The sequence below is a fragment of the Emys orbicularis genome, chromosome 13 (assembly GCF_028017835.1).
Source record: "Emys orbicularis isolate rEmyOrb1 chromosome 13, rEmyOrb1.hap1, whole genome shotgun sequence".
NCBI lineage: Eukaryota > Metazoa > Chordata > Testudines > Emydidae > Emys > Emys orbicularis.
The window spans coordinates 23,111,079-23,182,611 of record NC_088695.1 but is presented as its reverse complement, the minus strand read 5'-3'; the positions used below and the strand labels follow the sequence as shown (position 1 = coordinate 23,182,611).

General features: G+C 50.3%; 1 protein-coding gene and 1 pseudogene across 1 annotated transcript in view; one reads left to right on the top strand and one right to left on the bottom strand.

Annotated features, from left to right (window-relative positions):
* Positions 1 to 22,028: 22,028 nt before the first annotated feature.
* Positions 22,029 to 30,077, bottom strand: LOC135887589 (zinc finger protein 251-like; annotated as a pseudogene).
* A 38,168-nt stretch (positions 30,078 to 68,245) lies between these two features.
* Positions 68,246 to 71,533, top strand: part of LOC135887679 (E3 ubiquitin-protein ligase TRIM39-like) — a 15,361-nt gene continuing 12,073 nt past the window's right edge. Inside the window, exons 1-2 of the mRNA XM_065415405.1 lie at positions 68,246 to 68,677; positions 70,326 to 70,421. Coding sequence (XP_065271477.1) covers positions 68,261 to 68,677; positions 70,326 to 70,421 — 513 coding nt within the window. The 5' untranslated portion in view covers positions 68,246 to 68,260. The remainder of the gene's footprint in view (positions 68,678 to 70,325; positions 70,422 to 71,533) is intronic.

The window sequence follows — 71,533 nt, the reverse complement described above, 5'->3', positions numbered from 1 at the left end:
GCAGCTGGGAACCCAGGACCCCGGGCATGTAGGCGGCCTTTAGCACACAGCTGAGCTGAGAACCACTGATTTTTATATATATCAGAATCGCTTTAGCCATATTATCTATCTATCTATCTAATATGGCTAAAGTGATTCTGATCTCTGAGCTGTGTTTCTGACCAAGACCCCACCTCGTTCAACCTTACCACCTGCCTAATTCTAGCTCAGACCCATTTAAATCAGTGGGACTATTGGCAGTAGTACAATTAAACATGTGACTAAGATTTTGCAGGACTGGAAGTATAGATTGCTAGGTTTGGGAGTCTCTCTGTTGATTCTCGGCCTGTTCCTCATACCACAACTTTCCCCAAATTCATTCTTCTCTGGTTACAAAATAATTGTATCTTAGTGAACACCATGGTTATTTGTAATACAGCAGCAGCCAGAAGCTCCACAGAAGACAAAGTCTATATTGTGCTAGGTGCTGTATATACCCATCGTGAGAGACAGCTCCCAAGGAAATGAGTTTACAGTCTCAATATGCAGAATAGCCAACGTAATGATTTTATAAATGTGAGGAGTGACCCTGAAATCTAAAGGGCTATGAGTGATGCCCCAAGAGGAATGATATGGGGAGGGGGCAGCATCTCCCGATTGCTGACAGAATGAGGCTCTGCACCTAAAGCAAGTATTCAACTTCTGTTGTCAGGTTTCAGTGGTAGCCGTGTTAGTCTGTATCAGCAAAAAAAACGAGGATTCCTTGTGGCACCTTAAAGACTAACAAATTTATTTGGGCATAAGCTTTCGTGGGCTAGACTCCATTTCATCAGATGTATGAAGTAAAAGATACAGGAGCAGGTATAAATACATGAAAGGACGGGGGTTGCTTTACCAAGTATTAGGTCAGTCTAACAAGATAAAACAATGAACAGCAGGATACCAAAGGAGGAAAAATAACTTTTGAAGTGGTAAGAGAGTGGCCCATTACAAACAGTTGACAAGAAGGTATGAGTAACAGTAGGGAGAAATTAGTATTGGGGAAATTAAGTTTAGGTTTTGTAATGACCCAACCACTCCCAGTCTTTATTCAGGCCTAATCTGTGGTATCTAGTTTGCAAATTAATTCCAGTTGTGTGTGACAAACACAGATTGTTCTCCACAATTACAGCACTTGCTCCTAGAGTGCTGAACACATTTTCTGAGAAAAGTCAATCTGTTACTGGCTTTAGCAATAATCATTAACATTGGGTCTGTTCAGACATTTAGCACCGACTGTCAGATGCTGCCATGGAGTGATACCATTCAAAGCCCCATACTGTTCTGATGAAGGTATTTTAGTGCTTATGGACCCAGATTATATTAAACTGATTTTTAAAGCCCATTAGGTTTTGGGTAAGTTTTTCAAAAGCATTTTTTCAAAAATGACTTAGGGTTGGATTTTTAAAGGTATTAGGCACTGGATGAACCAAATGGAGGCCTAGTGGGGTTTCCAAAGCAGGTTAGGCACCAGGGGCTAGAGCCCCAAAAAGATTTAGGTGCCCAGCTGCTACTTTCACGTTAGGTACCTGAATCTGACATTTAAATGGCACTGATACTCAAACCCCGTTAGAGGGCTTTCCCTTCACCCTCTCACCCAGTTCTTGTCACATAGAAAGCAGAAGATCAGAAGTCTCAAAGCGCAGACTATGCAATGTTTATTGGGGTTCATTTCCAAGAAAGCATATTTTGAAGCCATTCACACCAGTCCGGCTTATCTCTATACGCCGATAGAGTCTGTTCCCCAGTGTTCCGTTCCCAGCTCTGATGCCACAGAGCATTTACCCCGCGTCCCCCTTCCCAGCTCTGATGCTGCAGAGCGTTACACCATGTCCCCCTTCCCAGCTCTGACGCCGCAGAGCCTTGCCTGTGTCTCTGTTCCCCGTTCCCTATTTTCTGTTCCCGTTCCCCCCCTTAGCAAACATGATTCCAATTTCCCTTCCCCCACTTCCTGTTTGACCCCAGTTTATATAGTAATAGTCTCAGCTATACCTTAACCAATCATTTTACTGAAATTTAACTAACCAATCCTAACATATTGTAACATACTTCTCTAACCAATTATATCCCACTACCCTAATTAACTTACACCTAGCAAAATTAGTTATACAGCAGACAGAAACAATTAGAGAACCAGACAGATTAATAATAGAAAAGTGGGGGCCATAAAGATAAAACAATACAGAAATGAGGGTTTCACAACCACAACCATTGCTAGGTGATTTCTTGCAAGACAGGATGCTATTAAACTAAGGTTTTTTTTAACCATCATAAGATCTGTTTCTTTATCTGGTGGTGATGGGCACTATGAGGACAGGATCGTCTTCCTAACAGCCTAATACCACCTTATTTCAATGTGACTGGTTTGGGATGTGAGAATGTGACTGTACACTTCCCAGTTTATGGCTGCCCCTGCTGCTTAGCCAAAGGCCTTAGCTTAAGAACAAGGCCTCAGGCTATCCTAGTGAGAGAAGGCCCATACACAGGCAGACTGTGATTTTGATTCTTTGTTTGTATACCCCTGTAACTAGCTAAGTGATAAAAATACACCTAAGTTCTTAAAGTATATATAGGGTTACCATATTTCAATCCTGCGAAAAAAGGGCACTCCAGGGGGCCCCCGCCCCAACTCTGCCCCTTCCCCACCCCAACTCCGCCCCCAGGGTGACCGGGTGGGGGGGGGGAACGGCAGCAGAGCAAAAACCAAAAAGCCAACCCCCCCCCACCATTCCTCCTCCCTCCGCAAGCGCTGGAGGGAGGCCCGGGAGATGCAGGGGGAGCACGGGGATGGGGTGAGTGTGAGTCTGGCCTGGCCCCGAGCAGGCAGGACTCGGGCGGTACCTGGAGGGAGAGTAGGGGGGCGGCCCGCGGGGCCAGGCAGTGGCTGTTCGTTCTCCCCACCTGGGCAGCCGGACTTGGGAGCAGCCGCTGCTGCAGCTCCCACTGCTGTGGGGGGAGGAAGCAGCCATGGCGCTCAGTGGCTGCGGCTCTGGCGCCCGGGCCCGAACCCCCCGAGCCCGGGCCTGTTGCGGGGACCCAGCAGCGCGCACGCTGCGCCCAGCCCTTGGCCAGTCGCGTCTGGGCTGGCTGCCCTGCTGGTGCTGCAATCCCGCGGCGGCCCCGGGGCGGAGGCATCGGCAGCCCAGCCTCGTTTGTTCCCCTACGGGACCCGAGCGGGACGGGGGGGCTGAGGCCTGCTGCCCCCACTCCGGGGCCGCCCGCAGGATTGCACCAGCTGGGTCCCCGCAGCAGGCCTGGGCTCAGGGGGTTCACGCCCCGGGCGCCAGAGCCACAGCCGCAGAGCGCCACATGCTTGGCGCTTCCCCCCCGCGGCAGTGGGAGTTGCAGCAGTGGCTGCTCCCGAGTCAGGCTGCCCAGCTGGGGAGAACGAACAGCCGCCGCCTGGCCCCAGAAAGTTGGAGCCCGGGGAGGGGGCGGTCCCCTTACCATGCCTCCCTATTTTCCCAGACATGTCCTGCTTTTTGGAAATTCCTCCCAGACGGGGATTTGAGGACCAAAAAGCCGGACATGTCCAGGAAAATCCGGACGTATGGTAACCCTACTGGAGCAGGGCCCCTTGCCCTGGATATTGCTGGAGCTCAGGCACCACAAAAGAATATAACCCGCCGCCCCCCCACCCCATATTCACACCCCCACCTCCAGACAGGCCCCCGGGATTCCCACGCCCCATCCAACCACTCCCCGCCCCCTGACAGGACCCCCAGAACCAATCCAACCCTCCCCCCTGCTCCCTGTCCTGACTGCTCCGATCCCTCTAAACACCCCCGCCCCCTGACAGGCCCCCCCCCAGAACTCCCGACCCACAACCTTCCCCCTGCTCCCTGACTGCGCGCCGGGACTCCTACCATGCCCATGCCTGCTGGCTCCACGTGTAGGCAAAACATGCTGCAGGGGGGAATGTTTTTGTTGTTACTCTGGGCTGCAGGCAGCAGGGGAGGAAGAGGGGGGGAGCAGGGGAGGGCCTCTGGCTACTGGAGGCCAATGGGAGCGGCTCAATCAGGCCCAGCTGCCCAATCAGCAAGGCCGCACTCTGCGTGGACAGGAGGGAGGGAGGGAAGGAGAAAAAATCCCGGACCTTTTAATCTCGTTAACAATTCCTCCTGGACGGCTATTTAAAGACGCAAAAGCCGGACATGTCCGGGGAAATACGGACGGATGGTAACCCTAAGTATATAGGCCTTTACAGGCAGGCTTGAATATTCTAACCCCTCCTCCCTCCCCCTGCCAGCTGCTGCCTAACTTTGAAGGTGTCTAAGGATCCTATTCACCTAAATTTCTGCTGTTAAAATCCCCCAGGTACCTAAATCCCTCAGGTGCTTCTCAAACTAAGTTTTCCCTGGCCTGTCTTGCATGTGGCTGCCCCACTGCCCACTCAGGTTTGTTCTAAGCCTGTGCCCCATTTCATGGGGGGGGAGGGAGGGACGAGGCCAAATTTGTTATTGCAACCCACATGGCACAATGCCACTCACTCAGCTCCTTCCCTCCACCATCATAATGGGGATGGGACACTGGGGCCTATCCAGAGTGCGCAGAGCAGCAGCCCTGGAACCAGGCCAGCTGGTGCTTCACCGCCAACATCCAGGCGCAGCATGGGGAGAGGCAGTTAGTGCCCACATGGGGAAAGGAGCCAGGAGGGGGACAGAGGGGGACTGGCACGGGGCAGACATGGGAGGGGGTTGCCTAGAGCCCAGGGATGGGTTAATCCAGCCCTGCGAATACCCAGAGGAACCTGGTGGCAAAGCACTGACAGCTACATGGCCCGAGTTAGGGGTGCAGAGCTTGTAGCTCAGGCCCAGGGCTAGTAGCCAGTGAGCCTGGTGTGGAGACAAGAGACCGTCTCTGACAAACTGTTCCCTGTGCCAGTCTGTTACCAGAGTGACTCACACACAGAGTCAGTGTCACCAAGAAACGTATTCTCTGCATCTCTGGGCTGCCTCATTAAGATCAGGAGCCATCACCCCTTGTCCCCATTGATATTGGGGACTCTCTGGAACAATCCCCAGTCTCCATAGAAACCCCCCTTTTCCTTCTTGCCTGGTATCTGGATGTCTCTTTTATCCCCATCATTGACACGGTGGCTTCTTTGCACGATGCTCCCTTAATGCTGAGAGAAGTTGCTCGTGCTCAGGGGACGTGGGGCCCCAGGAGGCAGGGTCTGGGGCAGGGGGGCTGCAGTGCAATCCCTTGATCACTAGGACCCAGGAGCAGCTGGGATGCGACTTTGGGAGCGATCGCTGGGGTCACTCAGTCCAGGCAGCAGGAAGTGAATCGCTCTCGCTGCAGTGACTTGGGCGCTGTGGGGAGCCCGCGCTCCTTGCAAGATCCCCGAGCCCCGGCGGCTGCTACTGGGACCCCCAAGCCCTGGCTGCAGCCAGGAGAGGTGAATCTCCAGCACTGACATTCCCGCTGCTCCCAGGAGCCTCTCCTAGTGCACAGACCCCAGCCTGGCCAGGACCCCCATTCCCGGGCCCCAGCCCCTGCTCCCAGGGAGGGCACCGCTTGGAGGGAAGGTAAGAGAGACCATGGGCAGCGCGTATAAGATGCTTGGGGAGGCTGTTCCCCCAAAATAAAAAAGGCTGCTGTCAAGGCTGTATCCCTACTTTGAACTTTAGGGTACAAATGTAGGGGCCTGCATGAAGACTTCTAAGCTTAACTACCAGCTTAGTTCTGGTCCGCTGCCACCATCCCAAAGCTAATTCCCTTTCCTGGGTAGCCTTGAGAGACCTTCACCAATTCCCTGGTGAATACAGATCCAAACTCCTTGGATCTTAAATAAGGAGAAATTGACCCTTCCCCCCTCCTTCCTTTCACCAACTCCTGGTGAATACAGATCCAAACCCCCTTTAGATCTTAAAACAAGGAGAAATTGACCCTTCCCCCCTCTTTCCTTTCACCAACTCCTGGTGAATACAGATCCAAACCCCCTTTGGATCTTAAAACAAGGAGAAATCAATCAGGTTCTTAAAAAGAAGGCTTTTAATTAAAGAAAAAGGTAAAAATCATCTCTGTAAAATCAGTATGGAAAATAACTTTACAGGGTAATCAAACTTAAAGAGCTCAGAGGACCCCCCTCTTCTGTCTTAGGTTCAAAGTACAGCAAACAAAAATAAACACTCTGGTAAAAGGTACATTTACAAGTTGAGAAAACAAAGTAAATCTAAGACGCCTTGCCTGGCTTTTACTTACAATTTTGAAATAAGAGAGACTTGTTTAGAAAGATGGGGAGAACCTGGATTGATGTCTGGTCCCTCTCAGTCCCAAGAGCGAACAACCCCTTAAACAAAGGACACACACAAAAGCCTTTCCCCCCCCCAAGATTTGAAAGTATCTTGTCCCCTTATTGGTCCTTGGGGTCAGGTGTCAGCCAGGTTACCCGAGCTTCTTAACCCTTTACAGGTAAAAGGATTTGGAGTCTCTGGCTAGGAGGGATTCCATAGCACTGTACACAGGAGAGCTGTCACCCTTCCCTTTATAGTTATGACAGCTGCCTATGCAGGGGGCAATGCAGCACGGATCAACTTCGTTTGGAGGAGTGCCAGCCCACCGCCTTTGTGCACTGGAGCACAGGAAGCTCCCTAAAGGGGGGGCACCCAGTGCCCCCTGCTCTGCCCAGAGACCCTTCTCCTACACTGCCTTTCTCCCCCAAGACCCAGCCCTCGGTCCGCCTCTTTTGATCCCCGCTCTGCCTCTTCCCCCGAGGCCCCGCCCGCTGCTCACTCATCTCTGCCCCTTCCCTCTCCCCCATCGCTCGCAAGCCAGGAAAAAAGTGATGGGGCCATGACCCCCTGGCTGAGGTAGAGTGAAGGCAGGGCCTCGGGAGAAGAGGTGGGGGGTGGTGGTGGGAAGAGGTGGAGTGAGGGCAGGGCCTTGGGGGCAGAGGCACAGTGGGGATGGGGCCTAGGGGGAAGAATTGAAGCATGGGCTAGGCCACAGTCCAGGTGGTGGTGCCCCCCCCATTCTAGGGAGCTTCCGGTGCTCCTGCTCCCAGGGCGCAAAGGCCGCTGGCCAGCACCCCTCCAAAGGGAGGTGACCTGCACCGCATCCAGCATTTGCCCCAGCCTCTTTTATTTTGGGGAGACTTAGCCTCCCCAAGCCTCTTATTTGCACCGCCAATGATGAGAGACCATTCAGACAGACTTGTCAGGGGAGATTTTATGCAGTGGAGCACCAACGAACCGTGTTTGAATCCTGTGGAGGGCGAAGTAAAGTCCACATGCAGGGGTTAAACCTTCCCCTCTGGCTAAAGGAAGGAACACAGCTGCCTGTCCCGAATCCATGCACTGTAGTTGTAGCCACTCTACCTTGAATGATCCCTTACAATATGTACTAACTACGTATGCTAACCAGTCGGTTCCCATCTGGCATTTAGCTGTGACTGTGCAGCATACCTTTCCCAGACCTGAAGAGCTCTGTGTGGCTTGAAAGCTTGTCTCTCTCACCAACACAAGTTGGTCCAATAAAAGATCATTATGTCCATCTAGTCTGACCTGCAGTATAACACAAGCCGTAGAATGTCACCAAGTGGTTCCTCCATCAAACCCATAACATGTGACTGAGCTAGAGAATGTCTTTTGGAATGAGAGCCACATGCATTAGAGCCAGATGGCTAACAGAAAATCCTTCTTCTGCAGTGATGTGGAGTTAAGGGACATGGAGAAGAAGAAAAATTTTAGCTGGGCTGTGATTAAAGTTAGAGCAGAGAGGCCAGGACAATCAGTGCTAGGACCCAGGACTGGCAATCAGAAGACCAGTCGTTTTCTATTCCTGGCTTTGTAACCAGGAGCAAGTCTCTTCACCTCTGTGTGCCTCTGTTTCCTCAACTATAAAATAGAGATAATGAAGGTTTTGTTTATTATACCCATTTTACAGAGTGGGAAACTGAGACACAGTTGGGGCCTGTCTACAATACAGGACTGTAGAGAGGTTTGGAACCTGTTCAGTCTGATCCACCTGGTGCAGGAGGAATTCTAGGCACAAAAAACACTAGGTTAAGGTGGCAGAATTTGATTTCCTACCTAGGACTTTGTCCCTTAGAATCACTGGGGACATTGGAGTTTGTCCTTTTTGGTTTCCCTTTTCCTCTTTCCCTCTCTCCTTCCTCTTCTTCGCTTGCTTCTTTTTTTCCCTTTTCCCTGCTTCCCTCCCTCCACCAAGGAGGGGCGTGAGAGGGGGGAGGGGGGTTGCTCTCATTGTGGGAGGCCCTCACAAAGATGTGGACTGGAATAGTGCTCTGAGAGTGTTCCCCTCTGGTGGTGACCTGGGCCATCCTTTGGGACATCCAGCGAGATCCCTCAGCCTCCCACCTCTCAGAGTCTCAATGCTGATTGGCCAAGCAGAGGGCTATTGACAGGGAGGAATCTCAGATTGTTTTGTTCTCTTTTCAGACCAGACAAATAAGTCACAACCGATCACGTATTGGGTTAATCTTGCTGCTTCTCCTCATCTCTGAGCAGTTCATGATTAATCTTGCTGCTTCTCCTCATCTCTGAGCAGTTCATGATTCTCTGTATTGTTCTAGGTCTTCTAGAATACGTGCTGAATAATTACTGTGAACAATTGTGGGTCGTAGCTCATTTGAGAGCACTTTATTCTGATCAGTCAATGTATGAAATTCAAGATGTGATGGTTAGTTTGAAAGTCAGAACTCCTGGGTCCTATTCCCAACTCTGCCACTGACTGGCTGTGTGATCTAAGACAAGTCACTTCACCTTTTTCAGCCTGAGTTTCTCCCTCTCCCAGATAAGGAAAACAATCTTCTCCTGCCTACCTCATGGTGGGTGGAGAATGGCGAGCCGGGAGGATCCATTTGGGAGGGTCGCTAGGAGCAGCAGTGCATAAAGTGAGGTGTCCTATCACATTGAGTCATATCATATTATGACATAATCTACTATCTGAAATATTCGATTGCATTTGTATTTTAGTACTTTAAAATTGTTAAGAACAGCAACTACTTAGCACAGACAAACATCTTATCGAATTTTCTAGCTCAAAGTGTCTCCTCACTGCATAGCAGATGGGGCAGGACATGCTGGAGTCGACCTGCTCCAAAGCAGCTGTGGTGGAGAGGATTGTGGTGAGTGAGACAAGGTGCCCAGCAGCTTGAGGGAGGAGAGAGACATGGGATAGGCAGTGGCCTCCCTTGGGCCAATGGATGGGGGATGGGTGGTGCTGGAGGAGGCTGCAGAGGGCAGGGATTGCTGGGGCTGAGGATTGGGGAGAAGAGAATGGAGAAATTCTGAGACTGGTCATTAGTGGGCAGTAGGGGAATTGTGGACTGGAAGGACAGCTGAGGCTGGGGCACAGTTGACTCATGCCTCCCCATACTTGGGGGACATAATCTAAACGGGAGGACACATGCCCCAGGGCCGGCTTTAGGCCGATTCCACCGATTCCCCTGAATTGGGCCCCGCCCCTAAGAGGGCCCCGCGCAGATCGGGCAGCTTCCCTGCCTGAAGCAAAGCTCCGTGGCTCTCCCAGAAGCAGTAGCTGTTGCTGCTAGGCAATGAGAGACGCTGGCCGGCAGAGGGCTGAAGCAGAGGCAGCGCAGGTCAGGTGGGGGTAGGGGGGGAGAAGGCACATGTGCTTTGCAGCCTTCCCCTCCCCTCCCCCCCGGCACTCACCTGGAGGAGACGCCAAGGGGGCTTCCGGTCCGGTGGGAGACAGCAATCTCTGCAGTGGACCTCACTCACCTTAGCAGCTGCTGGGGCTTCGGTTGGTGAGTGTTTGACCCCGTGATTCGCCATAGGTTTGTAATATTGGGTTGGTTTTGTGGTTTTCGGTGGTGTTGCTGTTTGAGGGTGAGTTTGTGCCTGCCTGTGTCTGTTTCAAAACTAAACTCGGGATCATGTAACCCAGGAAGAAAGCCCCGAGCCAGTACTTAGTGCTGTGAATTCCAGGTGAGAGAGAGAGGGAGGTTTGGAGGAGGAAATCAAATACATCAAGAGGGGAGAATGCGAAAGGTCTGCAACACGGCAGGCTGAGACTTTTATCTCTCCCTTCTCCCCCGAGAGAGGGGAAACTGAGGCACGGAGTGATCTGATTCCCCTCCCCAAATTATTTTGCAAAGGAGGGGGATGGGGGGCTCCTATCCAAACCAGTTCCCTTTCCATCAACTCTGCTTCCCCTGCTGCAAGACCACTGTAGGGGCTGAATATTTCCATTAAACTCTGGCTCCTTCATTTGCCCTGCAACAATAAAATAGACCGGCTTTGGGGGGGAGGAATATCCCCCCCCCCCAAAGCTGTGTGGACATTAAGTTTTTTTGGGGGGAGGGGCACGATAATATTCTGGATCGATCAAACACCCAGTTCAGCTTTCTAGCCATCCAGCAGCTCTAGGGCAGGGAAGGAAGGTGCTTTTGGTGCAGAGTGGTCGCAAAACAGGGGTGAATTTAGCAGGGGGGTCCAGTTGAAATCCCACCTGATGCAGCCACACAGAATCTCTGGCGGCGCTAGGAGAGGCCAGGAGTGGAAGCAGGTGGCCCGGGGGTGGGGGGACATTTGCCCTCAGTCCTGGGCTCTGGGATGGACTAGACTGGGTGGGTGGTGGGTTCAGTCTAGTCTTCCAGCCTGTTGCTCTGGCTGGGGTTTGTGGTTTTCATCTGGCTCCACCGAAAAGATCAAACAAGCCCAGTAGAAAAGGGGGGTGAGAGAGGCGGGAAGGGGTTTGTAAGGGGTTAAAGTGACCCATCAATGAAAGAGTAAAACCAGAGTTTGACTGGGTTTCCCCCCAGCCACCACTCCTGCAAACACTGGGCAAGGGGCAGCCCCATCCCCCACCGAGGCTATGGTGAGGGGCAGCAGGGGAGGAAGGAAGCCACATGTGATGGCAGTCCCCTCCCCCCCAGCACCCACCACCCCCTCTCCGGCCCCCAAACTCTGTCCCAGAGCCTGCACCCACCCCTCCGCACTCCCTCCCAGAGCCTGCACCCCTCCACCCATCCTGCACCCCTCACCGTGCCCCAGCCCGGAGCCTGCACCCAAACTCTGTCCCACTCAGCCCTGGGCAAAGCTCTCCTTGGCTGGCTCCCAGCCCCTCTCCAAGGGTTGCAGCTGTCTGGAAGTGCCTGCCTTCCACACCTTCCTCATTCACAACTCATTCATTCAACAGGTCAATTGATTACAAAGTGGGGGGAAGATCTTATTCTACTTCTAGCAAAAAGACATTTTTCTTTTACCTTAATTATACTACCTTAGGGGCCAGCTATAACATTACCAAGGTTCAATACAAAGTCATATAAAAGTTATACAAAAATGCATAATGCAGAGATTTATCTTCAACTGCACTGATTGACTGCTGTGTGCAGTAACATAGTGACCCCTGGGTCTTTGAATGAAGCTTTATACTTGGGGGGGGCGAGCGGCGAGCGGGTGGGCAAGCGGCGGATGGGCAAAGAGGCAAGCAGTGAGCCAGCAGGTGTTCTAGGGGCGGGCATGGGGGTTTCTGGCAGGGGAGGAAGAAGGTGAAAGGAGACAAGTGGTGGGTGGGGGACTGACTAGGAGGGACACAGCAAGCCAGCGGGGGGCTAGGGGGTGAAGAGGGGTGTGATGGTGGGGCCGAGCGGGGAGGGGTCGGGTCCTATTTTACTGCTGTGATCTGTTGACCCTATGTCACCCCCCCCCCCCAACCTTCCTTTTCTTCCTTTTCGGCCCACAGCTGTTTCGGCGGGGCGGCGCTGGGGAAGCAGGGTTTGTTTCCGTGGGCCGGGAGGCGCTGGGGGGGGGGGGAAGGAGGGCACAATTTTATATTAATAAGGAAATATTTTATAAATTTTAATAAAATAAACATTATTGAAGAAAATCAGTTGTACAACTATCAAAACATGAATTATTTTCCTAATATGAAAGTGAAAATCAGCTAATTAATATATGACGCAATGTATGTAATATATAATTTTGTTATTATTTATATAGTCATGGAAAGTAAATAATACATGGAAGAAATGAAAGGGTTCTTTTTAAGTGGCTTTTTTTTTAGTCATCCCTGCTGGGGCCACGTCGAAACTGTTCGAATTGAGCCCCGCACTTCCTAAAGCCGGCCCTGCATGCCCACCCCTCATATCTCCTCTTCCCAGAGACCCCCCCACCCTTGCCGTGTGCAGCCTGGGGCTGCCATGCTCTACCACCCAATCTTACCTGCGGGGAAGTGAGGGGGCTCAGTCCTTCTCCTGCTGCCCCCCACACACCTCCGGCACATTTGGCTGCTCTCCGTGGCAGCTGGGTGGGGAAGGGGAGGGAGCTGCTGCTTCTCATGCGGCTCACACTGGCTGTTCTGGGTTGCTGCTTTGTGCAGTGCAGCAGCTGTCTGAGGCTTGGTCTACACTAACCCCCCCATTCGAACTAAGGTACGCAACTTCAGCTACGTGAATAACGTAGCTGAAGTCGACGTACCTTAGTTCGAACTTACTGCGGTCCACACGCGGCAGGCAGGCTCCCCCGTCGACTCCGCGTACTCCTCGCGCCGAGCAGGATTACCGGAGTCGACGGCGAGCACTTCTGGGTTCGATTTATCGCGTCCAGACAAGACGCGATAAATCGAACCCAGAAGTTCGATTGCCTGCCGCCGAACCAGCGCGGTAAGTATAGACAAGCCCTGAGAGACCCTGGAGGCAGCAGCCCACTCCCTGCCTGGGCCCGGCTGCTGGAGACAGGCAGCGAGCAAGCTGGAAACGTGCTGGGAGGACAGGGGGCTCCGGCTCCCTTGGGCCCTGTCCCCAGCAGCCGGGCTTGGGCTGGGCGCAACCTGCTGCATCCCCAGTCAGGTTCTCTCAGACAGCTCCAGCACTGCCCAAAGCAGTGACCCTGAGTGGTCGGCGTGAGAAGCAGCCTGTTCTGTTTCCTCCGCTCCCCGCCCAGGCCCAGGTGCCAGGGACAGGGTTGAGTGTGCCGGGGGCAGGTGCAGTGGGAGGACAGAGAACCTCTCCCTTCCCCCCAGCAGGTCAATCTGGGGGACACTTGACCCCACATGCCCTGCCATGCATTGCCTCTGGTCCCAGCTCCGTAGTTGGGATGGGAGGCAGTTTGGACAGGTAGGAGGGAATAAGGGGAAGGGGACCAAGCTGGGAGGGAATCCTTGGAAGGGCCATGTTTGATGGGCAGGAAGGAATTGGAGGAGCGGGAGGCAGTTGGGGGGATCCTGGTGGCTGTGTGGGGCACGGTGTAATCTCCTCCTTGCTGGGAAGTGTCAGTGGGGCCTGACTCCCACACACTCCTTTGGGGCTCACAGGAGCTGATTGAAGAGCTGCCTGGTAACTCTGCACCCAGTGCCGTCCTTGCCAATTGCCTGATCACTGGGCACAGCCTCAGGTACCAAGACCCTCCATCCTGGCTCCCCTAACTGCTCAGACCTAGGGCTGGGAGTCACTGCTCCTCCCACTCCCAGGCCACCTCTCAAGAGTGGCTCCTCTGACAGAGATGGCAGGAATATTCGCTCTCTCCTGGCTGGGCTCATGGGCTGTGGGTATCATAGGCTGGGGGAGGCGGTGCCTCCCTAAACAGCCAGGTGTGGCCCCGCCCACACTCTGTGCACAGGCCCCCTCTGTGCCTCTACCTATGCGGTGGCCCCAGTTCTAGCTGGGGCCGCGCAGCCCGCCCTCCCGGCGCTCCGGGGCTGGACAGACTGGGGCTGCGCAGCCCGCCCTCCCCCAGCAGGCAGTTCACACTCTGCCCATAGCTGGGCTATTATTTTAACTCTAGTAATGTTACGAAGTCCTTGGGGAGAGGCTCATTTCTGGGGTCATATTCAGGAGCACAGGTGCTGATTTTATTTTTCCCAGTGGCTGCTCCACCCCAGCTCCACCCCGAGTCCCCGCTCCTGCTCAGCCTCCTCCCCTGAGGCCATGCCCTCACTCCGCCTCTTCCTGTCCCCACTCCACCCCCTCCCCCGAGGCCCCCGCCGCTCGCTCCTCTCCACCCCTTCGGAGTGCCTCCTGCCAGCCACTCACTGATCCACGGCCAGCCCCAGGGTCAGCTGAACAGCTGATTGGTGGCCAGCCCTGGAGCCACAGAACAGCTAATCAGCAGCCAGCCCCAGGGGCCACCGAACAGCTGTTCGGTAGCCAGCCTTGGGGGCCACCCAGCAGCTGATCAGTGGCCAGCCCTGGGGCTGCAGAACCACTGTGGCTAGTGGGTGCTGACCACTCCCTGTTCTTTTTCTGTGGGTGGTTGAGCCCTGGAGTACCCATGGAGTCAGTGCCTATGTACAGGAGGAGCTATAGGATCCAGGGAACAGGCATTATTCCAACTCCGCCATTCACTGTCTGTGAGGCCTTGGCCTTGTCGTTCCCTGGCTTGGTGACTCCATTTCCATTCTCACCGGTATGTGCCTATTTCTCTGCGGTTTCATGACCATGTTGTCACTGCATGGTCTAATCAGGCTCCTCTCTCTTGCCAGCACAATGAAACCTGACCTGGACACAGAGCTGGAGACTCACCTCCTGTGAGCTGCCCTGCATGGTGTCTTCACCATGGGCATGGAGAAGGACACCACCCACGTCCAGGTAGATCATCCTCCTGCTCCTCCATGCCAGGAGCAGGAGTGGCCTCTGGCCCCTGCTCCCTTGATTCCAATGAGGGGATTCCTTCCTTCCTTCCACATGCTGTGTTTTGCCCAGCAGCCCAGCTTCCATCCATAGCAGCTTGGCTGTTCCACACTGTGCTGCCTACGAGGTCCTCCGTAGAGACCTGTTAAGGCATGGATTGAAGAACCAGCTGTCGTCCTGCCATGAACCCTTGCTAATTGCCTTCAGTGGGACGTGAATGAGAGCAGCCAGGATATGTGTTTGAGGTCTCACCAGTGCTTCACAGAGGACCATCTTACCATCCTGCGGCAGGTGTGGCCCCAGTTTCCCTAACTCTGACCCATGGCTCTCCCTTCCTTTGCAGGCTCTGCACAAGGTCTTGGCAGATCGCCTCAATGCCATGCTGGGGAACCTGCAGGCAGAGTTCCCAAACACAGACAGGCTCCAATACATCTTGGAGGTGAGCCCAATAATGAGGAATGGGGGCAATTTTATCTTAGGGCTGGGGAGGACTGGAAGATCAATTTTCCAATCTGTCCTCCTAGCCTACACCCCACTGGGCCATCCTTGGTCAGGGCAATGCAGTGTTGGGCCCTTCCTCCTTCAGGGACAGGGGAAGAAGCTCAGATTTCAAGCCAGGGCTCTGCCTGGTTCTACTGAGCAGTAACTACAGGGCCCTGACTGGCTTGGGGAATGAGAACCTCAGTGCCCCCCTGTCCCTTCATGAGATCCAGGAGATGGTCCTCACATAAGAGTCACAGGCTCCTTCCTAGAGAAACAGGAGAATCCCAAGGGAGTCAGCTCTTATCTCCTGTGGCACTGAGATTCCTGTGCGGGGACTATCCTCACAGTCACTCCCTTCATCTGATCAAGGACTTTAGAGCCTGGGAGGGGGGGGTGTCTCTCTCCTTCCTGATGAGCTGTTCATGAATCTTGGGTTCAGAGAGGATGGGACCAGCCCTGACACTGAACGTTCTCCCAGTCGAGAGAGACAATGACAAGTTGTGACCTGCAGCATATAAGCATTGTCCTGGGTGCAACAATTCCCTTCTAAAGCTCTGTGATCAATGAATCAGATATTTCTCCCTGGGCACAATGTCTCAGCCCCCTGGGGATAGGGTCATTTGCCCAGCATCTGCGCCTACCCATTGATTCTGAACTGCCTCCTTCCGCCACAGCATGTCAACTCCACAGTATCCCAGGAGAGAGCCAGAGCCATAAGGAAGAGCACAGCCCTGCTCTGATTCACCATCACTCTCCCTGAATTTGACATAAGCGACCTCTGACCCCAGCTTCCTGACTCCAGACGTAGGAGGGCTGGCTCCAACAGGCTGTAGGATCTGCTGCTGCAGGGGCTGTGAGTGTTCCCTTTGGGGAGGGAAAGTCAGAGCAGGGAATGAAATAGGCTTGAGTCAAGTTCTTCTTTTCCTGGTTCAGTGGTGACCCTGGGCCTTTAAGGGGACCATGCTCCAACCCCTGCTACAGCCAGGGTCATGCCAGGCTTTGGGTCCCTTCTTGTCACCCTGGAGCAGCTGGGGATGCAAGTCCTCATGGAGGGCCCTGCCCACTTCCCTTTGCTCCAGGCTCCCTTGGGGGCAGAGAGAACTAAGGGTCTAGCCCTAGCTCCTCTCCCCCAGCATCTCCTGCAGAGGGACTTGGGGGGAGAGAGACTCCTGGCCTAGAGGAGACTAGGAGCTGTGGGTAGGATGCCTGCAGAGGCCCCAGGGAAGGTAGGAAGGAGCTCAGGGCACAGTTAGGGTCAGCAAACCCTGACTCTCCTTGTCTAGCTTGAGAGCCCTGAGCTGGAACCCAGTGGAGGGGGCAGGCCTGGGTTCCCCTAACACCCCCCCCCCCCATGGACATTAGAACAGAGAAGATGTCCAGATTATTGGACACCACAAATGGACTGACAGCCACGCTGAGCTGAGTGAGCCAGAGCCACGCCCCTACCTCCCGGGTCAGCTAGGGGAGTTACCTTTGCACTGATGAATCACCTTCCAGAACCAGACAGCTCAGAATGGGGAGAGACTTACCTTGGGAGATCCTGGATAAGGGTGCAGCAGTCCAGACTGCAGGAGAGATTCTACGAGGATCTGGAGGATGATGGGAGAGGCATTTGACCATGTGCCCAGTGGCAAGGGAGGGTCCGGGCTCCCATATTAACCACCTTCTTTCACGGAGGGGACACTGACCCCTTTTCCCTCCCTTGGAGAGGATAGAAACATTATAAGCCCTGAGCCAAGGGAGTGCCACTCACAGGCAACCAGAGGTGGGTTGAAGACCCTTTATTTTGTGGGGACATTGGACTGTGTACATTTTGTTGGACTCTATGAACCCAGAACTGAGGAAATTGTGAAAATTTAAATTGACAAAAAAATTAAACCCGCAAAATTAAACATCAATGTTATCCATCAAAATTATTTAAAAACTTAAGTGACTTTTACCAAGCCTATTCATAGCTCAGGGTTTAGAACTCTCTCCTGAGACATGGGAGACCCTTGTTCAGATCTTTTCTCCCCATGAGAGAGAGAGGGGGGACATTGAATCTTGGACTCCCACATCCTGGTCGAGTACTTTAAATACAGTAAGTGAGGCAGCAGCACCATGACCTCTTCCTCCTCTGGTGCCTTGTTTTTGTGCAGAATAACCTAAGCACCTAACTCCAGGAGAGGGGTTCCTAGCTCTGGATCCCAAGAAGACACAGGCATCTTCCTCCTGGCCAGACTTAGGTGCCTAAGTTCCAGAGAGGGGTGGGGCTTAGGACACACCCCTCTCATTGGCATTTCCCATTGGCTACCTTTGGTGTGGCGCTGCCCAGCTTGCTGGTTTTTGTGGATCCCATTCTCAGGCACCTCCTTCTCCCCATTCATTGTACAGGGAGCCTGGGTACCTAACTCAGGCTTTGTGGGTTCTAGTGATTTTCTTGCTGTCTAAAAGTTTGGTGCTGTGAGGTCCCTTTGTGGCTCCAGGCCTTAGTTCCTTTAGTTCTTAGCTAGAGCAGGCAAGTCTCACCCCAGCCCCCAAGAGCTGTACCACTGCCTAGAGCGTCATTTCAGTTCAGCAAGCTCCAGTCTGTATCAGGGAGGGGACCAGCCAACTGTTGCTCCAGGCTGAGGCTCAGAAGGAAATCCAGGGGCGGCTCCTCTCCTGAAGAGCCATGACTGCTGCCAATCCAACTGAGAGTCTGCAGGAAGAAACTCATTGTCCCATCTGTCTGGAGTTATTTAAAGTCCTGCTGTCCATAGACTGCAGACAATTTCTGCTGGGCCTGCAGCACCCAGTGCTCAATGGCCTATCAAACTGGGCCCCACAAGTGAGATAGGCCAGGGAACACTTAATTTGAGGAGCGTGTTGGGGCTGAGATATGAAATATGGGTCTGGCTGCCTAGACTGAGGCAGCAGTGAGCATGCCCAGTAGCAGATTGTTAGGCAACCTCAGAAATTTAGGTGTGTAGGGGCTTTAGACACCTACACAGCTAGGCAGCCACTGAGTGGTGGTTTGTGGATCGGCAGCATCTAACCATCAGATTCAGGTACCTAAAGTGAAAGTAGTGGCCAGGCACCTAAATCTTTTTTTGGATCTAGCCCCTGGTGCCTAGCTTGCTTTGAACACCCCACTGGGCCCTTATCTGCATCGTCAGGTGCCTGATACCTTTAAAAACCCAACCCTACATCATTTTGGAAAAGATGCTTTTGAAAAACGTACCCAAACTCTAATAGGCTTTAAAAATGAGTTTAATATAGTCTGGGCCCACAAGCACTAAAATATCTTAATCAGAAGAGTATGGGGCTTTGAATGGTATCACTCCAAGGCAGCGTCTGCTTAATTTTACTACTGCCAATAGCCCCATCGATTGGAAAGGGTCTGAGCTAGAATTAGGCAGATGGTAAAGATGAGAGAGTAGGGGTCCTGGGCTGAAACCCAGCTCAGAGATCAGAATAACTTAAGAATTGTGAGTATACTGCCTGCAATTGAGCCTATGACAGGGTAGAGGTGAGGTTATATGGGTGATCTCACTGTGCATTTTCGTACCAGACCATGTTTGCATTGCTTTTACATTTAACCTCCACTCTGAATCTGGTGGGTATTTGATGCAAAATAAAAGGACACCGGGAGTGTGAAAAACTAAATTCTACTTTCTTTGTTCGTCCTTTGGAATAATAGAGATTCCTTTCCTCATCCCCAGCCCATCACATTGCTGCATCCAAATCCCGCATGCACCAGCAACATTTACAAACTGGTAGAAAAGTGCAGAGAATCCAGGAGAGATGCTGGGACCCAGTCACAGAGCAAACACTCCAAGAGCAGGGAATCCAAGCAGCTGAGACTAGCGGGATGCAGGGTGAGGTGAGTAAAGCAGAGAGAATCTTTGTCATCCCCACACAGGACACTCTGGTAGATGGGGAGGGGTGACCAGCTGGGCTGTCAGGCTCCTTAGCCCCCTCTGGCCTCAAGGATGGGGGTCAGCCTGGCTCCAAGGTTGGTCCAGGCGGCCTGTTGTCTTCCCCAGCTTCCTTCTTGTCTCTGCCCAGTCCCATCCTCAGCAAACAGGAGACACTGCCACCTCCCCTCTTCATTCCTCTTGGGGCATCGTTTGTAGCCTTTTAGATTTCAGGGATGGCTTCACTCAACACTCATAGGGCAATTCCTGTGTCTCTCTGGCACTGATGCAGCAAGTTCACAGTTCTCAGCCTCCACTGTCTGGCCCTCAAGAGGAAAGTCTGTAGTTTCCCAGCTCTGTTCCCCTCACTGCCCATCCTCTGCCCCTTCTCACTGCATCTCATATCTCTGGAGGGATCAGGCAGTAACTCCATGCCCCGTTCAGTCTCAGCCTCTCTGAGTGCGAGTCTAGCACTCACCCTCAGTGTTCGTGCTGAAATAGTGATAATGTTCATTGTTCAAACACACAAAGGGTAAAGAAAGGTTAAAATAAATAAAAAGGACTCTTCTGGGAAACAACCATTTCTCTCGTAAAATCCTCAAAAAAGCTATGCTAGATCCTGTCAAACTAAATTAATATCAAAGTATGTGACCAAATGTCCTTCAGGACGAGAGAAAAATCAACACTACAAGATGGGCTACAAAACACTTTCAGGTTCATAAAGAGAAATCCCACAGAATTGTAACTCCCCAAAGAAGGAAAACAAATTTATCCATTTTCTTCTGAACTGGCTAAACCTGCTGCACTCAGCACCTCCTCATTATTTGGTTGTGTCATTTACAAAAGTTTTAGCATCCTCATAATGTAAGAAAGAAAAAAAAAAAAACAAAAAGAAACCAAAGTCAAAATCTGCCCATCTCCAAATGTTCCGGACTTGGCTGGAAAAAGCTCAGAAGCCACTTTACCAATAGACAGAAACAGGGATGTAAGCTCAAAGCTCAAACAGAGCTTTGGGGTTCATCTGAATTCCCCCTCCAGGTCTGGGACACTTTCATCTCTAGCCCTCACGAGTCAGTCAGGATCAAAGAAATAAAGTGATTCCTAAGCATGGAGAGCAAAGAACATTGTGGTAAGTGCCATGCTGGGAGGTGGGGGTAGAATGAGGAGAGGATAAACTCTCCAGGGCTCAGAGGCTGCTGTGTCAGGGGGAATGTGGCAATGAAGCGGGGGCGGGGGGCACAGGTAATCCCTCCAATTCACCCCATCACTCTCAAATAACACAGAACCTAAACACCACATTTTCCTGTCCCTGCTCCAGAATTTAGAATCTATTTAATTCTGGTCTCTAAGGGAGTCAATGTACAAAAAGTAAATTTTTTTTTTCTTTGCATAACCTGGAGCAATGTGAGACTATGTGGGAATGAGACAATCTCTCCCCAAAGGGGGAACTCAGTGACTCTAACAATCACCCTGCTAATGGGGGGAAGAGAACATATAAGATGTTTGGGGTCAGTCTAGATTAGGACAAGTGCGGAGGAAGGGGGGGGAGTTCAGGGGAGATTTGCTAGCTAATCTCCACAACCTTTCCCAACACAGACGGACCCTCGGAGGCTGATGCTGAGGAGGCAGAAGTGGGATCCCAAGCCTTTAGGCCTCCCACAAGTCCCTGTGGAAATCAGCCTCTCTCAGTGGAGCTTTCTGAATACAGAGGGTGTGAGTGATAAGAGGCAGCACCTCTCTTCCCTGTACTCTCCTCTCTTATCCCACGATCCCTAACACTTGATTTCCCCTGCACCGAGTACCCTATGCTCCCCACATCCACCGGACCCAACCATTCAGTCACCCACTGTCTTCCCCAAAACCCATCCCTCCTGGTCCCTTCACATTTGATCTCCCAAAACCCAGCACCTTAGGGGATTTAGAGAGGGGAAGAGTTGCCAGCACTCAGGACACTCACCCTGCAGGGACTAGCTACAGGTAAGTGAGGGAGCCCAGCCCATAGGCTACTGGAAAATGGGGGGTGGGGACAGGTGTCCAGAATGAATGTGGAGCCTTGCCCAAGTATCCATTTCCTAGTCTCTATGGTAGGGGCATCCTGACTGGGAAGGGAAAGGAAAGAAGAGAACTTCATCCAGGCAGAGGGAGCTTCTGGAGGAATTTCTCTCTCCCATTCCTCAGCAGGTTACCAGGAGGCAGGAAAGCCCATCAGCAGAGAGGAGCGGCTGATCAGATCAGGGTTAGCTGCTGCTGGAACCTGCCCCCAGACATGGGCAGCTGGATACCTAGGAGCCAAATGTCACTGATGTGTGTGGGAATTAGGAAATGGAGTTTTTACTAAGACCAGCCCTAGTCAGGGCACTGAGAGAATTTCTCTCCTGTGTGGAGGAGTCTCTGATGTTCAATGTGGTGTTAGCTCCAACTGAACCTTTTTCCATGCTAAGGACATCTGAGAGGGCTCCTCCCTGTTTGGATTTGCTGATGCTTGATGCTGTGTGAGCACCAAAAGAAGATACCCCCACATTCAAGCTCTTTCTTCTGTGAATTATCTCATGGGGGAATAATGTGTGAGCTTAGACTGAATCTTTCCCTGCAATTATTGAAGATTTTCCCACAATCCAAGTATTTATGGGCTCTCTCTCTTGTGTGGATCGTCTAATGTGAAGCAAGGTTTGATATTCAAATGAAACTTTTTCCACAGTTGAGGCGCTTATAGATTCTGTCCCTTGTGAATTCTCTGATGTTTAGGAAGATTTGGCCTGGGATTGAAGCCTTTCCCACCATTCAAGTATTTATGTGGATTCTCTCTTATGTGGATTGTCTGATGTCTAATAAGGTGTGAGTTCTGACTGAAACTTTTCCTACAGTGGAGGCATTTTCACAGTTTTCTGTGTGGATTCTCCCATGTCTTATAAGGATTGAGCGCCGACTGAAGCTTTTCCCACAGTCCAAGCATTTATAGGGTCTCTCTCCAGTGTGGGTTCTCTGATGTACAATAAGGGTTGATGATTCATTGAAACTTTTCCCACACTGAAGGCATTTATAGGGTCTCTCTCCCATGTGGGTTCTCTGATGTGTAATAAAGGCTGATGTTACAATGAAACTTTTCCCACACTGAAGGCATTTATATGGTCTCTCTCCCGTGTGGATTCTCCTGTGGTTAATAAGTCCTGAGTGCTGACTGAAGTTTTTCCCACAGTCCAAGCATTTAAAGGGTTTCTTTCCTGTGTGGGTTTGCTGATGTACAAGAAGGACTGATGGTGCATTGAAACTTTTCCCACACTCAAGGCACGTATATGGTCCCTCTCCCGTGTGGATTGTCCCATGGCTATTAAGGGCTGACTGCCGACTGAAACTTTTCCCACAGTCCAAGCATTTAAAGGGTTTCTCTCCTGTGTGGGTTCGCTGATGTACAATAAGGGCTGGTGGTGCATTGAAACTTTTCTCACACTGAAGGCATTTATATGGCCTCTCTCCTGTGTGGATTCTCCTGTGACAAATAAGGCCTGAGCGCTGACTGAAACTTTTCCCACAGTCCAAGCATGTATACGGTTTCTTTTCCTTCTGATTTGTCTGCTGGGCTGCGGATTCCTTGGGATCCTTGCCTCCTCACCCACATTCAATGGATTCCTCCATTTTCTTCCTTTGGCATTTTCCGTGATTCCTTTCTGACCTGTGCCAATTACTCCAGGCTTTCTCCAGGCACTGGGAGAACTTCCCTCCAGCTTTTCTCAAGAAGGTCCCCTGGAGTTCCATTTGCTCAAGTCCTTCCTGCTGTAGATCCCCCTCCTCGTTCTCACTCATTGTCTCATTACCTGCTGGGGAAGAGAGAGAGTCCCGGCAGGAGTCATTGCCTGAGCTAGCAGAAAGGGGAATAACAAAGAAGGAAAACACAACACAATAACTGTTGGGGAGCCTGAGAAATTGGATTCTGCCTCAACATCCCATCCAAACACTCACAGGGAAGTGAAGTCAGGGAGAAAACGCCTGACAGCTAACAGGGTGGGTGGGAAGCCATGAACAATATCTGCCATGATGATATGACACCTGCTGACCACAACCTGACCTGGGTGGGATGAGGAGAACTGAGCGGGCTCACACCACATTTTGGGGATTTTCAGCTTTTTCCTTCATTTGCCATATAGTTTTTGTGTCAATATCACTGACTTCTCACCTGGGTGGGTGCATCTTGGGATCTTCCTTTCCTCAGAGACCTGGAGATCCGGGACCCACGGCTCTTCCCCTGCTTCCAGCTGGGCGATCAGGTCAGGTTTGGGAATGGGGAGTCCTGCTCGGGGGTGAAATCAGGCATGATGTGAGTGCACTGAGGATCAGTGGAGTATTTGTCACAAAGGACACACATTGAGTTTAAACTGAGCCCATGATTTTCTGGGGGGTTGTGGGGGTCTGAACAGATGGAAACATGGTCACTGAGCCCCCTTGGGAGAGACCAATGTCTGGGGGAGGGGGAGTTGTCACACCCTCACTAGGAGTGTTCAGGATCTGTGTGCTCTGGGGGACTTGCTGAGGCACACACAGCTCTAGTGTTAACCCCCTGTCTCTGTGTAAAGCTCCAGAACCCTCCCCACAGATGGAGCTGTGATGGGACACCCCCCCCCCCCAGGGTGTAGCCTGGGACTTTGGGACCGCTGTGCCCCCCTGAACTCTCTCCAGCCTGGGCTGTCTCTCACAATGCCTTGCTAGTGACCAGCAAAAACCCCTCCACATGCTGTTATCACTCAGCACAACCACATGTGGAGCCCCCACACCCAGCTAGATTGCATGAATGCTCCCAGAGCCACTCATGAATCACACAGAGAGAGGGCACCAGAGCCAAATCACCAACACTGTAACTTAGGAATATACCATCTAAATTTATTAATTGGTTCACCACTTCATCAATGGAAAGTGGATATACACCAGCTTTTGATACCGGAGCAATTTACCATTCACTTCAGGAAAACTCACTGGTAAAGTTAAACAGTTAAACAAGTTTATTGACTATAAAAGATAGATTTTAAGTAGTATTAAGTGCTAGGCAAAAAGTCAGAGTTAGTTACCAAAAGAAATAAAATATAAGCACGCAGTTTAAACTTTCAACCCTATAAGACTTGCCAACATCTAGATTAAGCAGTTTTTCTCACCCCAGTGGATACTGCAGTCCATAGTATATAGATTTCACCTTTGAAATCTGGGCCAGTCCCCTCAGTTGGAGTCTCAAGTCTTCAGCATCCTTGCTGCTTGCAGTGTAGGAAGGTGAAGGAGAAAGTGGCCACATGCTGGGCCTGTGTTCTGTTTTATACCCTCAGACCGATGTGGTTGGGGAGCACAACTCCAGGCATGTCTGGGGGCTTTGCTGAGTCTCCAGGGCCAGGCTGAGCAATCCCCCTGGTGTGGCCTCATGCAGGTGAGTCATTGAATTGTAACTCCCTTGCTGGACAATGGCTGGTGATTTCTGCTCAATAGCACCCACCTGGGTGTTGGTTATCTCCCTTTTCATTGTCTCTGTAGAGCCAGTATCTGAGCAACTCCCAAACCCACAGTATATTTTAGTGACAACCGTATAACACAATCTCATAACTTCATATGCACTAAAGATACACATATTTAGGCCTGGTCTACACTACGAGTTTAGGTCGACTTTAGCAGCGTTAAATCGAATTAAGCCTGGACACGTTCACACGACGAAGCCCTTTCTTTCTACTTAAAGGGCCCTTTAAACCGGTTTCTTTACTCCACCGCCGACGAGGGGATTAGCGCTAAAATCGGCCTTAGCGGGTCGGAATTGGGGTAGTGTGAACGGAATTCGACGTTATTGGCCTCCGGGAGCTATCCCACAGTGCTTCATTGTGACCGCTCTAGACAGCACTCTCAACTCAGATGCACTGACCAGATAGACAGGAAAAGCCCCGCGAACGTTTGAATTTCATTTCCCGTTTGCCCAGCGTGGAAAGCACAGGTGACCACGCAGAGCTCATCAGCACAGGTAACCGTGATGGAGTCCCAGGATCGCAAAAGAGCTCCATATGGGGAGATGAATCAGTGCTAGCTGAACTCCATAACAGTAAACGAAATGGCAAAATATTAGAAAAGGTCTCCAAGGCCATGAAGGACAGAGGCCATAACAGGGACGCACAGCAGTGCCGCGTGAAAATTAAGGAGCTAAGGCAAGCCTACCACAAAGCCAGAGAGGCAAACGGAAGGTCCGGGGCAGAGCCGCAAACATGCCGCTTCTACGCGGAGCTGCATGCCATTCTAGGGGGTGCAGCCACCACTACCCCAACCGTGTGCTATGACTCCCTCACTGGAGAAACACACAGGGAAGCGGGTTCGCGGTACGAGGAAGATGAGGATGAAGATAATGTAGATAGCTCACAGCAGCAAGGAAGCGGAGAAACCGGTTTCCCCAACAGCCAGGATATGTTTATCACCCTGGACCTGGAACCAGTAACCCCCGAACTCACCCAAGGCGTACTCCCAGACCCTGAGGGCACACAGGGGACCTCTGGTGAGTGTACCTTTGTAAATATTACACATGGTTTAAAAGCAAGCGTGTTTAATGATTAATGATTAATTTGCCCTGGCAATCGCGGCCAGTACAGCTACTGGAAAAGTCTGTTAACGTGTATGGGGATGGAGCGGAAATCCTCCAGGGACATCTCCAGAAAGCTCTCCTTGATGTACTCCCAAAGCCTTTGCAAAAGGTTTCTGGGGAGGGCTGCCTTATCCCGTCCGCCATGGTAGGACACTTTACCACGCCAGGCCAGTAGCACGTAGTCTGGAATCATTGCATAACAAAGCATGGCAGCGTATGGTCCCGGTGTTTGCTGGCATGCAGACAACATCCATTCCTTATCGCTCTTTGTTATCCTCAGGAGAGTGATATCATTCACGGTCACCTGGTTGAAATGGGGCGATTTTATTAAGGGGACATTCAGAGGTGCCCCTTCCTGCTCTGCTGAACAGAAATATTCCCCGCTGTTAGCCACGCGGTGGGGGGGAGGGGTGAAGTGATCATCCCAGAGAATTGGGGGGGGGGGAGGGGAGTTAGTTGGGTTTGTGCTGCATATTAACCTGGAAACCGCAGCCCCTCCTTTTACATTGCAAACCCATTTTCAATGGCCAATCCAACGGGTGCTTGGTATGGGAAATGAGAGCGCTACTGTTTGAAACCATTCCCACATGTTAAGAAGATTAAAAAAGCCAAAAGACTGTGGCTTACCATGGCTGCCTGCAAGCCGAAATCTGTTGCCTGGCACTGCGTGAGTGATCTCTCACACCAAACCGGCAGGCCCTCAATATAAGAGGAAAAATGCGACCTTGTAACGAAAGCACATGTGCTGTGTAATGTGAACAGCAAAATTTAACGTGAAAGAGTGTACCCATTGTTCTCTAAAATGTGTCTTTTTTAACCACCTCTCCCTTCTCCTCCACCAGCTGCAAATGTTTCTCCTTCACAGAGGCTAGTGAAGATTAGAAGGAGAAAACGGAGGACGCGGGATGATATGTTCACGGAGCTCCAGATGTCCTCCCACGCTGAGAGAGCACAGCAGAATCCGTGGAGGCAGTCAATGTCAGACTACAGAAAAGCACAGTATGAACGAGAGGAGAGGTGGCGGGCTGAATCGCGGGATGAACAGAGCAAGTGGCGGGCTGAAGATGATAGGTGGCGTCAGCTTGCAGACAGAAGGCAAGAGTCGATGCTCCGGCTGCTGGAGCATCAAACTGATATGCTCCAGCGTATGGTTGAGCTGCAGGAAAGGCAGCAGGAGCAGAGACCGCCGCTACAGCCCCTGTGTAACCAACAGCCCTCCTCCCCAAGTTCCATAGCCTCCTCACCCAGACGCCCAAGAACACGGTGGGGGGGCCTCCGGCCACCCAGTCACTCCACCCCAGATGACTGCCCAAGCATGAGAAGGCTGGCCTTCAATAAGAGTTAAAGTTTAAAACTGCAGTGTGTCCTTTTCCTTCCCTCCTCCCCCACCCATCCCGGGCTACCTTGGCAATTATCCCCCTAGTTGTGTGATGAATTAATAAATAATACATGAATGTGAAGTAACAATGACTTTATTGCCTCTGCAAGCAGTGCTCGAAGGGGGGAGGGGAGGGTGGGGTGGTTGGTTTACAGGGAAGTAGAGTGAACCGGGTGGGGGGGGGGCGGAGGGTTCATCAAGGAGAAACAAACAGAAGTTTCACACCGTAGCCTGGCCAGTCACAAAACTCGTTTTCAAAGCTTCTCTGATGCGCACCGCACCCTGCTGTGCTCTTCTAACCGCCCTGGTGTCTGGCTGCACGTAATCAGCGGCCAGGCGATTTGCCTCAACCTCCCACCCCGCCATAAATGTCTCCCCCTTACTCTCACAGATATTGTGGAGCGCACAGCAAGCAGCAATAACAATGGGGATATTCTTTTCGCTGAGGTCTGAGCGAGTCAGTAAGCTGCACCAGCGCACTTTTAAACGTCCAAATGCACATTCCACCACCATTCGGCACTTGCTCAGCCTGTAGTTGAACAGGTCCTGACTACTGTCCAGGCTGCCTGTGTACGGCTTCATGAGCCATGGCATTAAGGGGTAGGCTGGGTCCCCAAGGATCACGATAGGCATTTCAACATCCCCAACGGTTATTTTCTGGTCCGGGAAGAAAGTCCCTTCCTCCAGCTTTCGAAACAGACCAGAGTGCCTGAAGACGCGAGCATCATGTACCTTTCCCGGCCATCCCACGTTGATGTTGGTGAAACGTCCCTTGTGGTCCACCAGGGCTTGCAGCAGCATTGAAAAGTACCCCTTGAGGTTTATGTACTCGGTGGCTTGGTGCTCCGGTGCCAAGATAGGGATATGGGTTCCGTCTATGGCCCCACCACAGTTTGGGAATCCCATTGCAGCAAAGCCATCCACTATGGCCTGCACGTTTCCCAGAGTCACTACCCTTGATATCACCAGGTCTTTCATTGCCCTGGCAACTTGGATCACAGCAGCCCCCACAGTAGATTTGCCCACTCCAAATTGATTCCCGACTGACCGGTAGCTGTCTGGCGTTGCAAGCTTCCACAGGACTATCGCCACTCGCTTCTCAACTGTGAGGGCTGCTCTCATCCTGGTATTCTGGCGCTTCAGGGCAGGGGAAAGCAAGTCACAAAGTTCCATGAAAGTGCCCTTACGCATGCGAAAGTTTCGCAGCCACTGGGAATCGTCCCACACCTGCAGCACGATGCGGTCCCACCAGTCTCTGCTTGTTTCCCGGGCCCAGAATCGGCGTTCCACGGCATGAACCTGCCCCAGTAACACCATGATTTCCACATTGCTGGGGCCTGTGCCTTGTGAGAGGTCTATGTCCATGTCAATTTCCTCATCACTCTCATCGCCGCGCTGCAATCGCCTCCTCGGCTGGTCCTGGTTTTGCTTTGGCATGTCCTGGCTCTGCATATACTCCAGGACAATGCGTGTGGTGTTCATAGTGCTCATAATTGCCACGGTGATCTGAGCGGGCTCCATGATCCCAGTGCTAGCTATGGCGTCTGGTCTGAAAAAAGGCGCGAAACTAGTATCTGACGGATGGAGGGAGGGAGGGAGGGAGGGGCGAGTGACGACATGGCGTACAGGTACAGGGAATTAAAATCAACAAAGGTGGCTGTGCATCAGGGAGAAACACAAACAACTGTCACCCAGAATGGCCCCCCCAAAGATTGAACTCAAAACCCTGGGTTTAGCAGGCCGTTGATTTCACGGAGGGAGGGGGAAGCAAATGAATACAGAACAAATCTATTTTTTATATCTTAAGCTGGCAGACGACGGTGCAGCATGACTGATAGCCCTCGGCATCTTCTGGGTGCTTGGCAGAAAATACTGGGCGCTTGGCAGAAAATAGCATACTACGACTGATAGCCATCATCGTCAAGACAGTTCGATAGGACTGAGCATGTCTGCCCAGGTGCCCATGATTGACAGCCACTGCAGTACGATGACGATGGATACCAGTCATAATATACCATCTTCTACCAAAAGGCAAGGGGCTGCTGCTGTGTGCAATGCAGCCCCACGTCTGCCAGCACCCAGATCGCCGATGAAGGCTACCAGTCATACTGCATTGTCTACAGCCAAAAGGGAATTAGCTGCTGCTGTGTAGCAATGCAGTACCACGTCTGCCGGCACCCAGAGGACATATGGTGACAGTGAGCTGAGCTAAGCGGGCTCCATGCTTGGCGTGGTATGTTGTCTACCCAGGTAAAAAGGCGCGAATCGATTGTCTGCCGTTGCACTGACGGAGGGGGAGGGGCCTGACAACATGTACCCAGAACCCCCCGCGACACTGTTTTGCATCATTCAGGCATTGGGATCTCAACCCAGAATTCCAATGGGCGGCGGAGACTGCGGGAACTGTGGGATAGCTACCCACTGTGCAACACTCCGGAAGTCGACGCTAGCCTCGGTACTGTGGACACGGTCTGCCGAATTAATGCACTTAGAGCATTTTATGTGGGGACACACACAATCGGCTGTATACAACCGATTTCTATAAAACCGGCTTCTATAAATTCGACCTAATTTCATAGTGTAGACATACCCTTAGATAGAACAGTGACCTTAAGCCAATCATAACCTTTTCCCTAATACCTCACATGGCATGCTTTCTATGCAATATCACAATTATATACAGATGAGGAATATGGGGGCTATAGGGGGCTCTCCCAAGGTATAGAGTGTCACAGGAGCCAGTCCCAGGAAGGGAGGTGCACAGAGATCCTTTGTGTGAGTAAGAATTAATGCTCAAAGGATAATACACTGCTTCTGCCCACGGGAAAGCTGGAGGGATGCAGATGAACTAGCATGTCCATTAGGTTAATGACTCCCCTATCCCATTGGAGGGTGTATGGGGACGAATGGCTCTCTCAAACTGGAGCTGTGGACAATGAGACCCATTTCCCTCTAATCTAACTGACCAGGGAAGAACCTGACCAGATGCAGAAATGCAGACCCCCACGGCTTAAAATAGTTGAGGGGACAGGAATACTTACCCAGTGAGGTCACAGTCTCATAATTCTCCTGTATGACATCCCTGTAGAGGGCTCTCTGACCAGGGTCCAGCAGAGCCCCCTGCCTCTCGGTGAAATACACAGCCACCTCCTCGAAGGTCACTGGCATCTGAAAAAACAAGTGCTCCCCACTCAGTACCTGCTGCCCCAGCCACAATCCCACTGTTTATGGGGGAAGTAGCACCAAAATACGACAGCTCTGGAAGGCCTGGAGGAGCAGAATACTAGCCCCACCCCACTCAAGAGTGGCCATGAGTCTCCATGAAACACAGAGAAGGTGAGAGCTCCTTGACCCTCCCAGCAGAGGATAGAGGGCAGGGTCTTTTCATTGACCACACAACTACTAGGCACAGGCTGATGTGGAAAGCAGAGCTCCATGCAGGGGACAGGGACAGGAATTCCAGCACCTTCCCTTTATATTTCACCACAGTCTCTGCCTAGTGGGTTCAGGCTCCAGCACTCTGGTCTGTTTTCCCAGCCCTGTCCAGGGGGGCGGTCTCCTGTTTCAGAAATGGGGGAATTTTCACCCCACCCCCAATGGGCCTGTTCATAAATCAGGCCCTAAGCTGAGCATGTCCCAGCAGGATTATCACACCTTGTCCCTCTCCCTGCCTCTCCCCCTCTACAACAATCCTTCCCAGCAGCTCCCCCCAAAATCCCCTACCTGAACTGGATCCACCACAGCCATTTCCCTGCCCTGTCCCCTAGGAAGATGATCTGGAGCAAAACGTGGTTGTCATTCTGCAACCTGTTGGGGTGAGAAGGGCAATTGGGGAGGTTTCTGAATTAGCATTAGTCCATATCCCCAATTGGGGGTAAAAGGTTGATGGGTCAAAGTACAGACATTGAGATATGAGGGTATGAAGTTCATAGAGTGGTTGTGTTCGGGTGTGGAGTATAATGAGTGGATATGATGATGAGGATGGATTGACCCTCATTTGGTGAGATTTAATGTTTAGGGAGTTTATGGTTCCAGTTCATATGATCCAACGGAGAAGGTCACTTGGTCCCTTTCTCGTAGTGGGAGAACGATGTCACTCTGGCTCACGCCTCCTAGTACTGTCGGTGGCCGGTGATGTGCTCGATGTAGATGTCCCTGGACCATCGGATGGTGTCTGAAACCATGAGGCGTCGCATCAGACGTGCGTAGCGTCAACCGATCCCACAGGTCCGCAGCACACGCTCGTTGCAGGGGTCCCAGGCGCCCAGGGCTCCGACAATCAGGGCGTCCATCTGCACCTCATAGCCCTTCGCTCTCAGGGTGTCAGCCAGGGGGGCGTACTTTTCCAGCTTACGAGCTCGGGCTTCGCAAAATGCCGGAGTCCTGTTCTCAAAGGAGACCGTGACGTCGACGAGGATGATCTTTTTCTGGGCCTCGTCGGTGACGACCACGTCAGGTCGTAGCTGGCTGTCGGTACCGGGGATGGTGCAGTTCACGGAGATCTCCCCCAGGCGTGGCGCAATGGCTTTCACCAGGCGGTTCTGGATGGCGTTGTGGCACAGCTGCCAGGCTCTGGAGTGGGGTTTGCAGCTGCACAGGACGTGGGGCAGGGTCTCGTTGGGGTAGCCGCACTTCCTGCAACGCTTGTCTCGGTTCCCGTGGCAGACGGCTCCGTTGAGCGGGACGCAGTTGAGCCGGGCACGGTGGATGAACTGCCAGTCGGCGAAACGGGTGAAGCCGCCCCCGGCGAGGAAGTGGTTGCTGGCGTCCCACTTGTTGGTCAACTCAAAGGCTTTACCCTGGTCCGGTTTACGCTTCAGGGTTTCCACGTATAGCGAGCGGATGGCGGCCTTCAGAGTCCTCTCCAGCAAGCCCCTGGCCGTCGGGGTGACGATGGTGTTGTCGTCCGACCTGATCTGCGGCACCCGGACTCCCAGCTCCTGGCGCTCCTCGCACCACTCCCAGCGGCAGCCGATGCGCTTCCCCAGGCGATGCGTGGCGTTGCGAGTATTACAACACAGACCTGACCCCTCCCATTGGGACTAAACCCATGAGACACTTTTAAACCCTCCCAGGAACAGAGTCTCTGAGTCAAACCCTAGAAAAGAGCAGAATCAAAGGAGCCACTTTGAGGGTGTCACGGAGTGTGGAGGAGTCAGGGCCCTGCACCACCCCACTTCCTGCGATTTACGTGACTCTCAGCCAGCCAGTAAAACAGAAGGTTTATTAGATGACAGGAACACAGTCCAAATCAGAGCTTGTAGGTGCAGACAACAGGACCCCCTCAGTCAGGTCCATCTGGGGGGCAGGGAGCTTAGACCCCAGCCTGGGGGCTCCCTCCGTTTCCCCAGTCAACTCCCAACTGAAACCCCCTCCAGCAGTCTCACCCAGCCTCCCCCCGGCTTCTCCTCCAGCCTTTGTCCAGGTTCCCAGGCAAAGGTGTCACTTGGCCCCAACCCCCTTCCTGGGCTCAGGTATCATCCCTCAAGTGAAGTCACACCCTGATATCCCATCACCAATGCAGACAGTCCTAGTAAAAGTCCCATGCAACATTCCCAGGTCAATCCACCCCACTCCCTACTCCGTCACGGGGATCCCTCCTGACATTGTCCCCAGGCCAGTATTTCATACTGGAACCGGAACCAAAAGTGAACCATAATTTTGTTTTACTGACTGAACCTGAACTGAACAAAAAAGGGAGGTGGTGGTGGTGGGGACTATTACCAGTTAAAATAGATATTCAGCATTTTTTAAGCTCAATATATTTAAAAAAACTACAGTGATCTTATTTTCATTTTAAGAGCAGAAAGAAACCAGCCAATGGGCTGGCGATGGCTCCCAGAACGGCCAGCCCCAGGATAGTGAGAAGAGAAGGGGTCCAGCCCACAAGTGCAGTTAGTGAGAGGGGAAGCTTAGGAACTGCCTATATACCATGGAAGGCAGAAGGCGGGCCCAGAGGTAGAGGAACCCTCTCTGAGATGCCCCCCTGGGGAGAGAAGAGGGGGGATGCTCCCTGGGCCCTGAAGTTCATAATAACTCTTCAAGCCCAAGGGCAAAGATAATAGCTCCCCAACCTTCTCCCCTTAGACAGGGCTCCTCCCACTCTCCCCAACCCCTAGGGCAGCTTCTCCCTCCAGTTGCTCCACTTGAGGCAGGGTTCACGCTCCAAACTCCCTTCCCCACTGAAGCTGCCAACAGGGCCCACTCCCAAGGACACTGTCTAATACCCACCTCCAATCCCCCACCCCAGATAGATATGTTTCTCTCATATGTATATCTTGATCCTAGATATCAACCCCCACTGTCAGCAGAGGATAAAGTCAAGGCAAAATTTCATTACACCATAACATGGATGAAGATGGAAATGTTTGAGTCAGAAGTCAGAAATAAAGATGTCATAGAATGAATGTCCGACACGTCTGAAATTGAAAGATGAATTGGAACGTCTTCTGAAAGCTTTTGAAATCTCTAAAAAGGAAGCAATATCTGGATGAAGGAAAGCCTAAAAAAGGAATGGGCCAATTTCTGATTCATTCACAGATGGGCCACATCTCCATAAGAAAGAAAACATACCAGACTACTGGGAACATCTGAAAAATGTCATGCCCAAGCTGAATCAACTAGCAAAAATTGTACTGGCAGTTCCACTAACACAAGTGAGTGTTGAAAGAAAATTTCCAGGCCTCAGATGTATCCTTTCACTGCAGAGGTCCAATATGGCCAAGCAAAGACGTTATTTTAGGTTGCTCAAACAAATTGTGCATGAAAAAAAATCTTGTTCATTTCACAACACAAAAGCACTAGGAAAACTCAAGTAATGGTAAAGTTAAAAAACAAATAATCAGCCAATATTCAAAACATTTTACATTTTAAGTTGCAGCTCTCTTTTTTGAATTTACCTCCACTAAGACTGAAATAGGATTTAAACTGGTATCTGAACTTTTATTTTTGTTTCTTTGGGTGGCTAGAACCAGAAATGAAACTGAACAGATTGAATGGAACTGAACCAACCAAAATAAATACCAGTTGGACTCATTGCCTGCTCTTGCTAGCAGTCACTCTGGTTTAACACAGAATCCTGCACAGAAATCAGAGCAGGGCCCTGTTCAGTCCTGTCAACCCCAAACATTTAACATGCAGGAGTCAGACCCACAAATAATGAGACTGTCTTAAAAAAAAACCAAAAAGACTAAACTGGGAGCAGGATGTGTGGGGGGGAGGGGAGAGGGTGGAATATTTGCCCTATAAATTCTGAGCCCTTAGTGGGAAGTCCCCTGCCCTCCCACCTCCAATGCTTGTTTGACCATTTCTAGGGGAAAAAATTCCTCACTGCCTGCTGGGTGAGGTAGCCCCCCGCCCCTTCGCACATCCCTGCCCCCCGTCCCCTTTCACATCTCTGTTCACCATCACCCCTCAATGCCCTCTGGCACTCAGAGCCCCCTGTCCCTCTTCAGCCCCCCCTCCCCCAGGTGTCGCCGTCCCAGCCCTCCCCCATGGGCTGGGGGAGCTGCCATTGTATCTCTCACCATCCCTCCCCCTTCTCCTACCTTCTGGTTCTCCCCTCCCCAGCCAATCTCGCTTGCTCTCATATTCTCCCTCCAGGTTCCCCACAGTCCCCCTCCCCACATACATCCCTTTCTCCCCCACTCAGTTTCCCTCTATTCCAGCTGTGTTCCCCTGAGCCCCACAATTCTCCCCCTGCCCCCTGGGTATTCCCTCAGCGTCCCTTGAGCAGCCCCACATCCCCATGGCCCTATCCCACCCCCTGCATTCCCGTTCCCCCCGCCCCTTCGCACATCCCTGCCCCCCGTCCCCTTTCACATCTCTGTTCACCATCACCCCTCAATGCCCTCTGGCACTCAGAGCCCCCTGTCCCTCTTCAGCCCCCCCTCCCCCAGGTGTCGCCGTCCCAGCCCTCCTTCACGGCGCGCGCTGGCTTCACCCGCCCTGCAAACAATGGGAGCTGGCGGCAGCTTTCCTGGGCAGGGGGCAGGAATCGCAGCCAGCTCCGCTGGGAGCAGCCTGGGCCAAACCCTCCCCCTGCAGCCAGGGGGGCACCGCTCCCTGGGAGTGGGGGATGGGCAGGTTTCTCTTACCTTCCCTCCAAGCGGTGCCCTCCCTGGGAGCAGGGGCTGGGGCCCGGGAAGGGGGGTCCTGGCCAGGCTGGGGTCTCTGCCCTGGGAGAGGCTCCTGGGAGCAGCGGGAATGTCAGTGCTGGAGTCTCCCGGCTGTAGCCAGGGCTCCGGGGTCCCAGCAGCAGCCACCAGAGCTCGGGCATCTTGCAAGGAGCGCGGGCTCCCCACAGCGCCCCAGTCACTGCAGCGAGTGCGATTCACTTCCTGATGCCGGTAACCCCAGCGATCGCTCCCAGAGCCGCATCCCAGTTGCTCCTGGGTCCTAGTGATCAAAGGATTGCACTGTAGCCCCCCCGCCCCCCCCCCCCCCGACCCTGCTGCTGGGGTCGTCACTTCCTCTGGGCACAGGGAGCTTCTCTCAGCATTAAGGGGGCATTGTACGTAGAAGCCACTGTGTCAATGGGCATAAAGGAGATCTGCAGATCCCGGGGAGGGGGGAATAAGGGGCGTTTCTATGTAGACTGGGGATTGTTCCAGAGAGTCCCCAATATCATCAGACAAGGGGGTGATGGGTCCCAGTCCTACAGAGGCTGCCCAGAGCTCAGAGTAGCTGGGGACAGGTTTCTCGGGGACACCCTATCGTAGGCAAAGGAATGTAGTTTTCCCCTTGGGAGTTACTTCCATAGGACTTTGAAAGACCATGAGAATGTATTTACATCCCGCTTACACAGACCTCTCAAGCTAACCATGGGTGGAATGACCCCATCAATTGCACCAGAGGGGGCAAGAATGAAATGATTTGCATTTGAGCAGACACAGCTCCCACGAGGGAGAAAGCAGCAGGACACAGTCTTCAAGACAGACCCCCTGGCCCCGCCTCACAGCTGGAAATAGACTTGTCTGGAGGTCACTGTGATGTTCCCCTGATGTTATCTGCTAGGTCACTCTAAAACCTCGACTATGGGAGCCAGCCTTACCCTGCTCTGCTGTGAGAACCCCCACTCCTGGGCTCTTCTCGCTCAGCCTCTGGCATGTAAGCTGCTTGGATTGTGCAACCGAATGACACTAGCCAATATCTCCGGTCCCAGACACAACCCTAGGAACTTCCATCTCGCAGTGTTCAGTAATGCCCACTGGACGCTGCAAGTTTATATGAGTTTGTCAATTTAACAAAGAAATTGGTATGTACCAGGCTTGTTATCCCAAGGGGAGTCTCTGACACGCTTCAAACCAAACACACTGTTTCAAGTAGAATAAACAAACAGATTTATTAACTACAAAAGATAGATTTTAAGTCAGGGGTCTCCAAACTTTATGAGACGAGGGCCATATTAGATTTTTGAAGGGGCTTCGCGGGCCGAAGCGACTGTGAAATAAATTAAATATTGCAAATATATGCAAAATTGTTAAAAAACAACACTACTCTACTGTGTCAGTGTTGCATTAAATTCTAAATCAGGTATAAAAGTTAATTGATTCAGGTACTGTGAAATCACAAAATATTTGTCAATACATTAAAAATCATTTCACTTTTTTTTAATTTTATTTCTCAAAACTCACACATTTGTATCATACAAATACTGTTTGGTTCTATTAGTGCTGTAGTTAAAATTTAACCATTATGAAATTGTTAATTTCCATCTTCTTTACTCCATTTATTGGAGATGTAATTAAGCATCTGGCTTGTTTTTTTACTCTAAGGCAGTGGTCCGTGCCTGTGCTCGGCTGCAGCAACGACTCTCCCCTAAATTGGCTCCCCTTTTGGGGAGACACTGGCTCCCAGAGGCACTCACCCCTCTGCACAACTCAGCTGTGCTGCTGCCCCATGTGAGTTGCTGCCGGCGGCCCCTCCCCCTGCCTGCTCGTGCCTACTCAGCTGTTCGCTTCTCCCCTGTTGGTTGGAGGACCAGATGAATGGAAGCCCCGGGCCGGATCCGGCCCGCGGGTCGTAGTTTGGAGACCCCTGTTTTAAGTGATTATAAGTCAAAGCACAAGAAGTTGGATTTGGTCAAATGAAATAAAAACAAAACACATTCTAAGCTGATTTTAACACTTTCAATGCCCTTACAAACTTGGATGCTTCTCACCACAAGCTGGCTGGTTGCCCTTCAGCCAATCTCTCCCCTTTGATCAGCACTTCAGTTGCTTGGCGGTGGTTTCTGTAGATGGAGGTGGAAGAAAGAGAGAGAGCATGGCAAACGTCTCTCCCTTTTATCATGTCCTTTCTTCCCTCTTGGCTTTGCCCCCTCCCTTCAGGGTCAGGTGAGCATTACCTCATCGTAGTCCCTAACTGACCAAGGGAAGGGGGGTGACTCACTCGAGAGTCCAACAGATCCTTTGTTGCTGCCTAGGCCAGTGTCCTTTGTTCCTGTGAGGCTGGGCTGGGTTTGTCCTATACATGACCTGATGAGGTGTGAACTGCCCCTCTGTTCCTGGAGAGTTTTGCCTGAGCTTGTTTTAAGCCATGAGGACACATTTTCAGCCTCATAACTATATACATGAAATTACAACCTATACCATAACATTACTATAACAATGATGCTCAGTGCATCATGAGCCTTCTGAAGACACCGACCATGACAAACTTTGCATTGGATACCACACAATCATATTATAAGGATGAACATGGAGGTGCAGGGTGTTCCCCTGAGATATAGAGTGTCACAGTCATTGTCAGAAGAATCCATTGCAAAGGTTCACTGGACTCTGAAAGAGACCAATCCAGGGCTGTGTTTAAACTGAACTGTTTGGTGACTCCCAGGAACGTAACAAACTGTTGCACATTGGCTCCTTAAAGGGAGAACAAATGGTAACATTCCTCTGACTGTTCCAGGGCAGGGCTGGACGTTCCAGAGCCCCCCTTCCTGGGAACCTTCAGGGCTGGGTAGGGTGTAAAGTCACCTCACCAGTTGTTGAGTGAGGCTTGGGGAAGTCCAGGGTATTGCAGCCAGGCACCAGGATCCAAAGCGATGGGCCAGGGCTGCCCAATACGGTATACAGAGTGCATACTAGGTGCTGACTGTGGGAATCCTAAGCAGAGCTCCAGAGTCCAAGCACAGTGAGGCAGTCGGGGTTACAGGGTTAGCGCTGACCCAGCACTTCACCAGTCTGGATTGCACCCCAGGATGTGGCAGAACCTGAAACTGAAGAGGGATTTTACCTTTCATGTGAAATCTATTCTAAGTGTTAGTATTTCCGAGTCTGCAGGTCACATCTCAGCCCAGACAAGGCTCCAGACAAGCCCCAGAAAATGGATTTCTGTTTTAAAGTTTCAAACACCACAAACAGAGAAGGAAAAGGAACAAATTAGTGGCACAGAGAAAACATAACTACCACCACACACGGTTTGTCTGAAGGAGTCAGGGTGTTTTACCCAGACTAATTAAGATAGAGCAGAGAGGGTGATGCAGAGGAGAGGGGAGAGTGTTTGTTTTGGGGGTGATTAGCCATTTACTAATCTAACCCCATTACTGCCCTGGGACAAGCTGGGGGTGCCGCTGAATTGCACAGAGATGGGTCAGGGACATGTGTGCTCCATCAGAGATCCCAGAGTGTAAAAAGACGGAGGGTACATCTGCACTGCAAATACAGACCCACAACAATGAAGCTGAGAGCCCAGGTGATTTGACTTGGCTTTGGGGATAAATTAGCAATGTCAATGTTTGGATTTGGGCTGGAGCCTGGGCTCTGAGTCCTGGCAAGGTGGGAGGATCTTAGACCCCAGGCTCCAGCCAGAGCACCAACACTGCTATTTTAGCCCTGCAGCCTGAGCTGCCAGGACCCTGAGTCAGCTGCCCCAGGCTCTGAGACTTGCTGCAGTGTTTTTTTGTGTTGTTTTGATTTTTTTCGCAGTGTAGACATACCCTGTAGACATACCCTGAAAGAGGCAGGTCCCGTGTTAATGAGCACTGCAGTGTGTGATCCTGTCACTAAAGATTATATAGCAAGGCACAGAGACAAGGGGGCTGAGTTAGCAGGGCCTAGACATCCTTGATTCTGACAATGCCTAACTGAGGCCTTTTCTACACTATGCAATTTTGGCATCAAAAGTCAGCTTTCATCAACAAAACAATGGAGATGGACACACTACGATGCTCTTCCCACTGATTTAACTCTCCTGCTACGCCAACAAAATAAAACCATCTCGACAAGAGGCATGGAGCCTTTTGCGACAAACTGAGAGTGACACAGTGTCAGTGTAGATACTGTGCTTGCTTATGCTGCCCTAAGTGGCCTCCAGGAAGTGTCCCACAAAGCCCATCATGACCACTTTGGTAAGCAGTTTGAATTCCGCTGCCCCTCAGCCAGGTACACAGGCATGTGCTCCTCCTCCTTTAAAGACCCGAAAATTTTTGAAATTCCACTTCCTGTTTGCTCAGTGTAGACAGCTAACATAGCACCTTCCCAGCTGACCATGCCGGCTCCCCACAGTAAACACGTTCCCACCTGGAGCACACCAGAGTTGTTGGATCTTCTGGATCTGTGGTGAGAGGAGGCTGTGCAATCCCAGCTCTGCTCCAGCCGTAGGAACTTTGATACCTCTGGGCAGATTACTTGTAGCATGGTTGAGAAGGGGCATGAAAGGGACATGCAGAAGTGCCATGCTACGATCAAGGAGCTGAGGCAGGCATACTAGAAGGCAAGGGAGGCCAACTGTGGGTTTGGTGTGGCGCCAAAGACATGCCACTTCTACAAGGAGCTGCACGCCATCTTCAGCAGTGACCCCACCTTCATCCCCAAGAGTGATACAATAGAGGAAAAATTAAAAATGGATAGCCAGGAGAGGAAACAGGGTGTCAAGGTTCCTTCCCCACTCTGAACTTTAGGGTACAGATGTGGGGACCTGCATGAGAACCTCTAAGCTTAACTACCAGCTTAGATCTGGTTTTGCTGCCACCACTCCCAAGTACTAACTCCCTTCCCTGGGTAGCTTTGAGAGACTTCTTCACCAATTTTCTGGTGAACACCGATCCAAACCCTTGGATCTTAACACAAGGAGAATTTAACCATCCCCCCTCCTTTCCCCCACCAATTCCTGGTGAGTACAGATACAATCCCCTTGGATCTTAACACAAGGAAAAAATAATCAGGTTCTTAAAAAGAAGGCTTTTAATTAAAGAAAGAAAGGTAAAAATCATCTCTGTAAAATCAGGATGGAAAATAACTTTACAGGGTAATCAGATTCAAAGAGCCCAGAGGAACCCCCTCTAGCCTTAGATTCAAAGTTACAGCAAACAGAGGTAAACCCTCTAGCAAAAGGAACATTTACAACTTGAGAAAACAAAGACAAAACTAACATGCCTTGCCTGGCTGTTACTTACAAGTTTGAAATATGAGAGACTTGTTCAGAAAGATTTGGAGAGCATGAATTGATGTCTGGTCCCTCTTAGTCCCAAGAGCAAACAACCCCCAAAACAAAGAGCACAAACAAAAGCCTTCCCCCCACCAAGATTTGAAAGTATCTTGTCCCCTTATTGGTCCTTTGGGTCATGTGTCAGCCAGGTTACCCGAGCTTCTTAACCCTTTACAGGTAAAAGGATTTTCGTGTCTCTGGCCAGGGATTTTATAGTATTGTACACAGGAGGGCTATTACCCTTCCCTTTATAGTTATGACACAGGGGTAGGAGCATAATATAGAGGGGTAATATAAATATAGAACACACACCCAGCATAGGTTTTGTGCCCTGGTTTGTAACTGTTTGCCCTGAGGCTGTTACTCACATTCGTGAGCGTCTCCAGACAGCTGGACAGAAGGAATTGAACCTGGGTCTCCCACATCACAGGTAAGTGCTTTAACCATGGGGCTAAAAGTTATAAGGTGGGTGACATCACCACCCCCCCCCAATAAATTTTGTGTGCAGTGAGGCAGGTGCCTAACTCCTTCCAGCAAGAAACGTCTTAGGTGCCTGAGCCACCTGACGTCAGGCAGTGCGTTCCCATTTGTGGATTACTAAGCAGAGAAGACACCCCACTGCAGCCCAGATTTAGGTATCTGGCTGTAGAGAGGGGCAGGGATTAGGACACCCCTCTCCCCGTCACCCTCTCCCATTGGCTAGCTTAGATGGCTCCCCACATAGTGAGCTGGGTTTTGTGAATCACATTGTAAAGTGCCTATGTTGCCCATGCATTGTATAGGGAGTTTTGACACCTCACTCAGCTTTGCAGGTCACAGTGCTGTTCCTGTGATTTTCTAGTTACCTAAAAATTAGACCCTGTTACGCTCAGCATTGCATTGCCTAAGTCCCTTCACGGATTGCACCCTGCGTAACCAGTCACCTCTCCACAGAGCACAGCTGAGCAATTCCTGATTGATATGGGTATTGTGATGGGGCAAGGTCAGATGGCTACAGTAAAGTAGTGAGGAACAGGTATGTTAGCCCCAGGCTAAACAAATCCCTGGTACCATGGTAACCAAATGGCAGTTGCTCCAGGTTAATCAAGATACTTGGGGCCAATTCAGATCCTTCTAGAAGGCAGGAGAGACAGCTAGATTGATTGGGACACCTGAAGCCAATTAAGGACTGGCTGGAACTAGTTAAAAGCCTCTCAGTTAGTCAGTGCAGGGTGGGTGTCAGGAGCTATGCTGTTGGAGGAATGAAGTACTATGAAGCCATATCAGGTGCAAGAAAGGAGGCCCTGAGGTAATTGTGAAGAAGATATTGAGTGGGGGCTGCTGTGGGGAAGTAGCCCAGGGAATTGTACATGCCCTATTTCCAAAAGTCAGCTTTCATAGCTGCTAAGTTTAGGGTCCCTGGGCTGGAGCCTGGAGTAGAGGGTGGGCCCGGGCTCCCCCTGATTAATCACTGATACTGGGAGATAACAGAGACTGTGTGAGGGAGGGTTGTTTCTCCTCACCTACCTTGCTGGCTTATGATGAAAATGGCTCAGTAGACTGTGACCCTTGCCTCTAGAGAGAGAAGGGCTATGTGGAGGGTCACAGTGAGCCTCTGAGGCTAGCAAAAATCTATCAGGAAATGCAGGACCCACGGAGTCAAGGACAGAACTTTGTCACAACTGGTGTCAAGAGTGGGATCATCATTCACAGCGTGATGGAAGAAAGAGGTTAAAAAAAAAGTGCACTGGGGTTTTGGATTTGGTGGTTTTTTTTTTTTTTTTTTTTTTTGGTTTGCTTTGTATCACAATGGAGGAGGTGGTAAGAGCTCTGGTACAAGCCACTGCAGCCCAGCAGGAGGCCACCCGGGTTCAGGCAAAGGCGCAACAGGAGTCTATGTGGTTACAGCAAGAAACCAATCAATTATTAATGGGCCAGGCAACCCAAGGTCATGCCCTCTTGCAAGAGGTAGTGGACCAGCTAAAGATCCTCACCACCCAGGCCCGGGGGTCAGATGGGATGCGAACCCTGAGGGCCACTGGTTGTACTGTGACGGGTTGGATCACAGAAACCCCCTTGGGAGCTGCCACCCGATGTGCCAAGACTACCCCTGCTTCTGTTTTCCCTGCCAGCTCAGGACTCCAGCACCCTGTCTTGCTGAATTAGACACTCCAGTCCCCTTCAACACAGACCCAGGGTCTGAATCACTTGTCCCAAAGCTGCAAGTTTACCTGAAAACAGCTCACAGGAGTGTGCTTGTTTTTAGCACTCAGATGCCCAACTCCCAATGGGGTCTAAACCCAGATAAATCCGTTTTACCCTGCATAAAGCTTATGCAGGGCAAACTCATAAATTGTTCGCCCTCTATAACACTGATAGAGAGATATGCACAGTTGTTTGCTCCCCCAGGTATTAATACATACTCTGAGTAAATTGCTAAATAAAAGGTGATTTTATTAAATACAGACAGTAGGATTTAAGTGGTTCAAAGTAGTAACAGACAGAACAAAGTAAGTCACCAAGCAAAATAAAATAAAATGCGCAAATCTATGTCTAATCAAACTAAATACAGATAAGTTCCTCACCAGTTCCAGAATGCTCCCTTTTACAGGCTAATCTCCCTTTAGCCTGAGTCCAGCAATCTCTCACAACCCCTGTAGTTACTGTCTTTTGTTTCAGTTTCCTTCAGGTATCCTGGGGGGGTGGAGAGGCTCCTTCTTTAGCCAGCTGAAGACAACATGGAGGGGTCTCCCCCAGGTTTAAATAGACTCTCTCTTGTGGGAGGAGACCCCCTTCCTCCCTCCTATGCAAAGTCCAGCTCCAAGATGGAGTTCTGGAGTCACCTGGGCAAGTCACATGTCCCTGCATGACTCAGTCTTTACAGGCTGAAGCCATTGTCCACATGGTATCTTGCATGTCTCCAGGAAGACTTCTTATGTAGATTGGAGCATTCCAAGATGCATTGTTCCCCAAGTGTTTCCTGATCAGGTACTTAACCTGGCAAATTCCTTCCTAAAGAAGCTGACCAAATGCCTCCCAAAGCTTACTTAGAAACCAAGCAAGCGTACAGCCCATATTCTTAACCTCAAGTAGAAAATGATATATATATGTACAAATAGGATGAATAGATATAGTAGACCATAACCTTTACGGAGATATGTTACCTGGCACAGGCAGCACAAAACATATTCCAGTTATGTCATACATACATTTATAAGCACCCCCTCCCCATAAAGCCTTATGGGATACACTGTCACAGTCTGCCAAAGATGATGTCAGAAGATGACGTAGAGGCATATCTCCTCTCATTCGAAAGGACTGCTCAGCATGAGACATGACCCCAGGAGCAGTGGGCCAGCATTCTCGCCCCTTTTTTGTGCGGAGAGGGCCAGAAGGCCTACTTTGACTTTCCTGCCACGGATGCCACTGACTATACCCGACTGAAGGCAGAGATCCTAGCACGATCAGGGGTGACGGCAGCGGTACGGGCCCAGAGGTTCATGGAGTGGAAGTACCAGGAGAACAAACCCCCGAGGTCCCAGCTATTCGACCTCGCACGGAAATGGTTACAGCCCGAGGTGTGCAGCCCGGAGGAGATTTTGGAAACCCTGGTCATGGACCATTACATGCGAGGACTGCCACCAGATCTCCGCAAATGGGTAGGCCAGAACGATCCATCCATCTATGATGAGATGATCACGCTGGTAGAAAGACACATGACAGCCAGGGAATTGACCCGACTACCCAAGGAAGGCCCCTTTCGAAGCAAGCACCCAACCCTGGAAGGTGGGACAGCCAAACCCCTGGGGAGTCCTAGGTGGAGGAAGGGGGGGCTGAAAACCAGCGGGGACCTCAGAAGGAAGGGATTGGCCTGAGTGGGGGGAACCCTGGGACTAAACCCTCTAACCTCCGTGATAGGGGAGTGATTAGAAACAATTATAGATGTTATGCATGTGGGGAGTGGGGACACATAGGAGCACAGTGTCCCAGCACTGAGGAGCCTATGCAATGCAACTTGGGGGATTGGGAGATCCCGTGCTTCCTTATCCACCTTGCAGGCGTCACATTAGGCCCGCATAACTACACCAGGCCGGTGAAGATAAATGGAGCCAGAGACTACAGCGCTTGTGGACTCGGGGAGTGCCATCACCCTTATATCGGGTAAGCTGGTAAAAAGTAGCCAGCTGCTACAAGCCAAACGTGTAGCAGTGACGTGTGTGCATGGGGCCGTGAGCCATTACCCCACCATCCCAGTGGAGATAGAGGTTCAGGGGAACCCCATTGATGTAACAGTGGGCGTGGTTCCTAAACTCCCATATCCTGTAGTCATTGGGAGGGACTATCCGGGGCTTGATAAATTACTCCCCCCCGGAGAGACTGGAGGGAAGTGGGGACCCTGATGGCAGCGACTCATCACTGGGGGAATGTCAACCCCCAATGTTCGCTGAGATTTCTCAGGATCTATTCTCAGCCCCCCAAAAGGCCCGGAAGACAAAAAAAGAGAGGAAGGCTGCGAAGGCCTTGGGAACCCGGATCCTGACCCAGGGCCAGAAGACCGCCCTAGTAGGCAGAGGGACACGAGCAGCCATCAGAGAAACGACCACCATGGAAGGTGAGCCAGACGCTGGCCCCAGCCGTGACAGCGGTGAGCCGTTGGAAGAAGCAGAAGCCGGCCCCTGGGAGCTCGGGCAGGTTAGTCCCGGGAGAGAGACTTTCAGGCGGGACCAGGCAGAGGACCCTAGATATGATAACGTCAGGAAAGAGGTGGCTGAGATAGATGGGATACCAATGGAGGGGAAGGTCCGGAGTCCAGGACCTTACTTTATAGTGAAGAAAGATCTCCTGTACCGCGTGGTGCAAATGCAGGAGCAGGAGATGCATCAACTTCTGGTGCCACGAAAACATCAAAAAGCCATATTGAGCCTCGCCCACAGTCACCTGTTTGGAGGACACCTAGGGGTAGAGAAATCCCAGGCACGGATCCTGCAGAGGTTCTTCTGGCCAGGAGTACATGAAGATGTCCGGCGATACTGCACCTCTTGTCCAGAGTGTCAGCTACATAGCCCTCGCCCGCACTTGCGGGCCCCTTTGATACCTCTTCCAATAATAGAGGTACCATTTGAATGCATAGCCATGGATCTGATTGGGCCCCTAGAGAAGACAGCTAGGGGCCACCAACATGTGCTTGTTGTACTAGACTATGCAACCCGATACCCGGAAGCCGTCCCCCTACGCAACACGGCTTCCAAGACAATAGCTAAGGAGCTAGTACAGATCTTTTCCCGGGTTGGGCTACCCAAGGAGATACTGACTGATCAAGGGACACCTTTCGTGTCCAGGTTGATGAAAGATCTCTGTTCATTGCTCCATGTACAAGCCCTACAGACCTCTGTATACCACTCTCAAACAGATGGCCTTGTGGAAAGGTTCAATAGGACCCTCAAGGCCATGATCAGGAAAGTGGTGAGCCGGGATGGGAAAGATTGGGATACCCTATTGCCTTACCTCATGTTCGCCATCCGGGAAGTCCCACAAGCCTCCACAGGTTTCTCTCCGTTCGAACTACTATACGGGCGCCACCCCCGGGGCATATTGGATATAGCCAGAGAAGCCTGGGAAGAGGAGCCAAATCCCGGAAGGAACATAGTCGAGCATGTACTGCAGATGAGGGATCGGATAGCCCGAGTTACACCCATTGTACGTGAACACTTGGAGAAAGCACAGGAAACCCAACGAACCCATTATAACCACCAAGCAAAGCTTCGACGGTTCCAACCAGGGGATCGAGTGATGGTCCTGGTGCCCACAGCAGAAAGTAAGCTGTTGGCCCAGTGGCAGGGACCCTATGAAGTGATCGAAGCCGTGGGAGAGGTAAACTATAAGGTGCGGCAGCCAGGCCGAAGGAAACCGGAGCAAATTTACCACATCAATCTTCTAAAACCTTGGCATGATCGAGAGGCATGCTTAGTCACCCAGGAGACCCTTCCCCAGGAGGATAACTTACATGAGCAAGTGAGGATATCACCCGACTTGACGCCGATCCAAAAGATCGAGGCAGCCGACATGATTAATCGCAACCGAGATGTGTTCTCTACAAAACCGGGGTGGACGACTGAGACCTATCACCATATCCGCACGATCCCCGGAGCCAAGGTAACGTTGAGACCCTACTGAATCCCAGCAGCTAAAAGAGAAGAAATCAAGGCCGAAGTAAAGAAAATGTTAGAATTAGGGGTTATTGAAGAATCTTACAGTCAGTGGTGCAGTCCAATTGTTCTAGTGCCTAAACCTGACGGTACCATGAGATTCTGTAATGACTTTCGCCGACTGAATGAAGTATCCCAATTTAATGCATATCCCATACCACGCATCGACGAACTGGTTGACCGACTGGGTAGTGCCCGATTCTTGACTACACTGGATCTGACAAAAGGGTATTGGCAGATTCCCCTGACCAAAGAAGCTAAAGAAAAGACAGCGTTCTCCACCCCGGACGGGCTATTCCAGTACACCGTCCTCCCTTTTGGGCTACATGGGGCCCCGGCCACATTCCAGCGCCTCATGGATAAGCTGCTGCGCCCCCATACTAGTTATGCAGCCGCATACTTAGATGATGTCGTCATCCATACGCCAGACTGGGGAACCCACTTGGAGAAAATTGAGGCAGTACTGCACACCTTAAAGTGGGCTGGCCTCACTGCTAATCCCGCTAAATGCGCCATAGGGCTAGCAGAGGCTAGGTACCTGGGATATATTGTAGGAAGGGGCATAGTGAAGCCCCAAACGAATAGATTCATAGATTCATAGATTCTAGGACTGGAAGGGCCCTCGAGAGGTCATCGAGTCCAGTCCCCTGCCCGCATGGCAGGACCAAATACTGTCTAGACCATCCCTGATAGACATTTATCTAACCTACTCTTAAATATCTCCAGAGATGGAGATTCCACAACCTCCCTAGGCAATCTATTCCAGTGTTTAACCACCCTGACAGTTAGGAACTTTTTCCTAATGTCCAACCTAGACCTCCCTTGCTGCAGTTTAAACCCATTGCTTCTTGTTCTATCCTTAGAGGCTAAGGTGAACAAGTTTTCTCCCTCCTCCTTATGACACCCTTTTAAATACCTGAAAACTGCTATCATGTACCCTCTGTCTTCTCTTTTCCAAACTAAACAAACCCAATTCTTTCAGCCTTCCTTCATAGGTCATGTTCTCAAGACCTTTAATCATTCTTGTTGCTCTTCTCTGGACCCTTTCCAATTTCTCCACATCTTTTTTGAAATGAGGTGCCCAGAACTGGACACAATACTCCAGCTGAGGCCTAACCAGAGCAGAGTAGAGCGGAAGAATGACTTCTCGTGTCTTGCTCACAACACACCTGTTAATACATCCCAGAATCGTGTTTGCTTTTTTTGCAACAGCATCACACTGTTGACTCATATTTAGCTTGTGGTCCACTATAACCCCTAGATCCCTTTCTGCCGTACTCCTTCCTAGACAGTCTCTTCCCATTCTGTATGTGTGAAACTGATTTTTTCTTCCTAAGTGGAGCACTTTGCATTTGTCTTTGTTAAACTTCATCCTATTTAACTCAGACCATTTCTCCAATTTGTCCAGATCATTTTGAATTATGACCCTGTCCTCCAAAGCAGTTGCAATCCCTCCCAGTTTGGTATCATCCGCAAACTTAATAAGCGCACTTTCTATGCCAATATCTAAGTCGTTGATGAAGATATTGAACAGAGCCGGTCCCAAAACAGACCCCTGTGGTACCCCACTCGTTATGCCTTTCCAGCAGGATTGGGAACCATTAATAACAACTCTCTGAGTACGGTTATCCAGCCAGTTATGCACCCACCTTATAGTAGCCCCATCTAAATTGTATTTGCCTAGTTTATCGATAAGAATATCATGCGAGACCGTATCAAATGCCTTACTAAAGTCCAGGTATACCACATCCACAGCTTCACCCTTATCCACAAGACTCGTTATTCTATCAAAGAAAGCTTTCAGATTGGTTTGACATGATTTGTTCTTTACAAATCCATGCTGGCTGTTCCCTATCACCTTACCACCTTCCAAGTGTTTGCAGATGATTTCCTTAATTACTTGCTCCATTATCTTCCCTGGCACAGAAGTTAAACTAACTGGTCTGTAGTTTCCTGGGTTGTTTTTATTTCCCTTTTTATAGATGGGCACTATATTTGCCCTTTTCCAGTCTTCTGGAATCTCTCCCGTCTCCCATGATTTTCCAAAGGTAATAGCTAGAGGCTCAGATACCTCCTCTATTAGCTCCTTGAGTATTCTAGGATGCATTTCATCAGGCCCTGGTGACTTGCAGGCATCTAACTTTTCTAAGTGATTTTTAACTTGTTCTTTTTTTATTTTATCTGCTAAACCTACCCCCTTCCCATTAGCATTCACTATGTTAGGCATTCCTTCAGACTTCTCGGTGAAGACCGAAACAAAGAAGTCATTAAGCATCTCTGCCATTTCCAAGTTTCCTGTTACTGTTTCTCCCTCTTCACTAAGCAGTGGGCCGACCCTGTCTTTGGTCTTCCTCTTGCTTCTAATGTGTTGATAAAAAGTCTTCTTGTTTCCCTTTATTCCTGTAGCTAGTTTGAGGTCATTTTGTGCCTTTGCCTTTCTAATCTTGCCCCTGCATTCCTGTGTTGTTTGCCTATATTCATCCTTTGTAATCTGTCCTAGTTTCCATTTTTTATATGACTCCTTTTTATTTTTTAGATCATGCAAGATCTCGTGGTTAAGCCAAGGTGGTCTTTTGCCACATTTTCTATCTTTCCTAACCAGCGGAATAGCTTGCTTTTGGGCCCTTAATAGTGTCCCTTTGAAAAACTGCCAACTCTCCTCAGTTGTTTTTCCCCTCAGTCTTGATTCCCATGGGACCTTACCTATCAGCTCTCTGAGCTTACCAAAATCTGCCTTCCTGAAATCCATTGTCTCTATTTTGCTGTTCTCCCTTCTACCCTTCCTTAGAATTGCAAACTCTATGATTTCATGATCACTTTCACCCAGGCTGCCTTCTACTTTCAAATTCTCAACGAGTTCCTCCCTATTTGTTAAAATCAAGTCTAGAACAGCTTCCCCCAGTAGCTTTTTCAACCTTCTGAAATAAAAAGTTGTCTGCAATGCAGTCCAAGAATTTGTTGGATAGTCTGTGCCCCGCTGTGTTATTTTCCCAACATATATCCGGATAGTTGAAGTCCCCCATCACCACCAAATCTTGGGCTTTGGATGATTTTGTTAGTTGCTTAAAAAAAGCCTCATCCACCTCTTCCACCTGGTTAGGTAGCCTGTAGTAGACTTCTAGCATGACATCTCCTTTGTTTTTTACCCCTTTTAGCCTAACCCAGAGACTCTCAACACTTCCATCTCCTATGTCCATCTCTACCTCAGTCCAAGTGTGTACATTTTTAATATATAAGGCAACACCTCCTCCCTTTTTCCCCCTGTCTATCCTTCCTGAGCAAGCTGTACCCATCCACACCAACATTCCAATCGTGTATTATCCCACCAAGTTTCAGTGATGCCAACAATGTCATAGTTGTATTTATTTATTAGCACTTCCAGTTCTTCCTGCTTATTACCCATACTTCTCGCATTTGTATATAGGCATCTAAGATACTGGTTTGATCTTTCCTCCCAGTTTTGTCCTGACCCTCCTTTCCTTCTGCCAATATAGCCCACACTCCCTCTCGTTTCCGACCCATCTCCCAGGTCTCCATGTTCCCCACTTACCTGTGGGCTTTGCTCACCTGTCCCCGTCGAACCTAGTTTAAAGCCCTCCTCACTAGGTTAGCCAGTCTGTGTCCAAATAGGGTCTTTCCCCTCCTCAAAAGGTGAACGCCATCTCTGCCTAGCAGTCCTTCCTCGAATAGCATCCCGTGGTCTAGGAAGCCAAAGCCCTCCTGGCGACACCATCTTCGTAGCCAGGCATTCACCTCCATGATGCATCTGTCTCTGCCCGGGCCCCTACCTTTGACAGGAAGAATCGAAGAGAATACCACCTGTGCTCCAAACTCCTTCACCCGTACTCCCAGAACCCTGTAGTCACTCTTGATCCGCTCAGTGTCACACCGCGCAGTATCATTTGTGCCCACATGGATGAGTAGCATGGGGTAGTAGTCAGAGGGCTGGATAATCCTCGACAATGCCTCCGTAACGTCTCGGATACGGGCTCCCGGCAGGCAGCATACCTCCCGAGATGAAATGTCAGGGCGACAGATGGGCGCCTCCGTCCCCCTCAGCAGAGAGTCTCCGACCACCACTACCCTACGTTTCCTATTCGCAGTGGTGGCAGCAGACCTCCCAGCCTTAGGGGTATGAGGCTTCTCCTCCTTTACTGTAGGGGGTGATTCCTTCTTTCCTGTATCAAGAAGAGCATAACGGTTACCTATTACCATGGCGGGAGGGTTCGGAGCAGGGTTAGAGCACTGCCTGCTGCCAGAAGTAACCAGCTGCCAGTGTCCACCCTGAGCCATCTCCTCCTCCACCAGTCGTGTATCAGCAGTCCTGTGTACTGGGACAGCTACCTCAGCTGTCTCCACATGGACGCTGTCCAGGAATTGCTCGTGGATTCGGATGCTCCTCAACCTAGCCACCTCCTCCTGTAGCTCTCCCACCTGCTGCCTGAGAGATTCCACCAGCAGGCACCTTTCACATTGGATGGTCCCCCCAGCCTGGATATCAGTAAGTGGAAATTGCAAGTTACAGTCTCTGCAAAACCACACCAGGATCTGGGTAGAAGCATCCATGCTCAGGCACTCTGTCTGGCTACAGGCACAGGTGGAGGAGACAGAAGCAGTGCTGGCACAGGTGTTGCGGGTCTTCCTAACCATCGTAAGCCTCCCTCTGTCAAACTCCCGTCTGCAGCCCCCTGTCCGCTGAAAGGGTTGTTTAAGCAAGAAGTTTTGAATGTAGTTGGTTTATAGGTTTTAAGGGGAATAAAGGGAAAACAGATAGAACCGGCAAGGGACCCTCGCCCCCTTCCCACTCCCCTTCCAAACTCCCTTGCGAAACTCCCTGTTAGCAGCCCCTGTTCGCAAAAGCTAGAGGCGATTGAAAACTGGCCCCGGCCGACCCGAAAGAAGCAGGTCCGCGCGTTCCTAGGCGTGGTAGGCTACTACCGCCGTTTTATTCCCCATTTCGCCACTAGGGCAAGTCCCCTAACAGACCTGGTGAAGGCCCGAGGTCCAGACATGGTGAAGTGGACCGATGCAGCAGAGGGGGCATTCATAGACCTTTGGACGGCCCTCTGTAATGACCCTGTACTCATAGCCCCGGATTTTAACAAGGAATTTATCTTACAAACAGATGCTTCGGAGGTGGGGTTGGGGGCAGTTCTGTCGCAAATGGTGGGGGAAGAGGAACACCCGATCCTCTACCTAAGCAGAAAGCTTCTCCCAAGAGAACAAAAATACGCAGTAGTTGAGAGAGAATGCCTTGCTGTCAAATGGGCCATGGAGACACTGCGCTATTACCTCTTAGGCTGGCGATTTACTCTTGTGACGGACCATGCACCCCTCCAGTGGATGCAGCGGAATAAGGAAAAGAACGCAAGGGTCACCAGGTGGTTCTTATCCCTCCAACCGTTCCAGTTCCGCATACAGCACAGGGCTGGATGCCACCATGGCAACGCTGATGGTCTGTCACGAGCACACTGCCTGGCATCCCAAGTTGCCCAACTCTATGGTCCAAAATCCCTGGTACCATGGTAACCAAATGGCAGTTGCTCCAGATTAATCAAGACACCTGGGGCCAATTCAGATACTTCTAGAAGGCAGGAGAGACAGCTAGATTGATTGGGACACCTGAAGCCAATTAAGGACTGGCTGGAACTAGTTGAAAGCCTCTCAGTTAGTCAGTGCGGGGTGGGTGTCAGGAGCTATAGGAGGGAGCTGTGCTGTTGGAGGAACGAAGTAGTATGAATCCATATCAGGTGCAAGGAAGGAGGCCCTGAGGTAATTGTGAAGAAGATATTGAGTGGGGGCTGCTGTGGGGAAGTAGCCCAGGGAATTGTACATGCCCTATTTCCAAAAGTCAGCTTTCATAGCTGCTAAGTTTAGGGTCCCTGGGCTGGAGCCCGGAGTAGAGGGCGGGCCCGGGCTCCCCCCTCCCCTCCCTGATTAATCACTGATACTGGGAGACAACAGAGACTGTGTGAGGGAGGGTTGTTTCTCCTCACCTCCCTTGCTGGCTTATGATGAAAATGGCTCAGTAGACTGTGACCCTTGCCTCTAGAGAGAGAAGGGCTATGTGGAGGGTCACAGTGAGCCTCTGAGGCTAGCAAAAATCCGTCAGGAAACGCAGGACCCACGGAGTCAAGGACAGAACTTTGTCACAGTATGTTCAGGACAAGAGACAGAGCACAGGCTGGATAGTGACACATCACAGTAAAACCCAAACACTCCTCCTAGAGGCACGATGTTCCCTGTGGGTACTGGGGGGACACAACCAAGTCAGGAAGCAAATTCCAGGACTCTGCCCCCAACAACTGCAGCTGGGATATTAAAGTGAAACAAACAAGAATAATTGTTTGTAATGTTTTATTTACAGTATGTAACTGAAAGTTGGTAAGTAAAAGGAGCTAAGAATGAGTTTTAATAACCACAGTGTATAGAAAGGAGATCCACAGCTACTGAGAACAGTTTTCTTAATGGCACTATATGTGCCTTATATATATATATATATATATATATAAATAAATGGGACGGAAGTCCTCCATGGTCATATAGACTGGGAAAACTGCAGCTAGAGAAGCCTATTTTTCTTTTCATTCTCACTGGGCTATTCCCCCCTCTCAGTGACACTGACTAAGCTAGGATCCCCCAAGTCCTCCTGACCATAGAGGACAGTGATAAACAGGCTGCACAATCCTTGGGGTAATGAGATTGATTGAGATAGAGAAGCCACTCGCTGCTCTCTATGGTTTGACAGTCCAGAGACACCACGGAGCCTACAGGGTCATGAAGATGACACGGTAAAAGCAGGAGTCCTTCAGAGTCATAGAGACTAGGGAGTATGAGGCTAGAGAGGCCGATTTCAGGGTCCCCAGTGGAATATCCCCACCCCATGTCTCAGGGACACATTCTGAGCTGGGATCCCCGCCCCACCCGGAGCCAGGGGCGGATTCTCTCCTCAGTGACAGAGGCCGGCAGGAAAGAGAAGTTCGGGGCCTCGTTACCAACATCGAAAAATGTCACCTGCCCCTGATCACAGTCCAGACAAACCCAGATCCTGCTGGGGACCCGATTCAGGGGCAGGCGGATATCAGGTGAGGTGAGAGTCTGGAACTGACTCTGCCACCTCCACACAGCCCAGATCCCCCCCCCCCCCTCAGGACTTTGGTTGATCCGTCCCTTCCTCCTCACAGACTCTCTGGCCACCCCCACAGCCCAGTATTGCCCATCCCCCACCTCCACCTCCCAGCAACGTCTCCCCGAGGTGAATCCCTCACACCCCAGCACACGGAGCTCAGTGTCAAATCTCTCAGGATTGTTGGGCAGATCCTGCCGTGTGTGTCCCCATCTCACACTTTTCCGATCCTCAGACAGGACGAGTTCAGGATGACCCATGTCTGGATCCAGAGTTACATTCACTAGGAGAGAGAAAGGATCAGAGCGTTAGAAGCAGAGGTCAGCCCTGGGGGAGGCTGGGTCCATTTCTCACCCTCCCCAGCAGCCCTGTTCTGGCTGGGACAGTCTTGGATCCCAGGAAGCTGCCTCTGCCCCGGGGCACCTGATACTGAGCAGAGGTGTCACTGCAGTTCCTCACTCTGTTTAATAGAAGCACTTCATTGGTTTCTCATTGGTTTGTAGAGACTCGGCTCTTTGATTCCTCTGCTGGGGCTGCTCCATTCCCAGCAGCAGAGACACAGCAAGGAAGGCATCAGAAGTTTTTTGGGTGAGGGAACAGAAGAGGGAGGTAAGAGCTTTAAATGCCAGAGGGAAGCTCCCTCCCCTAAATGCAGCCTCCACTCCCTGGCCAGGGAACAGAGAGGAAGGTGCAGCCAATGGAGAAGAGCCAATCAAGCCCAGAGAGTAGGAGGTAGCACTGAGTGGAGTAGCTCCATCCTTAGCCTAGAGAGAAGGGACCAGCATCAGAGGGAGAGCATCTTCCCAATCCATGAAAGAGTGAGAAGCTGCAATGGGGGAGCCCAGCCCTGCCCACAGGAGAGGGAGGATGTCGGCGAAGAGTGATGGGGGAGACCCCCTCTGCCAGGGTAAAGGAGAGGGACATGTCAGCCTGCAGGGGAGAGAGCTCTCTACTCATTCCTCTCAATTTAATATTAAAAGCCCTGTGAATGTCTATGAAAATGCCAGGGTCAGAGTTAAGGGTGTTTGGATGCTGCTCAGTGAGAGTGTTTCTGTTCATCAGCGTGGGCATGGACTCAGCACAAAGGCTGGTGTCGGGATTGTTTGTGAGAGTTCAGCTTGGGATCTCCTCAGTATTTCATGTTTTCATTTTTAGGGCTGTGTGGGTCATGGTCAGTGTTGGTTTGGTTGGTAACTTTAGGTATAATTTCATAAAAGTGTTTTCATGGTAATTTTCTCATAATATAAAGATAATCTCCACCTGCAACCTCACCTAGGGATCCCGCTCTTTTTGTCTCCAGTTCAGACGACAGAGTGTCTGGTGGGGGAAAGGAGAAAAGAGATGAGATTTTCTGCTTTTATATTTATAACAGCATCCCCACTCTTAACTGACCTAACTTGGTTTTAATTGACAGAGAAACTGACATAGAGGGACAGAGACACACTCAAGTCTTTAAACATAAACTAATCTGAAACCTTTTCCTCTTTCATTAAGGCATCTCACAGCAATGGAATCAGCAGCCATTAGGTCTCACAACCACCCGAGGAGATACAATCTGTAAGAGAGATTTACTTTCTCCTCATCATCCCCTCCCTTGCTCCAGCCCCCAGCTGGTTTCTATCATTCACTATTGCATTTGTCAGACCCTAGACCCAGATCCTGCAAAGACTTTAGCATGAATGTAACTTTACACACTTTGGCCCCTTTGACATTAATGGGATGTTAAGAGTTTGCAGGGTCAGGGCTCTTAATTATAAGCCTGTTGGGTCTATTTACTTAGCAGCTCTACAGAGCTCAGTCCGAGAATCGAAAAAGAGCACCAGCATGGACCGTACGGGAGGTACTGGATCTGCTCACTATATGGGGAGAGGATTCAGTGCTAGCAGAACTACGTTCGAAAAGATGAAATGCCAAAACTTTTGAAAAAGTCTCCAAGGGCATGATGGAGAGAGGCCACAATAGGGACTCATATCAGTGCCGTGTGAAAGTTAAGGAGCTCAGACAAGCCTATCAAAAAACAAAGGAGGCAAACGGTCGCTCCGGGTCAGAGCTGCAGACATGCCGCTTCTATGCTGAGCTGCATGCAATTCTAGGGGGGGCTGCCACCACTACCCCACCTCTGACCGTGGATTCCGAGCAGGGGGTAATCTCAGCCACACCTGAGGATTCTGCGGATGGGGAAGAGGAGGAGGAGGACGACGAGCTTGCAGAGAGCACACAGAACTCCGTTCTCCCCAACAGCCAGCATCTCTTTCTCAGCCTGACTGAAGTACCCTCCCAACCCTCTCAAGGCAGTATCCAAGACCATGACCCCATGGAAGGGACCTCAGGTGAGTTTACCTTTTAAAATATAAAACATGGTTTAAAAGCAAGCATTTTTTAATTATTAATTTGCCCTGAGGACTTGGGATGCATTCGCGGCCAGTACAGCTACTGGAAAAGTCTGTTAACGTGTCTGGGAATGGAGCGGAAATCCTCCAGGGACATCTCCAGGAAGCTCTCCTGGAGGTACTCCAAAAGCCTTTCCACAAGGTTTCTGGGCAGTGCAGCCTTATTCCGTCCTCCATGGTAGGACACTTGACCACGCCATGCTAGTAGCAAGTAATCTGGTATCATTGCATGACAAAGCCTGGCAGCGTATGGTCCCGGTGTTTGCTGGCATTCAAGCAACATCCATTCTTTATCTCGCTGTGTAATCCTCAAGAGAGTGATATCGCTCATGGTAACCTGGTTGAAATACGGGAATTTAATTAAGGGGACAGAGGTGGCCCTTCCTACTGGGCTGTTTGCCTGTGGCTGAAAAGAAATCCTTCCCTGTAGTAAGCCAAGCGCTGGGGGGGGGGGGGGGAGGGGAGACAATTGGTGCTGAGCTTTTCACGTTTGGCTAGCAGGGATCTTCCCTGATACCAGCCACACGGTGGGGGGAGGGGTAAAGCGATCATCCCAGAGAATTGGATGGGGGGGGGGTTAGTTTGTTTTCTGCTGCTGCAGGTTAAAAGGAAAACCACAGCACTCAATGGGCTTTGCTTGGTATGTGGGAAAGGAGGGTGCAGAAGCCAAAAGACAATGGCTTACCATGGCCGCATGCAAGCCGAATTCTGTTGCCCGGACCTGCGTCTGTGATCTCTAACACCAAAGCCACAGGCACTCAATATTAAGATGCAAAATGCAACCTTGCACAGAAATCACATGTGCTATGTAATGTGAATAGTGTTGTTCACCGTGAAAGAGTATAAGCATTGTTCTGTAAAATGTCTTTTTTCCCTCCCTCCCTCCTTCCAGCAGCTGCAAATTTTTCAAGCCTCCCTCCTCCGTCCCGAAGGCTATCTCAGATAAGGCGTCGGAAAAAGAGGACGCGAGACAAGATGTTCGGGGAAATCATGGAATCCACCTGCAATGAAAGAGCTCATCTGAATGGGTGGAAGGACACGGTATCAAAGTACAGGAAAGATGCCAGTGAATGTGAGGACAGGAGGGACCAACATGAGGACATGAGGGACCAACATGAGGAGAGGAGAGACGCTCGAGATGAGAGGTGGCAGCAGGAAGATCAGAGGAGGCAGGATGTAACGCTGGGGTTGCTGCGTGAGCAAACAGACATGCTCCGGCATCTGGTGGAGCTTCAGGAACAGCAGCAGGATCACAGACTGCCGCTACAGCCCCGTATAACCCCTCTCCCCCCTTTACCATGTTCCATAGCCTCCTCACCCAGACGTGTAAGAACGCGGGGGGTGGGGGGGGGGAGGCTCCGTGCACCCTCCCATTCCACCCCAGTGGACTGCCCAAGCAAAAGGCTGTCATTATTTTAACCTTTTTTTAGTGGCCTTTTCCTTCCCTCCGATCCTCCTCCCAAACCCCACCTGGGCTACCTTGTCAGTTCTCTCCCTCTTTTTATAATCAATTAATAAAGAATAAATGATTTTTAAATGATAGTGACTTTATTTCCTTTGAAAGCAAGCTGTGATCGAAGGGTGAGGGTGGGTTGCTTACAGAGAATGAGTCAATAAAGGGGGTGGGTTTTCATCAAGGAGAAACAAACAGAACTTTCACACGGTAGCCTGGCCAGTCATGAAACTGGTTTTCAAAGTGTCTCTGATGCGCCGCACTTCCTGGTGTGCTCTTCTAATTGCCCTGGTGTCTGGCTGCGCGTAATCAGCAGCCAGGCGATTTGCCTCAGCCTCCCACCCCGCCATAAAGGTCTCCCCCTTACTTTCACAGAGATTGTGGAGCACACAGCAAGCAGCAATAACAATGGGGATACTGGTTTGGCTGAGGTCTGAGCGAGTCAGTAACGCGCGCCAGCGACCTTTTAAACGTCCAAATGCACACTCTACCACCATTCTGCACTTGCTCAGCCTGTAGTTGAACAGCTCCTGACTCCTGTCCAGGCTGCCTGTGTATGGCTTCATGAGCCATGGCATTAAGGGGTAGGCTGGGTCCCCAAGGATAACGATAGGCATTTCAACATCCCCAACGGTTATTTTCTGGTCCGGGAAGTAAGTCCCTTGCTGCAGCCGTTTAAACAGAGTAGTGTTCCTGAAGACGCGAGCCTCATGAACCCTTTCCGGCCAGCCCAATTGATGTTGGTGAAACGTCCCTTGTGATCCACCAGTGCTTGCAGCACCATTGAAAAGTACCCCTTGTGGTTTATGTACTGGGTACTCTGGTGCTCCGGTGCCAAGATAGGGATATAGGTTCCATCTATCGCCCCACCACAGTTAGGGAATCCCATTGCAGCAAAGCCGTCCACTATGACCTGCACATTTCCCAGAGTCACTACCTTTCGTAGCAGCAGCTCAGTGATTGCTTTGGTTACTTGCATGACAGTAGCCCCCACAGTAGATTTGCCCACTCCAAATTGATTCCCGACTGACCGGTAGCTGTCTGGCGTTGCAAGCTTCCACAGGGCTATCGCCACTCGCTTCTCAACTGTAAGGGCTGCTCTCATCTTGGTCTTCTGGCCCTTCAGGGCAGGGGAAAGCAAGTCACAAAGTTCCATGAAAGTGCCCTTACGCATGCGAAAGTTTCGCAGCCACTGGGAATCGTACCACACCTGGAACACTATGCGGTCCCACCAATCTGTGCTTGTTTCCAGGGCCCAGATTCGGCGTTCCACGGGTAGAACCTGCCCCATCAACAACATGATCTCCAAAGCGCCGGGGCCCGCGGTTTGAGAGAATTCTGTGTCCGTGTCCTCATCACTCTCATCGCCATGCTGCCATCGCCGCCTCCTCCTTGCCTCGTTTTTCAGGTCCTGGTTCAGCATAAACTGCACGATAATGCGCAAGGTGTTTACAATGTTCATGACTGCTGTCTTGAGCTGAGCGGGTTCCATGCTTGCCGTGGTATGGCGTCTGCAGTGTTCACCCAGGAAAAAAGGCACGAAACGGTTGTCTGCCGTTGCTTTCATGGAGGGAGGGGTGAGGCTGTACCCAGAACCACCTGCGACAATGTTTTTTGCCCCATCAGGCACTGGGATCTCAACCCAGAATTCCAATGGGCTGGGGAGACTGCGGGAACTATGGGATAACTACCCACAGTGCAACACTCCGGAAATCGATGCTAGCCCCGGTACATGGACGCACACCGCCGAATTAATGTGCTTAGTGTGGCCGCATACATTCGACATTATACAATCTGTTTCCAAAATTCGAATTCTGTAAATTCGGATTAATCCCATAGTGTAGACATACCCTAAGAGTCAGTTTCCTGAGCTCAGAAATATGCCACGCCTACAGCAACAACTGTGTGTTTCCCCTCCTGGAACTGGTGTTGTTTGCTGAACTGGGAGGAGCCCACTGGTAACATTACAGCCCTGGAGGCTTTTGTGAAAAATGAACCACTAGGGCTCTGGTGCGGTCTTGCAGGAGCAGGGTCTGTGTGTCTAAGGAGGGATATTCAGGCTTTGCAGAATTCATTTTTTAAAATACATAATTTTGACAGATGTTTACTGTTAAGCAATTTTATATTTATTCATTTAAACTTTCACAGTTGCAGAAAAATATGGGTTTTAACTATTACATTCCTATGTGTATTTATTTAAATTTTCATAGTTGTGGGAAATTATGGTCGGGGGGCACGGGGGAGATCAGACAATATTTTGGTCAGACAATTATTTAATTGTAGACACAGATTCAAAAAGTTCCAGTTTTAGAACCATTAAAATAGAAATTGTCAACATCACATGTCAAAACATGCAAAGTAAATATTCTTAAATCAAACTCTAATAAGTTATCAAGCTGCATTGTTCTTACTGTGCCTATTTGTATTTTTCAGTTATTATCAATGGAAATATTTTTTTCGGGGTGTGTGTGTGTGTGTGTGTGTGTGTGTGTGTACGTACAGTGAAATCAATATTTACAGACATCTACTGATAAAGTCTAATCCTTCCAAGTCTAGTGATATTAAATTCACAGGCCAAAAACTTGGTTAAGGTGGAATCAATGTTTCAAATGCCTGATTCTCATTTATTCTAAGGCTGCTCTGGCTCAGAGTAAAGGGGCTGCAGTGTCACCAACACTCATGATTCTATAATGCTTCCAGGAGCTGGGGCTTTAACAAACACACCAAATATCCTGAGATGCATGTGATGAGGTGAGACTCTGGACTTTCATTTTTTTAAACAAAGGAAGTTTCTAGCTTTCTTGGTTGCAGAGAAAAAGTTAAAAATGTGACCCGAGTGCAGCCTAAAGGTCTGGGAAGCCACAGGGTGAATAGAAAGAACCCAACATTTATTATCACCATTTTTATTTTTAAGTCTCATGATTTTAAAGCAATTAGTCATTTTGGGGGTCCTGACTCATGATTTTTAAAAGTTTGGGGTTGGCAATATTGTGTCACTGAGAATTCAGGCATTAAATCTCTATCTGCTACCCATGGAAAGCCCCCTAATTTAGGGCCATCATTAATCTAAAACAGCACCGTTAATAGAAATAGACAGAGATGGCAAGCTATGGGAATGCCCATGGAGCTGGGCTGGGCACCCCCAGTAACAAATGAGCACAGCCCCCCTCCAGTGGGGGTGAACAAACAAGATAAAGGAGAATGTTTGTTTTTATATTTAGGTCATTGGAGCCTTAGCTGGAGAACATTGGCCTGAAAACAAACTGATCACTGCCAATGCAGTATTGTCAGCACCATGTAATCAAAAATCATGAGGCTGGCTGAAAAAACACATGAGGGTTTTTTCTTCTAAAAAATTACATTCTGGACTTTTTGTTTGTTTGTTTCTGAGCATTCAGGATTCACTCTGGTCATGTTTTCAAACTTTTCTACTCAGCCATGAGAGCAAGAAACTTACCTGTGTTAAAGTGAGAGCTGAGATTGTCACGTAGTCACAGGATTCCAGGAGCTGGGGCATTAAGAGAAACACCAGCTATTGAAAGAGTCAGTGTGAAATCACGGATGTTTGCAATCACCCCAATGTGACGTTTTGTGATTGGATGTGGACAGGAAACAGCAGCACTTCTAGCTATTGCAGATCCTTATCTGCCCCCCATCACCGCACTACCTGAGCACCTCACAAACTTCAATGTGCTTAGCCTCGCCATACTGCTGTGACATGGGGAACGGCTGTTACTCCCATTTTAGGAAGGGGAAAGTCAGGCCCAGACAGAATAAATGACTTACCCAAGTTCACACAGAGCAGGGAATTGAACCTGGATCTGCTCAGGGTAACAGAGTACCTTAACTACTAGGCAATCCTTTTTCTCTGCAGCAGCAACCTGGGAAAGAGAAACGGATAGACAGACTCACCTCACATCTCATAACCATCTCACTGACACTCCCCACAACCACTAGGCCAGTCCGTGCAGAGTCAGGTGCTAAGGGTGGTGTTACCAGTCCTTGATTTGGTGCTTCGGGGGTCTTCACTTGCCCCCAACTAGCTTTCTTTAGTTAGTCCCTAAGCAGGACAGTTCTTGGTCCCCAGCTTCTAATTAGGCCTAGTAGTCTACTTCAGTGCCTTTGAGCTGTGTTTCTAGAGGCAGCCTGGTACAGAGATATCACCCACTTTTCCATCCCAGGTCTTCCTGCCCTTGCTGAGCTCTTTCCTTTTATAGCTGGCCTTGTTTCCCTTATTGGTTGCAGCTCTGGGTGCTTGCATCCATGATTGGCAGTTGAGGCATCTGCGTGGGGGTGTGGTCAGGCTGCTTTAGGATGACCAGATAGCAAGTGGGAAAAATTGGGACAAGGGGTGGGGTGCCTATAAAATAAAAAGCCCTGAATATCGGGACTGTCCCTATAAAACTGGGACATCTGGTCACTCTGGGCTGCTTGCCTGTAGGGAGGAGAGAATCCCTTCCCTTCCCCCCTCTGCCTCTGCTCCGTATGGGGTTTGCTGTAGACCCCATTACAGGTGGCATGGGACAGTGGGGAGAGGAAGGGGGAGGGAATGGGGAAGAGAAGGGGATATGGGAATGGGTGGGGGGAAGCTGGAGCCTGGCATGTGGCATCCCCTTGGCGGCAGCAGCAGCAGCCCCAGCAGGGAGACAGCTGCAGCAGCACCAGATCAGTGATATCGCTGCAGATGCTGATGCCACAGCGGGGGCCAGCAGCAGCTGGGACTCCACCATTAAGCCGGCCCATCCCCCACAGCACCAACAGCCCAGGTACCAATCCTGGTGTGGGGAGAGAGCCAGTGAACAAAGAGAACTGGCTTCAGTTTGCACGTCTGTGCATGCATGTGTGCACACGCTTTGCCCCCTCCCCAAATATAGCAGCCAAACTATGCCTGTGCTGGGAGATGGTGTTTTTAAGCATGAGGGAGTCTGAAGGATCTGCACCAAAGGACTAGGCAGCAGGTTCCAGATGTCAGGATAAGGGGCTAGAGATGTGCCTAGGGACCCCAAGATTTGGGCAATGGATGGGCTCTGTTCTGGTCCCAGAGGCTTGAACTATCTGGGGATCCTGGGCCTCAGATGCTTGGATTCCCCTTACAGCTGTCCGGTGGCACCTAATCGGTTCTGGGATACACACACACACCAGTAAACAGAAACCTTCTCACTGCTCAGCATCCAAACACCTTTAACTCTGACCAGGTGGATTCTGGTGAATATTTCTACATGCCTGAAATATTAAATACAGAGACATGAATGGAGAGGTCTCCCCCTCAGGGCTGCCACATCCCTTTCCCTTGGGCTGATAGGGGCTCTTTTCTTGATGCTTCTCCCTGTTTCTGGATTAGGGAGAGACTTTCCCTCCAGTCCTGCCACTTCCTGCACCCTTTGCCTTGGGTTGGGAAGGGTCCTATTAATGGTTCATCCTAGGCTGGGGAGAGGCTATCTCCTGTTCCATGTCTTCCACTGTTCTCTTTGGCTGGGATAGAGCCACAGCTGGTGGCTTTAACCATAGACACCTGCAGCAGCAGTTGCCCCAGCTGTGCTTCTGGGAATGGGGCAGCCCCAGCAGAGAGATGCAGCAGGGGAGGCGGCAGAAAGGCAGCCACAATAGTGCCCTCGGCAGCCAAGTGGAATTAGTCTCAGGCAACCAGGACAGAGAGGCAGCTCCCTGGGACCCAGGACTATCCCAGCCAGAATGTGGATGCTGGGGAGTGTGAGAAATAGTCTCAGCCTCCCCCAGGGCTGAGCTCTGCCCCATATGCTCTGATTCTCCCTCCCCAGCAAATGTGACTCTGGATCCAAGCACAGCGAGTCATGAACTCAACCTGTATGCAAATCAGAAAAGTGTAACATGGATGGAAACGTTGCAAAATTTGTGCCTGACAATCCTGAGAGATTTGATTCCATTCCCTGTGTGCTGGGCTGTGAAGGAATCACCTCAGGGAGACATTTCTGGGAGGGGCAGGGTAACAGAGACATAAACATGGATGTTGCCAGAGAGATCCTAAAGGGAGGATCAGGACTTTGGAGGTGAGTGGAGGTCATTCAGTTAGGGTTACCATACGTCCGGGTTTCCCCGGACATGTCCGGCTTTTGGGTCTTTAAATAGCCGTCCGGGGGTAATTTGTAAAAAGCTAAAAATGTCGGGGATTTCCCCTGGACGGCTATTTAAAGATCCAAAAGCGGCTGACAGGGCAGCTGCGCCGGCGGAAAGCGGTACTGGGAGCAGCATGGAGCGGCCGCGAGAGGTGGGTGCGGGCGGCCCGGCTCCCCCTGCCTGGGGCTCCCCTCGCCCACGGGGGGGGCATGGGCTCCTCCTCTGCAGCACTGCCCGCCGCGGGGCTGGGGCTCTCCCGGGGCTCTGCCCTGCACGCGCCCAGCACCCCCGGGGCTGCTCCTGCCTCCCTGGGTTGGCCCCAGATCCCCTCCCCCGGTAGGCTCGGGGTCCTGCTGCGGCTTATGCCCCTCTGACTCCTCCGCGAGGCAGGCAGCCCCAGGGGGTTGAGGCCGTGCCACCCCTTCCCCAGCTTCCCTCCAGCAGCCCCCGCACCGCCCTGCCGGGTCTGTTCAGCCCTCGGCCCCACCGGGTCCTGCCCTGCTTCAAGCAACCCCCCCCGTGCGGTGGCCGGGACTGGGGGAGCCGCAGCAAAGCCTCGCCCGGAGCTGGTGCAGGAGACGAGCCTGGCTCTCAGCCCAGGCTCCGGCATCAGCCTGCAGCCGGTAGCTGAGCCACCCCCCGCCGGCTCGGCTCAGCCCAGCCCTTAAAGGGACAGGGACCCCACCGCGGCTTGGCCCAGCCTGGGGCACGTGGGGGTGTCACCTCTCCCCCCACCTGGGGGGCCCAGCGAGGGGGGTGCTCGGCCCCATAGCAACGCAGAGGGGAGGCCAGCGATGCACCTTACGCTCTCCTGCACTGCCAGCCAGGGTCTTGCCTCCTTTCCCCAGCTCTGTGAGGCACTGTACACCTCAGAGCAGCAAATGGTAGCAGATTCTGCTGTCTCCAAGCAGAGTCTAGCCCTGAGTGTTTATTTCCGCAGCAGTGAGTTTTCGGTTTGGTGCATTCACTCCTGATCTCCCTGGTAAAGTGTAACAAAAGCCCTTGGCATTCATTTTCTCAGTGTTTCTGGGAATACCCTTTTCAGTTTCATAGACTGATCTGGGATCTTTCTTTTGCTGTTTCCGGAGAGAACTGTTGACAGCAGGGAGATATGTCCCTGACTAGAGGACAGGAAGCAAATTTGACTAGACCAGTTGTGACTTCCTTTTTATTTGTTACTATAAAATGTATTACACACAAATAGATTGCTAGTGAACTTCCACCTTTGGGTTTCTGGAAAACAACTCACTCTAATACTTGGAAGATGCAGGGACCTTTGGTCTTAAAAAATGAAACATCAGACTCATGAATTTGGGGGAAGTGCAGTGGTCCATTTATGAAATTTCTAAAAACATGATTCAAAAAATCCTTCTGAGACTGTATTTTAATGCTGAGATCCCAATAGCCTTACTATAGAAATAGAAAGTAAAACAAAGACATTCTTGATCCAGGTCAATTAGAGCAGTGGTTGTCAATGTTTCCAGACTACTGTACCTCCTTCAGGAGGCTGATTTGTCTTGAGTACCCCTCACTTAAAAACTATTTGCTTACAAAATCAGACATAAAAATACAAGTATCACAGCACAGTATTACTGAAAAATTGCTTATTTTCTCATTTTTACCATATAAATTATCAAATAAATCACGACTTCCAGATTGAGAAACACTGGTATAGTATATAGAGCAGTATAAACAAGTCACTGTCTACGATGATGGTTGCATATGCTTCAATAATTAGTTTGGCAAGGCATTCTATATCAAAGTTACACACATTTTTACGCAATATCAGGCAAACCAGCTTGGATCTCTCACTATTCATGTCTCTGTACTAATTGTGCTCTGCATCATTTCACAAAAAAGTTATTTAACTGAGCTTGAAATTTGTCATTATACTGAGATTTCTAAAAATACCCTTCTAGAAAAACTTCCATTTGGCTTCCCAGTAAAGAAAAGGACTTTATATAGCTTGTTTGTTTGAACTTTGAGGCCCATACAGTCCCTGAAATGACACTGTCTTGGTTAGTGTTGTGCCCCATTTCTCACAGTACTCATGATGGGTTGGATTGTCACAGCCCAGCTCAGCCACACAAGGGAGTAAATATTATCTTTTCCAAGTAGACCCCGCTGATATGGGGATGCCCCTTTAAAGGAAGGCCCCGGGACAGGTATGGACAGGGGAGTCCCTCCAGTGGAGGGAGAGGTGAGTGTCAGAGGTAGGGTTACCATACGTCCGGATTTTCCCAGACATGTCCGGCTTTTTGGTCCTCAAATCCTCATCCAGGAGGAATTTCCAAAAAGCCGAACATGTCCGGGAAAATAGGGAGGCATGGTAAGGGGACCGCCTCCTCCCTGGGCTCCAACTTTCCCGGCTCCTGCCGCTCTCCACCGCGGCGGGGACTGAAGCAACTTCCCCAGCGCAGCAGCCGGGGGGCGGGAGGGAGGAGGGGGAATGTGGGGTGCTCGGGAGGGGGCGGAGTTGGGGTGGGGAAGGGGAGGAGTTGGGGCGGGGCTGGGGGTGGGGAAGGGGAGGAGTGGGGGTGGGGGCGGGGTCCCGTGGAGTGTCCTCTTTTTGCACTATTGAAATATGGTAACCCTAATTCAGTGCTATCAGCTCCTCCCACTCCAGATCCTGAATATGATTCAGGAAGATTGAGATTAAACTGGACCATGAAGATGGACAAGTGACATTTTTCTATACTGATAACCAGGCCCCCAGCTGCACTTTCCTGATGGCCTCTTTCATGGAGGAGAGAATCCACCCCTGATTCTGGATGGGTCTGGAATGATGGCTCTCACTGTGTCCCTGAGATGGCTGGTAAAATATCCCACTGGGATTGGGTATAATAGGCCAGGGGCGGCTGAGCCTCCCCAAACAGCCCAGCATGGCGCCCCCCCCCCCCCCCCACGCTCTGCCACCAGGCTCCCTCCTGCCTGCTTCCAGTTTCTGCTCTTCTGTGGCTGGAACTGGGGGCGGCTGGGGGCGGTGTTTGCAAGGCCTGGGGCTGGGGTTGGGGGCACTGGGGCCATGGCTGCACTGCCCGGCACTCCGGGGCTGGGGTTGGGGCATTGCAGCTGTAGTGGAGGTGCTCTGGGCTCCGGCAGGGGAGGGGGATGGAATGGGGAGGGAGAGGGGCGAGGCCTCGGGCAGAAGGGGTGGGCCCAGGAGCTAGCCTCCTCCAGTGGCCGGTTCACCCACCTCCCATGCCACCTGGGTCATTAAATTGTCAATTCAGAGTGGGACCAGTTAGTGTACAATCATTTGAAACCTCACATTTATTTACTGTCAATAAAATGTTTAAAGTTATTTTCTTTCCACTGTTTTTAAAACCAGCTGAAATTCTTCGAGAGAATCTTTTTCATGAAAAATGTTCTCATTTTTTAGACAGCACTCCTATTTGTGGCCCAGATACTGCAAACCAAAGCTGAGTGAATAATGGTTTTTGTTTTTTTTTTTTTTGGTTCAGGGGCTGACCCAAAAATTCTGGGGAAAATAATTGTTTGATTCAAACTGAAACATTTTCTTTAGACTCTTTTTGTGAAATTGAAAAACTCAGCAATAAAATAATGTTTTGAATCAACTGAAACTCTTTGAATAGATTCAAAATGTTTTTGTTTGTTTGTTTGTTTTGTTTTTAGTTTTTCATTTTGATTTTGACTGTTCCAGGTGTTTTTCATTTTTTTTTAATTGGCCAAATTTGAAATTGGAACAATATTACAAAATGAAAAAAATTGGAACAAACTACCTTGAAATGGTCAAAACAAAACATTTAGACTCTTGCTATTTTATTTTTTTCTTTTTCAGCTGAATTGTTCATCATGTACAACCTGAATTCAGAGAATAGTTTGATACCAAAAAATGCATTTTCATACAAGGATGCTACAGTAATACAAATAATAAATAATAATAATAACGAAACATATCTGAGTTGAGTTCAGCATCAACATTTGGAAATGATTTGTTTGATTCAAAATGCTAATTCAAAATGATTATTTTTTAAATTGACATTTCCACTTAATGTAATTTTAGGTGGAAATAATTCAAAATGGAATGTTTGGTTTTTAATTGACATTTGAAATGAAATGTTTTATTTCAAGTTGACAAAAAAACCAACTTTGGTTTGGAGATATCAAAAACGTTGCATTTTGACTGAAAATATCAAAGCATTGATTTTTGTCCCACTGTGAAACAAACACAAATTCTGAAGAATGAGAATTTCCCACAGAAGAGAAATTCCATTTTCTGGTCAGCTCCACTGTGGATTTCAGATGTCTGATTTTGGTCCTGTTCAGTAACTCCAACAACCTTTTCTCCTCCTCTTACATACAAAGTATGCCACATAAGGCTGGTGGGGGATGGGACACTATTATGTCTGATTGGGTTAGCAGCAGAGTATTTGCATACTTTGTATAGCATGCCTGAGCAAATTCTCCAATTATTTCTAATAAGTAACTGATCAAAAAAGTAACTGATCCACTTTAACTCAAGCTTAGCCATGGTTTTGGATGTGACTGTAATAACATGTCTGTAGTCAGACACAGCTAAATTTCCCACTGGATTCAGCAAAATAAACATGAGTCAGTTCCAGGAAGGGAAACACCCAGTTGCTGCTGTAGGAGGGACATATTTTTGAGCACAGGAAATTGAACCTTATCCTGTTACACTGTCCTGGGGAGCTATGGCTGCAGAGAACCCCGTGGAAAGCCTCAAAGATGAAGCTACTTGTTCCATCTGTCTGGACTATTTCGAAGATCCAGTGTCTATACACTGTGGGCACAATTTCTGCCGAGCCTGCATCACCCAGTACTGGAGGAAGTCAGATACAAACTTCTCCTGCCCTCAGTGCAGGAAAATTGTTCAGCACAGAAACTTCAAGCCAAACAGGGTGCTGGCAAATGTTGTGGAAATAGCCAAACAGCTGAGTTTACAGGCAGCAAAAGATTCAGGAGGCGAGAGAGAGTGTGAGAAACACCAGGAGAGTCTGAAACTCTTCTGTGAAGAAGATCAAAATCTAATTTGTTGGATCTGCAGAGACTCCTGGGATCACAGAGCTCACACTGTGGTTCCCATAGAAGAAGCTGCCCAAAATTACAAGGTAAGAAATCTCTGTAGCTTTGGATTTTTTGCATACATATTTCTCTTCCTTTGCTCTGATGGTTACTGTCCCCCAACTGCACTGCATATGCAAACGATGCTATAGAAGGGAAAGTTGTACTGTGAAGTGGCAAAATAGGCAGAAAGTGTAGGATTCAAAGGTGTATGATAGTGGAAAACATCTTTCAGAAGTTGGAGCCCTTTCCAATCCATTTCTCACTGGTGTGTGTGGGGGGAGGGGAACCTTTCTAGACAATTGAAGTTGTTCAATGTAAAGTGAGGTTTGATTCACAAGCTCTTAAGGGCAATTTAGGTAATGGTGTCGCCTTCAGAGCTGCAAAGAGGAAGCTACTGCACAGAGCAAGGGTATGTCAGCACGAGAATCGCGAAGTGGCACAGCTGTGCTGCTGTAGTGTGGACACTTCCTGCAGTGGTGGAAGGAGCTCTTGTAAATCTACCTCCTTGAGAGAGGGTAGCTAGGTCAATAGGACAGCATAGTTAAGCCAACCATACTTTGCAGTGTAGACCAGCCCCACGTCCTCAAATTAGGCAGGCGATTCCAGGCTAAGGCTGCAGATGAGTTTCCCCACCAAACTTGTGAACTCAACTGATAAAAGTGCCAATTGATTAACTGAGAGGATAAGCAATTTTTAGTAAGAAATGGCAGCCTATGAGTTTAGAAGGGGTGGCATCGTCCTCCTCTTCCTCCTCCCCTCTCAGCTGTTTAGTGAGGAGTGAAGCAGGCACTACCACTATTCTTGCAAGAATCGGCTTATGCACCTGATTCCAAAAGAGGGCTTGCCGCTGAGAATCCTAGGCAGAGGGAGGTGCCTTCAGGCATCTGGGCCTCAGGGCTTGTCTACACTTAGAGCACTGCAGTGGTGCAGCTGCGCCTCTGTAGTGCTTAGTGAAGACTCTACCTACGCCGACAGGAGAGCTTCTCCCAAAGGCGTAGGCACTCTACATCCCTGAGGGGCCGTAGCTACGTCAGCGGGAGAAGCCCTCTTATCGACGTAGCACTGTGTACAGTGGGAGTTCGGTCAGTGTAACTGCGTCGCTCAGGGTGTGGATTTTCGACAGCCCTGAGTGACGCAGTTATACTGACATAAATTCGTAGTGTAGTCCAAGGCTTAGGCACTGAAATCCCTGAGAGAGGTGGAGCTTAGGACACACCCCTGTCCTTGGCATCTCCCATTGGCTACCTTAGGTGCCTCCCCGCCTAGCATGCTGGCTTTTGTGAATCCCATGCTTAGGTGCCTGTCTTTCCCCATGCATTGTGTAGGGATCATGTGGGCTCAGTTCAGAGTTTGTGGAGTCCACTGGCTTTCTAGGTATCTAAAAGTTAGGTGCTATAATGCTCAGAATTGCAACACCTAAGTCCCCCCTGGGAATGTAGCCTTGTGTCCCTTGCACTGCTTTCAAAACTCAGCCTATATATTTTTTGCATACTCTTGAGTTCTTTCATCTTTGGGATTGTATGGACTTTGCTGAACATGCCAGTAGGCCAGCTTCATTTGCCATTTTTATCCACTTTTTGCTAATGTATCAAAATTGTTGTTACTGATGTGATCTACCCTTGAAAATATAAATAAAACTGGAAACAAAGAACCTAAAATGCAACCAAAGCAAAATAACGTTTCTGTTCCTAGGCTCACATTCATAGACAACTGGAGTTTTTGAAGAAAGAGCGAGATGAGGTTCTGGATTTTAAACGGAGTGGGGAAATGAAAACCCAGAAGCTGCTGGTAAGTGCTCTTGTTACTAACTGATGCAGCAGTTCTCAAGCTTTAGCAACTCGAGGACCCTCATTTTGATTTAAAAATTTTTGTGGACCCCCAAGTCCCCCTCTCAGTCCCAGGCCCCGCCCCCACTCCACCCCTTACCCCAAGGCCCCAGCACCACCCCATCTCTTCCCACCCCTTTTTCACCCAGCCCCTCATCTTCCCTGTTTCTTTCTACCCCCTCCCCCAAGCTCACCCATCCCCACTCCTCTCCCGCCTTCCCAGCGCCTCCTGCACACTGTTGAACAGCTGTTCCCTAGCATGCAGGAGCATGCACTCGTGGACCCCCAGTGGGCCGTGGACCCCAGTTTGAGAAACGCTGCACTAATGGATATACCCCGGTCATTTCCAACAGTGTGGTTATTTTGAGTACTATCAAATTACAGTGAGTAACATGTTCCGCTCTGTATGATATTATTACTCATTTATTCCTCTTTGAAAAGTAAACTCCCTTTTGGTTTAATGGAGACACACAGAAATGTTTGATGAATAAGGCAAACAGTGGGATGGAGAAAGTGAACATAGATCACAGGGTTCTCAGTTAGAGGAACGTCTCATCCTTTGAACATTCATGAGACCTGCCGACATCACTGCAGCTCAGTAGTGATTGCAGCTGCTGTAGGACTCTCCTAGCCCCAGCGGAGCTGGTGATCCGGTGATGTCCCTGGGAGCTGCCATGGAGATGATATGAGTTCCTTATCTGGTCTCAGTTCCTGGCTCCCTGGGATTCCATAGGGCTGGGAGGACTCAATGCCAACATCATAAAAATCGCCATCTCATCGACTCCTAGATATTGAGATCAGAAGGGACCATTATCACCATCCAGCCTGACCTCCTGCATGACACAGGCCTGAGAACCTCACTCAGTGATTTCTGCACCAAGCCTATGTTGGAGCTGCAGCAGATGTTTTAGAAAGACAGTCAGCTGGCCCTAATTGGCCACTTTTTTATCCATCTTAGCTGTGTGGGCAGAACATTGTTCTTGTTGCTGTATAAACTGTTCTTCTGCTAGGTGCTGTATAAACAGAGAACAAAAAGATGATCCCTGCCCCAAAGAGCTGACAGTCTAAGTGTAA